The sequence below is a fragment of the Canis lupus genome, chromosome 11, assembly GCF_048164855.1.
Source record: "Canis lupus baileyi chromosome 11, mCanLup2.hap1, whole genome shotgun sequence".
NCBI classification, from domain to species: domain Eukaryota; kingdom Metazoa; phylum Chordata; class Mammalia; order Carnivora; family Canidae; genus Canis; species Canis lupus.
In genome coordinates this window covers 19228947-19297169 of record NC_132848.1, presented here as the reverse complement: position 1 = coordinate 19297169, position 68223 = coordinate 19228947, and the positions used below count along the sequence as shown (strand labels likewise).

The 68223-nt window shown below is 57.8% G+C and overlaps 2 protein-coding genes and 1 long non-coding RNA gene across 8 annotated transcripts; 2 read left to right on the top strand and 1 right to left on the bottom strand.

Annotated features, from left to right (window-relative positions):
- Positions 1-9375: 9375 nt before the first annotated feature.
- SHANK3 (SH3 and multiple ankyrin repeat domains 3) lies at positions 9376-58391 on the top strand. Of its 5 annotated transcripts, XM_072843348.1 has the most exons (23): positions 9376-9669; positions 9867-10070; positions 10618-10689; positions 12721-12829; positions 12908-13059; positions 13147-13314; positions 13434-13550; positions 13903-13980; positions 14891-14957; positions 20425-20698; positions 23746-23939; positions 24939-25052; positions 30212-30287; positions 30574-30656; positions 31140-31264; positions 31366-31498; positions 32453-32533; positions 36694-36717; positions 40212-40342; positions 40874-40958; positions 45671-47930; positions 54815-54842; positions 55875-56005. In XM_072843348.1, exons 1-23 carry the CDS (start codon positions 9376-9378, stop codon positions 55893-55895), a joined length of 4890 nt encoding a protein of 1629 aa, XP_072699449.1. In that variant the 3' UTR covers positions 55896-56005. The 5 variants fall into 5 exon arrangements, with proteins under 5 accessions (XP_072699449.1, XP_072699445.1, XP_072699448.1 ...); XM_072843344.1 differs by lacking the exon at positions 54815-54842 and having other exon boundaries at positions 55875-58391; XM_072843347.1 differs by lacking the exons at positions 54815-54842; positions 55875-56005 and adding an exon at positions 56101-56211.
- Positions 58392-59283: 892 nt separating this feature from the next.
- Positions 59284-62601, bottom strand: LOC140642582 (uncharacterized). The gene is made up of 4 exons (XR_012039022.1): positions 62164-62601; positions 61764-62078; positions 59724-61279; positions 59284-59598 (listed from the first exon to the last, which is right to left on the bottom strand). It is a non-coding gene; the product is annotated as an uncharacterized lncRNA (long non-coding RNA).
- ACR (acrosin) lies at positions 62554-67917 on the top strand. Of its 2 annotated transcripts, none has more exons than XM_072843349.1 (5): positions 62554-62684; positions 63474-63680; positions 63838-64121; positions 66598-66743; positions 67264-67917. In XM_072843349.1, the coding sequence occupies exons 1-5, from the start codon at positions 62608-62610 to the stop codon at positions 67792-67794; spliced, it is 1245 nt and encodes a 414-aa protein (XP_072699450.1). In that variant the 5' UTR covers positions 62554-62607; the 3' UTR covers positions 67795-67917. The 2 variants fall into 2 exon arrangements, with proteins under 2 accessions (XP_072699450.1, XP_072699451.1); XM_072843350.1 differs by having other exon boundaries at positions 62577-62680.
- Positions 67918-68223: the final 306 nt, after the last annotated feature.

Here is a 68223-nt window from a genome sequence, read left to right as displayed (position 1 = left end):
TGCCTCTCTCTTTCTGTGTCTCTCTTTTTAAAAAATATTTTATTTATTTATTCATGAGAGACAGTGAGAGAGAAAGAGAGAGAGAGAGAGGCAGAGACACAGGCCAAGGGAGAAGCAAGCTCCATGCAGGGAGCCTGATGTGGGACTCAATCCCAGGACTCTGGGATCACGCCCTGAGCCGAAGGCAGATGCTCAACTGCTGAGCCACCCAGATATCCCAGGAAAATGCTCATTTTTTTTATTTTTTAAGATTTTATTTATTTATTCATGAAAGACACACAGAGAAGAGAGAGAGGCAGAGACACAGGCAGAGGGAGAAGTAGGCTCCATGCAGGGAGCCCGACATGGGACTCGATTCCGGGTCTCCAGGATCACGCCCTGGGATGAAGGTGGCACTAAACCGCTGAGCCACCCGGGCTGCCCGGAAAATGCTCATTTAAACACACAAGGAGATAGATACCTCTACACATTCATTAAAATGGCTAGAATTAAAAGAAAAAAAACAATCAATGCCAGGTGTTGGCAAGGATGTGGAGGAAATGGAAAAATTTGGAATTTAAAAGGATACTACCATTCTGGAAAAGTGCTTGCCAATTTCTTAAAAAGTTAGCATACATCTACCATAAGATACAGCCATTCTAAGTATTTACCCAAGAGAAACGAAAGCAAAAGTCCACACAAGAAGTTGTACACAAATGTTCATAGCAGTTTTTTTCATAATTATCCCAAACAAGAAACAACCCAAATATATATTTTAACAGATGAATTGATATGCGAAATGTGGTATTTTCTTTTTTAATAATTTATTTTGAGAGAGAGAGGGAGAGACAATGTGGCGGAGGGGCGGAGGGAGAGGGAGAGAGAGAGAATTCCAAGCAGGCTCCACCCTCAGCACAGAGCCTGATGCAGAGCTTAAACTCACCACCCTGAGATCACGATCTGAACTGAAATCAAGAGTTGGACGCTCAACCGACTGAGCTATCCAGGTGCCCTGAAGTGTGGTATCTTCGTAAAATGGAGTCTTATACAGAACAGAAAGAGTGAACTGTGTGAAGTTCATCCCTAGGAGGGCAGGGATGAGGAGGTGGAAGAGTAGTCCAGCAGAAAGTAGGCCAGGGCTACCTGGTCACTGGGAAAGTTGAGCAAGATAAGCTAGGAATCACTCTTTTTTTTTTTTTTCTTTTTAAAGCTAAGCCTTCCCTGAAGTGACAGTCCACTTCTGTGGCCCAGAGTTCCCTCCAGTCCCTTCCACTACACTTAGGGAGCAGTTTTGTACCTGCAGCTAGACTCCGTGATCCCCACCCCACTCCAGCAGGGCCCCACTGTGCTGAGACAGCTTTCTTCCTCAGCAGCCTTCATGTCTTTGGGGCTATGTAGTCAACGATTCAGCTTCTGTTGGCTTTTCCATCTTCTGATCCCATCTGCATCATGTCTTCTAGAGTTTCCTTTAAATTGCTATTCCAGGGGCAGCCGGGGAGGCTCAGCCGTTTAGTGCTGCCTTCAGCCCAGGGCCTGATCCTGGAAACCCGGGATCGAGTCCCACGTTGGGCTCCCTGCATGGAGCCTACTTCTCCCTCTGCCTGTGTCTCTGCCTCTCTCTCTCTCTCTGTGTCTCTCATGAATAAATAAATAAAATCTTAAAAAACAAACAAACAAACCTTACAGTCTTGAAAGAAAAGGTAATTGGAATCCTAAATGTGAAATTCATTAGGCAGATATTTCTGACTTTTAGTTACATTGTTAAAATAATATTTACTATCTAATGCTCTTTCTAAGAATATACAACAAAGATCAGTCATCCCTTCACATCACTCCAACTTTTGCCACTACATATGAAGAATGTTCAGTAGAAGCCACTCAGGTTGAGATGACAGAAACCAAATCTGAACTAGCTTTATGATGTTTTTTAAAGATTTTATTTATTAATTCATGAGAGACACACAGAGAATGAGAGGCAGAGACATAGGCAGAGGGAGAAGCAGGCTCCACGCAGGGAGCCTGACGTGGGACTCCCAGGATCACGCCCTGGGATGAAGGCAGATGCCAAACGGCTGAGCCACCCAAGGATCCCCAGCTTTATAATGTTAATAAAAATTAGAGTGTTTATTGTGTACCAGGCGTATGGTAGCACTTCATGCCCACTTACCTCCTTTAGCCCACACAATAGCCCAGAAGGCCAGGAGCCAACCCGTGAGCCCTGAAGGTAAGTACTTGCTTCATACTCAGCAACTGAAATAATACTTACCATTGTCCTCAACTTACCAGGGTGCAGAATGGTGCTCTGGAGACACAGGAAAGCCAGAGGGAAGCTAAGAAGCTTTTCTAGGCCATGGGGGTATTTGGAGGCTGAGCTGGGATTTTAATCCAGACATCTGCTCCAAGGACAGCCCTCCAACCTGTCCATTGTGTGGACTCTGAACCCAGAAGGGAAATTTATTGGCTCTTGAGGCCAAATTCAAGAGAAACTGAAATCTTTTCAGATTTCAGGGAGTGTTTAGGGACTTACCCTTTTAGAACCTTCCCCGTCTCTCATATCTATACTTCCCTCAGAGTCGCTCTCTTCTCAAGGCTGGAATCTTGGTTACCAGTAGCTATTGAGTTCACATCTCTTATGTATCCCAAGAGTGGAGAAACAGTTATAAGAGGTAAAATCCCAAGGCAGGATTGTCACTTGTCCTACTTGGGTCACATGCCCGCTGCCATGGTTCAAGTCCTAGATTCTCTACTGTCTAACCATGCACGACTTTAGACACAGTGAGTTACTTTTTCTTTTCTTTTCTTTTTTTTTTTTAAGATTTTATTTATTTATTCATGAGAGACAGAGAGAGAGAGAGGCAGAGACACAGGCAGAGGGAGAAGCAGGCTCTTTGAAGGGAGCCCGACATGGGACTCGATCCCGGGGCTCTGGGATCATGCCCTGAGCAGAAAGCAGACGCTCAACCGCTGAGCCACCCAGACATCTCTGAGTTACTTTTTCTTGATGGCTTTTGTTTCCTCATCTGTTACATGAGAGCAGTAATAGTGGCTTGCTCAGTGAATGACATGTAGCTCTCAAACACCTTAGTAACTAATTTATTTTCATAATTTTTACCATTCTTTTTTATTTAAGCAATTTTTTACAAAGCTTTGTGGTGGTCTCTCTGTAGAAAAGTGAGGCTGTAAACCTTGCTTGCTCCCATCAGTTTTAGAGTTTGAGTTCTATTATTCTTTGTAGTCCCTGGACTACCAAATCAAGAAACTAACATACAAGTCATGATAGGATAGTGGTGCTTCTCTGAAGGGACACATTTAGGCTGCTTAGGATCCCTACATAAATACAGGCCCAACTGAGTTCATAACTCCAAATAATAAGATTCTCACAGAAATAATCTGCCATGAGTGAAAGTTGGTAGACCCCACAGAGAGCAAGATTACACCACCGAAAAGGTCATATAGTATAACTACTGACTAGAAATTTTAAAATAAATATATTTGAAATGATTAAAGACAAGAGAAGAAGTTTTAAAATTGCATTAAATAAAAAAAGATAAAAGCCAATATAAAGAGCAAGCAGATTTGATAATGTACCAAATTGAGCTTCTAGAAATAAAATCTATGGTCATTGAAATTGAAAGCTCTATGGGAAAAAAAAAAAAACATATGGGCAGAATTAACAGCAGATTAAACATAGTCAAAGAGAATATTAGTGAGGTGGAAGTCAGAATTGGGAAGTTACCCAGAATAGAGCACACACAGAGGGAAAAAAAAGTACTGAGAGGAAAATAATTGTCAATTTAGAAGTCTACATTGCTAAATTATCACTTAGGAAAGAGAGCAAAATAAGACATTTCAGAGACTCAAAGAATTTTTCACTACTGGACATTCATTAAAAATATCTGAAGTATGTGCTTTCAGGAAGAATGGACCTCACCCTTGAAGGAAGAGCGAGTGAAGAAATATGCTAAGGTACGATCCAATCTAACATGCACCCACTGCTCGACAGAATAACAATGAGAATGACTGATTTGGAGCAAAAGTCACAGGATCAAGAACCTGAAGGATGAGAGGTGAAAGTATTCTAAGTTCTTATCGTTACATAGGAGGGAGCACGAGAGACTCTCTCTACATAGCTGACTTTAGAACTTGTTTTTTTTTTAAGATTTTATTTATTTATTCATGAGACACACACACACACAGAGAGAGAGAGAGAGGCAGAGACACAGGCAGAGGGAGAGGCAGGCTTCCTGCAGGGAGCCCCACGTGGGACTTGATCCCAGGTCTCCAGGATCAGGCCTTGGGCTGAAGGCGGCACTAAACCACTGAGCCACCTGGGCTTCCCAGAACTTGCTAATTATGTATGTTGAAAATTAAGTGTATTTATGAAAGTGATGGAGAGCACATAGCTTCCAAGCCAATGGAGTTGAGGGAAAGGGGAATAAATGACTTGATCCATCCAGGAGAGGACAGAAAGGGAGGCAAAAAGAGGCACAGAGTAAAAAGACAGGGACTCCTGGGTGGTCGGTGGTTGAGCTTCTGCCTTCAGCTCAGGTCATGATCGTGGGATCCTTGGATCGAGTCCCACATTGAGCTTCCTGCATGGAGCCTGCTTCTCCCTCTGCCTGTGTCTCTGCCCCACCCCCGTGTCTCTCATGAATAAATAAATAAAATCTTTTAAAAAAAAGACAAAAGAAGATAATAAAAATCCATTAAAACATCTCATCAATCACAATAAACACACCGTTAGAGGTTGAAAACTCTAAGATTGATTTATACAAAAAAGACTTTAGCTACACGGACTATATATCAGAAGCATACCTAAGATATAAGGAAAAGAATGGAAAAAGACAAATGATGTCCATACTCAGAAAAAGAGCTGTAGTAGATTACTTACTAGAAAAACCAAAATTAAGGCAAAAGGCATTATTAGGGATAAAGAGGGGGTACTGTTAAATGACAAAAGGAATAATTTATCAGGAAGCTATAATAATCCTACACTTCTTAGCACTTCAAAACCAAGTCTCAAAACATATAAAACCCAAACTGGCAAATTTCATGGAGAGATTGCTAAAACCAGTATCACAGTAGTGGGATTTAACCCACCTCTTCTGGTAATTTATAAATTGAGTAGATGCAAAATTAGAAAAGGCATAGAATATTTGAATAATATAGTTAACAAGCTTGATACAATGGAGATCATATTTATCTCTCTCTCTCTCTCTCTCTCTCTCTCTCCGAACAATTCCTATAGAACAGATGGAAAACTTTCACAGAAATAGGCCATGTACATGCTACAAAGAAAGTCTTCACAGAATCCCAAAAGATCAGTATTTATGCAGACTACCTCCTCTGACCGTAATGCAATAAAATAAGAAATCAGTAACTAATGGTTAGTCCTCCCTCCAAAAAAAATCTAGTATACATTGGAACATGTAAATAAGCATACTTTCAGCAATTTCCAAGCCAAAAAAATTTGATATTAGAAAATCAGAACAATGTAAAATTAAAAATCCTACTTATCAAGATTTCAGGGACATAACTAAAGTGGCACTTGGAAAGGTATAGCTTTAAACACTGTCAGAAAAGAGAAAGACTAAAAATTGGATTAAATATCCAACTCAAGAAATTACAAAAAGAATCATAACACAATAAAGAAGTAGAGATAGAACAGAATAAAACAAAATAGAAAATACAAATGATTAGCAAAATTAAAAGTTGATTCTTTACTACAAGTGGTTTTATTCCCTGAAAAGTGAAACTTGACGAATCAGACTCAGGATGACATGGAACCTAAATATATTGATAGATATCAAATAAGTAGAAGCAATAAAAACTCTAACCACAAAAGATACACCAGGCCCAGACAGTTTTCCAGTCAACTGGACGTCCAAGGATCCCCACCTCCCACATCTGCTCTGGAGTCTAGGCGGGGATCTCATCTGGAGGGAAATGGAGTGAGAAGAGCCGGCAGGGTGCAGATTTGGTTCATCCACTGGCGACACGTGGAGTGGTGGCCCCTGGGCCGCAGACTGTCAGGGACCCCTGGGGAGCCTTGTTCTTGTGGGGTAAGACGGACCCTGGACAATAATCGGCACGTCAAGTGTGGAGTAGGTGAAAGTAGGTGCTGCGGGAGGGGGTGAGGTGGACATAGCAGCCTGCAGAGAAGGGCTGCCAGGCCAGTGGAGGGCTGAGAATACGGGCCCAACCGAGGTGTCAAGGAAACCTGGGCGGTGGGACAGCCAGGAGAAGCCCTCATGGGGGCAGGGTTGGGATGAGGGGGAGGAAGTGGGCCCCAGAAGTGTCAGGGAGGGAGGGGCAATAAAAGGGAGTGAAAGGTGGCAAAAAACTTTGCCAGGAGAGGAGCCCGCCGCAAGGGCCAGGAGGGTGTGGGCCTCGGATGCTGGACCGTGAAGGTGCATCAGATGATGGAGGTTTGGGAAACCAAGGAGGGAGGGGGCGCAGTGTGGGCTGGGGTGAGGGGAGGCTGTGGTGAGGCCAGGGCCTCCATGGGGGCCGCGGCCTGGGGGTAGCTGCGTGGTTGTGGGATGTGCCAGGCACTCTTGGGGGTGCTTTGCCCACATGAAATCCCCAAGGCCCTATGAGGCCCGTATGTGTCTGAATATGTGTGGTGGGAGAATGTGGGAAAGAAGCAGGGATGGTGAGAAAGATCCTTCTGGAATCTTGGCCTGGATGGAAGGAGTGGGAAGCAGAGGGCCCTGGGTCTGGCAGAGGGAGGTGGGTGCTGGCAGGCAAAGGGGGGCCCTGCCTGGGAGCTGGAGTCTGCCGGACCAGGGGGCTGCTCGGGATTTATAGGGGGGGTGGTGAGGGGCCGAGTTCTTTTATTCTCAACAAAATAAAGGGCAAAGACACCCACTATCCTTCGCCTCGGTCCTCTGTAAACCCACCGTGCTGCGGGGATGGAAGGACGTAATGTGGGTAAAGTGCTTCTGGGTTCTGTTATTTTTGCTGTTTGCTGGGGTGGTGGTGGAGCTGGGGAATGTGCAGGCTGGGAATTCACTCATTATGTGCCCGTCCCCTGTGCCAGGCACTTTGTGGAACCAGTTCGGAACTGAGCGAGGCCCTGGTACCTCCCTGGGCAGTGCCAGCCCCGCGGAGCCTGGGGACCACAATCGGTTGACTGCCCATCAACAAAATATGAGATTTTTCTCCCCAAAGGTTTTAAGGCTGCAGTGCAGGGCCGGAATGGGACTCACCCAGGGCAGTAGGTTGGTAGGGGGAGGCCTGGAAGGCTGACCGGGCTCCCGTGAGGTCCAGGCTGGGTGGGCAGGTTGGCAGGACTGGTGCAGAGCTCTGAGCTGCCCGGATGGGTGCTGAGGAGATGGGCAGCCTCCTTCCTTCTTCCACCATGAACCAAGGGCTCTGGTGAGTGTGTTGGAAGCCTAGCAGCCAGCCACAGTAGGATCAGAGGCTGGGAGTAAAGGCAGGTGGGGGCTGGGGGGGGGCAGGAACCGTGGACCTGCTGGCTCGATGGGGGCTGGGGACAGGAAGATAGCGGAGACAGGAGAGGCGCTAGGAGCACTGGTTTCCTCTCTCTAGGGCTGGGCCGCAGGAAAGCCAACCCTCGTGCTTCCCAAGGTGCTTCCTGCAGATAAAGTGGCCTCTGACAGGCTCCTTCCTGCTCCCCCCTTTCCCCATCCCTCCCATCCTGCCTCAGTCCCCAAGGGACCCTCAGCTCCCCCACTCTGGCCAGCCCAGTGGCCTTGGGAAGAGTCTGGACAAGGGGGTGGGAGGTCTGGGCATCCTGGGGCCACGCTTCCGGGCAGGGAGGGTCCACCCAGGCTTGAGGAGAAAGCAGGACCAGACCCACAGACTGCGCTGGAGACTCGGCTCTGTGGGGTCAGTGGAGTCCTGGGAAGTAGAGATTTTTTTTCCTAAAGGGGTAGCGGATGGAAGAGAGAGCCAGGGGCTCCTTCAGGGCTTAGGGCTGGGCCCTGGGAAGAGGGCCTTGCTCTGGGGGCAGAGGGGTGGGTATTGGTGGGGAGGGGGCTTGGTGGTGGGCAGGTAGTGGTCAAGGTGGCTCTGGGAGGGGGATCTGTTCTTGGAGGGGGTGCCAAGTACTTTTCGTGGGGGGTTAGGGTGTTTCCAGGTTGTCATGGGGAGGATTAGGGAGGTTCTCTGTGTGTAGGGGGTTCATTTAGGTTTATTCCTGGGAGCCTGGGGGGGGGGGGATCCGAGGCTGTTCTTGGAGGAGGTTGGGTGAGGCTGGGGGGCCCAGGGACTGTTTCTACCAGGGACCTGAGCGTGTGCCCACGCTTGGTTGCTCTGTGAACGTGGTCAGGTGTGTCCAGTGAGAAGGTGAGCTGCTGGCTAGGGGGTCAGGGCCTGGTGTTCTGGGGCACTTCACACATGTTGGAGAATTCTGCAGGAGTCCAGGGCTATTACCGCATTCCACTGCGGCTCTTTGCTCTCAAGTCTTGGGGGCCCAGGTCTCGCAGCCCCGGGTAGTCCTGTGAGGCTTACCAGGGCTGGGGGGCGGTGGCGGGCTCCGCGGGGCGGCAGTGCCTGAGCTAGTTTCTTTACTGTGCTCCCCTGTTCTCCGCCCACTCATCACCCCCTCCCGCGTTGCCACGACAACGTGTAAAACTAAAATTCACTTCCCCGTTGCAGGTGGAGACTAGTAGCGCCCCCTCCCCTAAGCCTGTCCTCCTAGGTCGTGCCCCCATCCTGTCGTCGCTAAGGTGACGGGGAGGGGGCGACAGGGCCTGGGTCTAGGCAGAGCAGGAGGCCTGGAAGGGGGGGGGCTTGGAGTCCAGGGCGAAGTCCCCGAAGTCGGCTGGGGGAGCCGGGGGCCGCGCGGAGCTCCGTGCAGGGTGGCCTGGGGGTGAAGTCTGGGGGGGGGCGCCTCTGGGCCTCCGTGACCCGGGGTCTCCGCGCCGCCCCGGGACCGGGCAGGGCTGGTCACCGTCACCCCCCGCCCCCCCCACCCCGGCCCGGCCCTGAGTGCGGTGGGGAGGTGGGTAGAATGGGGGAGAAGCTGCCACCTCCGGAAATTAATTCTCCTGTTTTTCTCTCCCCTCCCCGCCCTCTCTGCGGCCCTCGCGCCCGACGCGGACCCCACCGCAGCCCCGGGACCCCCGCCGCGCGCACCCCTGCTCCGTGGTCCTCGGATGCTCGCGCGCGGCCACTCCCCCCGCGCCGAGGCCTAGGGCTCCCCGCGCCCCCCGCGCGGCCCCCGGGGCCCCCGCCCTGCGGGGCGGCCCAGGCCCCCGGCCCCCGGCGCCAGCGCGGCCCCCCCCGCCCCGGGACCCCGGCCGCCCGGCGCGCGCCCCCCGCAGCCGGCGCAGCCCCCCGGCCGCCCCCGCTTCCCTCCCGGCGCGGCCCCCTCCCCCCGCCGCCCCCGCCCCCGGGGAAGGCAGGCGCCGCGCTGAGCCCGGGCCGATGCAGCTGAGCCGCGCCGCCGCCGCCGCCGCCGCCGCCCCTGCGCAGCCCTCGGCTCAGCTGCCCCCCGCGCCCGCCCCGGCCCCGGCCCCCCCCGGCCCCCTCCCGCGCGGCGCGGCCGACGGGGCTCCGGCGGGGGGGCAGGGGGGGCCGGGGCGCCGTGCGGAGCCCCAGCGCGCCCCGCTCCCGGCCGCGAGCCGCCCGGGCTCCGGCCCGGGTGCCGGCGCGGGGATGGACGGCCCCGGGGCCAGCGCGGTGGTCGTGCGCGTCGGCATCCCGGACCTGCAGCAGACGGTGAGCCCCACGCCACGCGCCGGGACCCCCGCGCCCCGGGACCCGCGCCCCTCCCCCGCCGCCCCCGCCGAGACCCTCCCCAGCGGCCGGGCGGGGGCGGGGCCGGGGAAGCGCCGCCCCTGGGCGGGTTCGGGGGTCCGGGGTCCCGGGGGTCCGGGGGTCCCGGGGGGCGCGCTCACGGGCCCGCTCCGCCGCAGAAGTGCCTGCGTCTGGACCCGGCCGCGCCCGTGTGGGCCGCCAAGCAGCGCGTGCTGTGCGCCCTCAGCCACAGCCTCCAGGACGCGCTCAACTACGGGCTCTTCCAGCCGCCCTCGCGGGGCCGCGCCGGCAAGTTCCTGGACGAGGAGCGGCTCCTGCAGGACTACCCGCCCAACCTGGACACGCCCCTGCCCTACCTGGAGGTGAGCGCGGGGCCCGGGGCACGGGTGCGGGGACCCCAGGGGCCGTGCCGCGCCCCAGCGCACCCAGCGCCTCGCCTGAACGCGCGTCGCCCCCTCCCCCGCCGGCATCCGGACTCTCGCCGGCTCACCCATTCATAGCGGAAAGGATGCGGGGCGCACTGTCGGGCGTGGGGACCCAGCTCGTAGTCCGGGTGGCGGCGGCGAGGGCGCTGAGCCCCCCCCCTAAGCATGACGGTGGCCGAGCCCAGAGTCGGCCTGGCCCCCGGAGGCGCAGGGACACCGGGTTCCGCTCAGGGCAAGTCTGGGAGGGAAGCCTGCAATCGGGCCTTGGAAGAGGAGCAGCTTTTTCCAGGGAATCCTGGGGATGGGGACGACCGAGAAAGGGAGCTGCAGGTTCCAGAACAGCAGGCCGACGTCCCGTGTGAGCGCAGCCTAGGCTGTGTGCCCACGGCAGTGTGAGGCCCGCCAAGCAGGGCTTGGTTGGGGTTGTCGTGCGATCGCTCAGCCCAGGGTGCGCCCTTTCTCTGCCTTCCCTTTACCTGAGCAGTTTCGATACAAGAGGCGAGTGTACGCGCAGAACCTCATCGATGATAAGCAGTTTGCAAAGCTTCACACAAAGGTAAGGAGGAAGCTCAGAGGAGGGACCCCGGAGGTTGCCACCTGGCCCCACCTGGCCCCCGTGGGCGGTGTTCCCTTAAGCCCACACTTCACTGGATTTTGTGACGTCAAAAATGCCCTTGAAAAATTCCTAAGAGCCCTCCCTCTGCTCGCAGTACCCCACTGTGGCTTGGGGCTGACTACAGTCCCACCAGCTTGACTTCATCTGTTCTCTCTCGTGTCACGGGCCCAGAGCAGGTGTTGGGGCAGCTGGAGGGCTGGGTGCAGACTCTAGCACCGTGCTTGTTGTGGCCGTCCTCTGCTGACGGGTTCCAGTCAGCCTAGATTCTGGCTCACCACCTCTGGCCTGAGGGTGGGTGGGTGGGTGGTGGGTGGTGGGTATGATAGGGCGTGGTGTCTTGGGGAGATCCCTGGTGGAATAGAAGTGAACAAGCACCTGATGTTGTCATTTGGGGGAGCTGGGACGGCGTGGGGAGAACAAGGAGCCTAGCCCTTAGCGGTCAGCCAACTGGGCACTCATACTTAGGCATCTAGTTAGTTTTCTCCTGGGAGGGACTTTTATTGTTCCATTTTCCAAATGGAGGTACTGAGTCCCAGAGAAGTTATGTGACTTGCTCCCAGGTGCGCAGCCAGTGAAACTGGAACTGAATCCAGATGTGCCTGACTCTGGGGCCCTGTGCCTAGGCACACCTACTGAGCACCATTGCTAGGTGGGCCTGGCCCCAAATGTTCTTTGGGGGCTGCCTCACTGCCTTCTTGGAGTGTAGGAGAGGCAGTGTGGGTGCCACAGCCACTACCCACAGTCAGAGTTCCTCCGGTCCCACCTCGGGCTCTAGTGACCAGTGGACATCTGCTTGCTAGACACGTCATTGACAATCTCTGGAGTGTGTCTCCTTCTCCAGGAGAAGGATCTGAGCATTGTCATCTCTGGGCCCAAGTGACCCCCTCTGTGACCCTGGAAACTCCATGCGAGGTGGGGCGCGTGGGGATCAAGGCCATGACTGGGGCTGGGCCGAGACTGTGCCTTCTCTCTCCTTTTGCCCCCTTGTGACCCTGTCACTCTGGGTTCCTCCCAAAGTGGTTACCTCTTCTCTAAAACCGTCCTGAGCACCTCACAGGACCCTGGTGACACTGCTGACTAGTGACCTCCAGTGGGTCCACTTGCTTTTCGGTCACGTTGAACTTACCCTAGCCCCGTGTTTCTGCCTCCTGGACGCTAACCAGCCCCCAGCGTCACACCATCCACTTGGGGTCTGGCTGAGGTCTCTCCCCTGTCATGAGCACCCTTCCTCCTGTTTGACTGTCCAGACCCGCCTTCAGGGGCCACCTCCGTGGAGCGGTTCCCATGGTGCCCTCCTATTTCTGATGCAATCTGAGTGTTTTTAGAAGCCAGGGCACCTTGCCTCGGGTGTGCAGCATCTGTAGCACCAGCCTCAGTGAGGCTTTGCTCAGTGAATGAACGCACGACTAGGTCAGTGAGTGAGAGGCAGGCAAAGTTCTGTCACGGGAGGGGCCGCCCATGGGTAAGGAGGGGCCTCAGGGGGTCTGCCTTGGGGTGATCTCGTGAGGAAGAGGGAATGGACCACCTTGGGTAGGGTCCCTGGGGTGATGAGGACGAGGGCTGTGGCGGGGGTGCGGCTCCTGTCTGGGTGCCTCGGGCTCTTCTGGTTTGGGTAGGTTGGCTGAGGAGGGGAGCCAGAGCAGTGGCTGAGGCTGGGGTAGGAAGCCCTTGCGTGCGGGCGTGATCAGGGCAACCTGGCCTTGATGAGGGGCTGGATGGGCCGGGGATCCGGGCAAGTACTTCAGGCAGCCCGTGGGCCCGCTGAGCTGAGGTCGGCCCCGTGGGAGTCTAGGGCTTAAGGTGATATGAGGGGGCGACCAGGTCATGATGCAGAGTAACGGGTGTGAGGAGGTGGGATAGTCGATGCCTCTGTAGGGTGACAGGTGGCCTGAGGCTTCTGGTGGAAGGTGGGTGACACTTAGACGATCGGAGCCGTGGTGCTCGGCTGACCCGGATGGCTGGGTGTTCCAGGCAAACCTGAAGAAGTTCATGGATTACGTCCAGCTGCACAGCACGGACAAGGTGGCCCGCCTACTGGACAAGGGGCTGGACCCCAATTTCCACGATCCTGACTCAGGAGGTGAGAAGCAGAGCGGGAAGGGGCATGGCCCTGGAGTGGTGGTTGGGACCTTAACCTTCATCTGTCTCCCGAACCCAGAGTGTCCTCTGAGCCTTGCGGCCCAGCTGGACAACGCCACGGACCTGCTGAAGGTGCTGAAGAACGGCGGCGCCCACCTGGACTTCCGCACTCGCGACGGGCTCACGGCCGTGCACTGTGCCACCCGCCGGCGCAACGCGGCAGCCTTGACGGTCAGTGTGGGTGTGGCGCCTGCCTGGGAGGCGCGGGGGCAGGGCGGAGGCTGGGCCCCTGTGGACGCCGAGGCTCCTTGCCCTCAGACCCTGCTGGACCTGGGCGCCTCTCCTGACTACAAGGACAGCCGCGGCCTGACGCCCTTGTACCACAGCGCCCTGGGGGGCGGGGATGCCCTGTGCTGTGAGCTGCTGCTGCACGACCACGCTCAGCTGGGTACCACAGATGAAAACGGCTGGCAGGAGATCCACCAGGTGCGTCGGGAGCCTGGGGCGCGGGCTGGGGGCCTCGCTTCTGCCTGAGCCCTGTCAGCCAGGGGTGGGGAGTCCTGGACGGCATTCGGGGACCCAGGAGCGCCTCCCTCACCCCGCAGGCGTGCCGCTTTGGGCATGTGCAGCACCTGGAGCATCTGCTGTTCTACGGAGCTGACATGGGGGCTCAGAACGCCTCAGGGAACACGGCCCTGCACATCTGTGCCCTTTATAACCAGGTGTGACTATATGTGTCCGCACGCATGTGTGCTACGTCACAAGTGCCTGTTCTGTGTCGTGCTGTTGGCTGTGGCCTTCTAGGCCGATGCGTGCACCTCTGTTCCCTGAGCACACGTGTTCCACGTGTGTTCCAAACACCCAGGTGTAAATCACGCACATCTGGGCTCTCTGGGCCAGGAGGGACCTGCATGTGTTGTGTAGAGGTCATCCTCGCGTGCCCCTGTGTTGTGCATATGTACGCTGGACACGTGGGTGTGGATGCGTGTGTCGTAGCGGGTGCGCATGCCGTTGTGTCCTCACCGCACCCTTCCAGCTGCCCAGCTGTGACCCCCACTCCAACCGTCTCCGCAGGAGAGCTGTGCTCGCGTCCTGCTTTTCCGCGGAGCTAACAAGGACGTCCGCAATTACAACAGCCAGACAGCCTTCCAGGTATAAGAGTGGTTGACAGGAGGGTGAGGCTGACCCCTGGGGGTCTGTCTTTCTGGACCTTGGTTCTTCCCTGTAAGGCAAGAAGGGATCTCCCCCCAGGGTTGGCCCAGATAGAGGAGGGGGGGGGCCAGTGCAGCGCCCTCCTCATGGAGGGAGGGCTCACTGCGGATGGTTCCCTTGTCTTCCTTCCAGGGAGAGAGGAGGGTCATAGGACTCTGTCAGGGGACAACCAGTGTGGGCTTGACCTGCCAGAGACGGGTGGGGTACAGAGGCCAACCCAGGGGTGAGAGGATTGGTTCCAGTTCCTGACTTACTTCAGGTGATGCTTCCTAGCTGGCTTTGGTTCATGGCGGTGGTGTGACCATGCCAAGAGTCACTGTATGCCTGGAGTTTGGGGATGGGGGAATAAAGATCATGTTCTGGGGACTTTTAGACCACAGAGGGAGCTGGGGTTCTGTTCTCAGTGGAAATGAGGGCCGTCTCCTCCGAGATGAGAGGAGAACAGGTAGGTCCTCTGTGGCTGTCCGGTCAGGGGGGCAGATGCGGCAGTAGAAGATCCCGGTGGGTTTGGGTGAGTCTGGAAGGGTGACTAGATGCAGGACCAAAGGAAGAGAAGGGAGGTGACGGGGGTGAGGCAGCGGTGGGCCACGGCTGAGGTAGGAGTGATGGTGCATGTGGAGCGGCTGTTAGGAGAACCAGTGGGGCGACCGTAGGCCTGGACTGTCCTGGTTTTAGCTCTGAAAGTCTCATGTCCCAGGAAGCCGGTTAGTCCCGGGCAGAATGGGGCCAGGGTCTAAGCCTGGGGCACCCAAGCAAGGGAGACCCCACACAGGAGCCCCGTCAGGATGCATAGGGGCCGAGGGGGGAAGGTTTGGCGCCCCTGAACCCCACTTCTTCCCCTCCCCCTCAGGTGGCCATCATCGCAGGGAACTTTGAGCTCGCAGAGGTCATCAAGACCCATAAAGACTCAGATGTTGGTGAGTTCTGCCCAACCCAGGGCCCTGTTGGATGTGGATCTGTGGGGGTTGTCAGGGCCCCAGCAGGTACGGGGGGCTGTGGGGAGGGTGCCAGGGAGCCTCCACACCCTGAGCCTCTCCCTCACAGCTGTGCCTTGGTCAGCGGTCCATCAGTGGTCCTGATGGTAGGGGGCGTGTGCTGAGGGAGAGGCCCCTGTGGCGTGAACAGAGGGTCTGAGTGAGGGCTGAAAGCGTGGTTAGGGCAGGGCTGTGGGTTGGGGCCATTGTTGAATTTCGGGATTGACTTAGGTTGAGAGTGGGGTTGAAGTCAGGGTCAAGGCTCATTCCTTTTAGGTCATCTGAAGGGTCAGTGGGGCACATGGAGCAGTGGATCTCAGCCACTGACCCTCAGTGTGTCGCTCCTGTCTGGTGCAAGAGCCACTTTGCGTGGCTCATGGCGCACTTCAGTAGGATAAGCTCACGTAAACAAAACACAGTGGTGGGTGTACAAATTGAAAAGGAAAGAGCGACCTTCAGGGCACGGAGTCCTGAACCAGTGCACTGGGGGGAGCCCAGTGTGTGCCTGACTTGTGGTCCCAGAGGAAAACCAGGAGATGCCACTTGGTCTTGACCCTAGGGCGGGCAGGAAGGTGGGCACAGCCATCCCACTGGAGCCTCAAGGAGGCCGCCACCCACTGCTACAGCAGTGGTGGATGCGGGACCTGTCCTGGGAACCTGGCCTTCTCTAAGCGACCCCTTAGAGAGCTAAGGCGACCCCTCTAGCTAGTTGGCCGAGGATGCGCTCCCTTCTTAGCTCCCTCTGTCCTGGGTGGACCACGTTTTTCTGCCCATGGTTCTCTCTGGAGCACAGACTCCTGGCTCCCGTTTCTGCCAGGGTTGCAGTGTCCTCATTAAAAAAAAAAAAAAAAAAAAAAAATTAAGTGACAGTGGGTAGCAAAGGACTAGGGCTGGTCTGTTGTGAGGTTAGGGTCAGGGCTGGGGTTGGATTTTGGACTAGGGTTAAAATTAAGGTCAAGTTCATGTTTCAGGACTCTTCCTCTGCAGAGTCTCTCCAGAACAGACTTCCTCCAGGGAGTCTTAGTTATGAGTCTTTCATGTCCCAGGAAGGCCAGGGGACCCTGATAATGGATCGAGTCTCCAAGGGGGGGGGGCACGCAGATGCTCCACAGCTGCAGCAGCTCCAGCACAGCTAGTCCCAGTAGGTACATGCTGAGTGGACGACTGAGCTAATGACTGGGCATAGGATTTGGGTCCAAGTTCTGCTTGGGAGAGAACCATGGTAAGATTTGAGGTTTGATTTGGGGACAAAAGACAAGAGTGAGAGCTCAGGTATGGTCTGGTTGGGGCTGGTGAGTGTTTTGGAGGTGGTTGTTAGCCTGGGAGAGAACCCTGGTTTGTGGACATGTGGGATCCCCTCATCTTGTGATTGTTCGACCATGGGAAAGCTGCTCAGGACCTCTGTGCCTCAGTTTATCTTAAGTAAAATATGGTTCTTTATGGTTATTTGTACATCTTTCTTTTCTCTGATCTCATGTGGGATTTGACTATGTGTCTTGACTCTGGCAGGTGACCTTGGTCCAACTGGTTGGTGGGAGGGGGGATGTCTGGTCCTGGCCAAGAGAGAGGAAGGCTCCAGCTGCTTGATGTGGACAGAGATGCTAGGCTCCTCGGGTCACCAGTTCTACAGCTTACTGTCTGGCTAAGGGTGTGCTTGCCAGGTTGGAGTTAGGCATGTCATTGCTGAGTTGAGGTACAGAGCGGGCGTCCCTGTGTGGGCATTGGCTTTGTGGGCCACGTGCCCTAACCTGCTCGGGTTGTCGTGCATACACTCGGGTGACATGGCCACATGTCCCTGGGCCACAGGTAATAAATATACTCTTGAGTCTTTGCTGCTATAAGCCTTGTTATCTCTCTCGTTTACTCTCAGTAAGCCCTCAAGGAATGATTAGCATTAGTCCATTTTTATAAAGGGGGTTTAGGGCAGAGGCTGTCTTTGCACCTGTCCTTGTCATCCCTACTCCCTCTGCACGTCTTCACTCCAAGGACACTCCCTTGATGACAGTCACAAGTTGCCCTGTCTGTCCTCCCAGCTGGGGGACCTGGGTGGGTCTGCACACAGAAGAGCCGGAGGGAGTCTCTGCCCATCCATCCCCAGGAAGGGGGCCCTTGTGGGGGGTCTTGCCTTCCAGGGACAGGACCCCTGGAAGCCTGTTGGCAGCCCTCTCTAGACTGATAGGCCTGAGGCAGGGACCCTGGCCTAGGAGCAGCTACCTCTGCTTCTTCACCTCTGTTGCCTTGGGCTGACCCAGGGCCCCCAGTCGCCGTCGCCATCTCTCCCGCACGTGCTTTCAAGCAGCAGGTTCCCACGGACGTGCTGTCCCATCGTGCCCGAGGGAAAGTCTCCTCACACTGGACCCAGGGACCTTGTTAATGTAAATTCTGACTCAGTGGCTCTGGGTGGAGCCTGAGAGTCTGCATTTCCAATGAGTTTCAGCTCCGAGGTGAGGCTGATGGTCCATGGCCCACGCTTCACTAACAGGAGTCTAGGGCTTGGCGAGTGAGGCCTTGCGGGCCCAATTCAGCCAACGATCTACTTTTTTTTTTTTTTTTAATGGAGGCTTTAAAATTAAGGATTTATGTTTCATTTAGAGTTAAATTCACGTAACATAAAATTAATTACTTTAAGCTGAATAATTCAGTGGTATTTAATACATTCACGGTGTTATACATCCACATTTATTGAATTTCAAATATTTTCATTCCTCCAAAAGGAAGCCCTGCATACAAGAAGTAATTACTCCACATTCTCTTCCCCTTTAGTCTCTGTCAACCCTTAACATACTTTCTCTCTATAGATTCACCTGTTCTAGGTATTTCACATAAATAGAATCATACACTGTGTGACTCTTGGTGTCTGGCTTCTTTCACTCAGCTTGTTTTCAAGCTTCGTCTACGTACGTTGTAGGACGTATCACTACTTTGCTCTTTTGTATGGCTGAATAATATTCCATTGTTTGTATATATAAAATTTTGTTTATCCACATGTGCTTTAAGAGGACACTTGCGTTGTTTCTACCTTTCAGCTATTATGAATATTGCTGCTATGAACATGTGTGAAATGTATTTGTTTGAATACCTGTTTTCAGTTATTTGGGGTGTAAACTTAGGAGGGGAATTGTTGGGCCATATGATAATTCTATATTTAACTTTCTGAGAAACTGCCAACTTGTTTTTCACTATTTTACGTTCCTACCCGCAACATATGAGAATTTCAAAGTCTTCAAATCTTTGCTAACACTTGTAATCATCAGTTTGGTTTATATTTCATTTTTAATTTTTTTACTATGGCCATTCTAGTCAGTGTGAAGTAGTATCTCATTGTGGTTTTGGTTTGCCTTTCCCTAATGGCTAATGACATTGAGCATCTTTTCATGTGTTTATTGGCCATTTGTATATTTTCTTTGGCGAAATGTCAAGTCCTTTGCTTATTTTTCAATTGGTCATAGAATGAGTTAGGAAGTATTCTTCCCTCTTCTAGTTTTTGGAAGAATTTGAGAAGGATGGGTTTTAATTCTTAAGTGTTTTGGTAGAATTCACCAGTGAAGCTGTCTGGTGCTGGACTTGTCTTTGTTGGGAGATTTGTGATTACTGATCCTTCTCTTTGCTTGTTACAGGTCTGTTTAGATTTTCTATTTCTTCTTGAGTCACTTTTCATAATCTCTGTTTTTCTAGAACTTTGTTCATCTCATCTAATGTATCTCATTTGTTGGCATACAGTTGTTTGCACTAATCTCTTTTAATCCTTTTTAATTCTATAAGATTGGTAGCAATGCCACAGTTTCACTTCTGATTTTAGTTAGTGTCCCTCTTCTCTTTCTAAGTGAGTCTAGCTATAGGTTTGTCAGTTCTGTGGATATTTTCAAAGAACAACTTTTGTTTTTGTTGATTCTATATTTTGCTCTCTGTTTCATTTATCTTTGTCTATCCTTATTTCCTTCCTTCTGCTAGCTTTGGGTTTGGTTTGCTTCCCTTTTTCTAATTCCTTAAGAGGAGCACTTACGTTATTGATTTGAGAATTTTATTCTTTTTTTTTTTTTTTTTTGCTACAGATTATTTATAGCTATGAATCTCCTTATTGGCACTGCTTTTGCTGCATCCCTTAAGTTTTGGCATGTTTTTGTTTTTATTTTCTCAGGGTGTTTTCCTTCTGATTTGTTTTGGCACACTGGTTGTTTAAGAGTGTGTTGTTTAATTGTCACGTATTTGTGAATTTTTTAAGTTTTTGTTGTTGTTATTGTTCTTGAGTTCTAGTTTCATCCCATTGTGATTGGAAAAGATACTTTGTGTGATTTCAGTCATTTAAAAATTTATTGAGACTTGTTTTTGTGGCCTACCATATAGTCTATTCCTGGAAAATGTTGTATGTGCACTTGAGAATAATGTATATCCTGCTCTTGTTTTCTGTAGTGTTCTATATACATATCTGTTAGGTCTAATTGGTTCAAGTTTTCTATGTCCTCACTGATTGTCCCTCTCGATGTTCTACCCATTATTGAAAGTAGGGTGTTGAAGTCTTAAATACTATTATAGAACTGTCTATTTCTCCAAATGTGTTAATGTTTATTTCACATATTTTGATGCTCTGTTGTTTGGTGTATATATGTTAATAATTGTTAATATATTTGATGAATTAACACTTTTATCAACATACAATGTCCTGTGTCTCTTTTAACACTTTTTAAGTCTGTTTTGTCTGATACAAATATAGCTACTTAGCTCTCCTGGTTACTATTTACATGAAATATCTTCCTTTATTCTTTTATTTTAAACCTGCTTGTGGCTTTGGATCCAAAGTGATTCTTTTGTAAATAGCATATATAGTTGGATCATGTTTTTTAATCACCATCTGCTTTTTAAATAAAGTTTTATTGGAACTCAGCCACACCCATTTGCTTATATATTGTCTGTGGCTGTTTCTGTGCTACAGCAGCAGCATTGAATCCTTAGGACAGAGGCTATATAGCTTGCAAAGTCTGAAATAGTTACTATCTGATTCTTTACAGAAGTTTGCCAAACCGTGATCTAGAACATCTTTTACGGTTTCCCTCGTTATAGTCAACTATAGATGGTCCAGTACAGCAGTAGCCTGGTGAGATTTGTCGCATGTGGCCTGTTCTGTCTCTGCTGAAGCCTGTGAAATGGGCAGTTCCAAGAGCAGATCTGAGCATGCCCAAGACCTCATTTGCCTGACAGGAGGAGCGCCTTCTGCCCCTGAAGCTTATGTTAGAGGCAGTTTGGGATGTGACCCCCAGTGGTAGCTTCCGACATAAGCTAACCCAGGACTGAGGCAGTTCCTGGGATATAGGATTTTAGTTTAAAATCTGGAAAGCAAACCAGAGTAAGTTGAGAGTAAGAGCCTTATCTGGCTGCCCAGAGTCTCATCTGTACCCCCCCATTCCCACCCCAGTACCATTCAGGGAAACCCCCAGTTATGCAAAGCGGCGGCGGCTGGCTGGCCCCAGTGGCCTGGCCTCCCCTCGGCCCCTGCAGCGCTCAGCCAGTGACATCAACCTGAAGGGTGAGGTGCAACCGGCAGCTTCTCCTGGACCTTCGCTGCGAAGCCTTCCCCATCAGCTGCTGCTCCAGCGGCTGCAGGAGGAGAAAGACCGGGATCGGGATGGTGACCAAGAAAATGACATCGGTGGCCCCACAGCAGGCAGGGGCAGCCAGAGCAAGATCAGGTAGGAGGGCTCTGGGAGGCCCTGGCAGGGTCTGGGTGGGTGGGGTGGGGGCACCCAAGCAGAGGAACCAGCATGAAGAGGCAGGGAGAGACCTAGTGGTGCCTGGCACCTCCCCAATGATGAGCTGAAGCTTGAGGTGGGGGGCTCCCAGGACGCCCTGACAGGCCTCCCTGGATGGGAAGGGAAAGAAGGTGAGGCCCTGTTGGCTGGGGCAGGCTCCCCCATTCCGATCGGGTGGGAGCTGGACTTGCCCCGAGGGGAGCTCAGGGAGGACATTGGAGGAGAGGATTTGGCCAGCGCTGTGCTTTATGGAGGTGCCTGCATTGCTAGGAGGAGGGGAAAGGCTGAGATGAGGCGGGCTGGGTGGTGTGTGGTTAGGGTTAGGGAATGGAGCTTCATCTCTATGAGGGCTTGAAGCCTCTAGTGACCCCTAGCCCTGTCTCCAAGGGGGGCAGTCTCTGGCTTTCCGCAGCTCCTCCAGCCCTGTATAACAAGACTCTCTGGCTCTCTCTTTACCCCCTTACCATTAGCACTGGGACCCCGAGAACCGGGGTCATGGGAGGGACCCCATGAACATGGCATCCCCAGAACTTAGAGGAAGAAGCCTTGGCTAAAGCCAAGGCCCACCACTAGCCTCGGTGGGCTGGACAGTGGGGAGTGGGAGGGTGGGCTCTGCAGGTAGATGGCTGGGGTCCAGTGCAGAGCTGGCATCTGCTGACTGTGTGGCCTTGGACAGGTCGTCTAGCCACTCTGTGTCTGGGCTTCTCATCAGTAAGGTAGGGCAATACCACACAGTTGTTTCCTTTGGGAAGCCTTCTGGAACCTGAGCAGGTGAGGGGTCCCTACTGGAACCTCCTGGCCCACAACACAGTCCAGACAATGCTGGGTAGGGCACCTCTCCTCCTGGACCTTTGATGGCAGGAACTATCTTCCTACAGCTTCCCCAGAGCCAGTTACATAGAAGGTGCTCAGGAGACGTTGTTGAATGAGTTACATAAACAGCATTTTGTTTTCAAGATGACAGCTGGGCTGAGCATCATGTGTGGATCATTTCACTTAACTTTGGCCACATATGAGACTGTGTTCCATTAATACCATTTTACGGATGAGGGTCCCGATGTTCAGATTGGGTAAGGGACTTGTCTAAGGTCACGGAGCTAGGAAGCAGCGTAACTGGGCCCCGGTAGACCTGGTTCCCAGATTTTCTAAGCCTGAGTGTTGAGCAGAAGGCTTGGGTGCAGCAGGAACTTATAAAAGCAATTTCTTCCTCTGCCTTTGTCCCTGCTTGTGCAGCTGTGATCTGTGATGTCTCCTCTCTCCGTGTCTCTGCCCAGACTCCAAGGCTGTCTGTCCTGCTCCAAATCATCTCAGTTCTCCCCCAGAGCTTTTGCATGTCCCATGGATTTCTTAAGGCTAGGACGGCACAGGGGCTAAAAGTACAAACTTGGGGATGTTTCAGTGTCAGAAACGAAAACGTGTTAGATGCCCTTGTTTTCATTTATTTTTTATGTACTCATTTATCCTTTCGACACACACACAACTGAGACCTGCTCTGTGTGGGACGGCAGGATATTACTATTTTTCTACATTTACTAGGTGCCTAGAGTGCCAGACACAGTAGGAGCTAATGGCAGGGAGTCCTAGCAGCGTCAGAACAGCACTGACCGCTGGGGCCCAGAACTAAGCAGCAGTTAGGTGGGCAGTGGTTCAGGGAAGGGGGCTCCAGCTGAGTGGCCAGGAGGGGGCCGGGGAAGTGTGGGGCACCCTGGAGGTAGACCTCTGGGGAGAGGTCGGCTGGTGGAAAGTGGTGGTGGTGAGGGTATGTGGGGGGAGGCCGCGTCTCCCCCCCCACCGTCACTCCAGCGCCCCCTGTGGGCGGGGCCTGGTGTGGAGCCCCTCGCTGCCCGCCTTGGGGGGCCCAGTGCCCCGGGCATCGCTGCGGGGTCTTGGCCCAGGGACCTGTAACTTGGTACCTGGACGGATAGGTAGGAGTAGAGCAGGTGAAAGGTAGGGGAGCACCATGAGTTACGGGGGGCGGGGGGCGAGGGGTGGAAGGTGCCCTCCTCCCCGAGAGCCTGGCCGCTGCCTGAGGGTGCGCCCCCGGCTGCCTGGGTACGAGGGGCGGCGGGCGGAGCAGCGCAGAGTGCAGGACCTGGAGCCCTGGGGGCGGCACGGGGATGGTGGTGGGCCTGGAGCCCCGGGAGCAGGTGTGGGGGTGGAGGAGGGCGGAGGCCTGAGCGGGGAGCGTCCCCTGGTCCCTGCCCCCGCCCCCTGGGGAGCCTCCCCACGCCCCCCGCTCTGCCCCCCCAGCCCCCCGCCCCCCGGGGAGCCCCTCCCCGGCTCTGCTTCCCCCGCCCCCCGGGTCGCCCCCCCACGTCCCCCCCGCCCCGGGGTCCCCCAGGCCCCGCCCCCCGGTCCCTCCTAACCCCCGTCCCCCTCCCCCCGGGGAGCCTCCCGGTACCCCCCTCGCCCCCCGCCCCTCCTCGCCCTCCCCGTCCCGTCCGCCCCGCCCCCCGGTCCCCCCCCGTCCCCCTTCCCCTCCCCCCGGGAGCCCCGCCCTCTCCCCGGTCCCCCCGCCCCCCGGCCCCCCCCCGGGGGCCGCCGCGGTCCCCCGCCCCGTCCTCCCCCCCCCACCCCGGGGCCGCCGCGCAGTGGCCGGGGAGGCGCGGAGGAGGCCGGCGCCGCCGCCCGCAGAGGGAGGAGCCGGCCGCGGAGGAGGCGGGGCGCGGGGCGGGGGGCGGCCGCGGCATGGAGCGAGCCCGGCGCGCCCGGGAGCGCAGCCCCGCGGCCCCCGAGCCCTGAGCGGGCGCGGCTCGAGCGCTGGCGGGAGCGGGCCGGGCGCGGCGGCGCGGCCCATGGAGCGGCCCCGGGCCGGGCCCCCGGCGGGCGGGCGGGCGGCGGCGGGCGGCGGGCGGCGGGCGCTGCGGCGGCGGCTGCGGTGAGGCCGGCGGCGGGGCCGGGCCGCGCGCCATGGAGGCCCCGGGCGCCGGCTTCGCGTGCCCGCTGCCCCCCGGCATCGCGTCCGTCACCTACGTGTTCGTCTACAGCCCGAGCGGGCCCGGCGGCCCCGGCGCGCCCCCCGGCCCCGGCCCCGCGCCCCCCGCGCCCCCCGCGCCGCCGCCGCGGGGCCCGAAGCGGAAACTTTACAGCGCGGTCCCCGGCCGCAAGTTCATCGCCGTGAAGGCGCACAGCCCGCAGGGCGAGGGCGAGATCCCGCTGCACCGCGGCGAGGCCGTCAAGGGTGAGGGGCCCGGGCGCGGGCGGGGCGGGCGGGGCGGGACTCGAACTCGGAGCCGCGGCGCTCGCGGGACGCACCTGCCCCGGGGGACTCCCTGGGTCGCCGCGAAGGGCTCCGTGTCAGGGCGCGGGCCTGCCCCGGGTCCCTCCGCATCCTCTGTCGCCCTGGGTTCCCTGTTGTCACCACCCAGGCTCCTCGCATTCTGGGGTGTTTCTGTGTCACGATGGAGGTCGCTGTCATGGGAGGACCCCGTGCCATCGGGGACCTTCCTCCCATGACGGGTGTCCGGGGTCACTTATGGGACTTCCTCGTTGGAAATCCTCGAGATGGGGCAGGGGGCCTGTCCCACTGTAGGGGACACCTGGGACCGTTACGTGGGTGGCTGCGTGTCGGGGAGACTTCTGTCACTGACGCTTCCAGTGTTCTGGGGGGATCCTGTGCCATGACAAGCTCCTCTCCTTCTGGGGGCGCCTGTCATTTATGGGGTCCTGTCCTCACAGGGGCCTCACGCCCATGGGAGCCTGAGGAGACAGTTGTGGGGCCAGGCCCCCCTTTGGTCCATCGTGTGGCCTAACCCCTTGGCCACAGCACAATGACCCCCGAGCCTCTGGCGGTGACCCCTGGGGTGGGCAACAGAGCAAGGGTGGGTGTTGGCTCAAGAGCTGGGGGGAGAGGGCTTCGCTGGGGGGGGGGGCAGGAGCAGGACTGTGGCCCTTGCCTCTGCCTGTTGTCCCCCCTTGAGTGTGTCCATCTGTGTGTCTTTCTGTCCCCCACATGCCTATCCTGTGCTGTGTCCATCTGTTCATTCCTATCTCCTGTGTGGATCCCAAAATCTTCCCAGGGAAACAACTGGGAGGCTGAAGGGAGGGAAGGGGAGAGGAGGAGAGAAAGGGTCAAACAGGGGGGCGGTGGGCAGAGCCTGCACCTGGGGTGGTGGTGGCTGGGGTGGGCTTCTGGAGGTCCTGCTCTGCCCTGACGGCTCTCTGGCTTCTGTCCCTCCAGTGCTCAGCATTGGGGAGGGCGGTTTCTGGGAGGGGACCGTGAAAGGCCGCACGGGCTGGTTCCCGGCCGACTGCGTGGAGGAGGTGCAGATGAGGCAGTATGACACACGGCATGGTGAGTGACCCCACGTCCCCTAAGCAGCAACCGAGGGGCACCGCCCCTTCCAGCTCCCCTGTGGTCTCGTGTGGAGCCGAATCCGTGGATATTCACAGAGAAAAGAGTACTGTAAACTCAAACACACATCCGAAGTGGACACAAACTTGTGTCTACGACAGACACGCAGCACACACACACCCTGTTCGGACCTAGGGGCACATGCTGGCGCTTCACAGCCGTAAAGACACGTGCAGCCTGCCCGTAGGACGCACCTCGTGATTATGCCTCTGTGATCCCACGGGGGACTCCCAGTGACCAAACCCGCCCCCCCCGGTACATAGTCCTTACAGAAATACTGGGTGTTTGGAGTGCGAGATTCCCGTGTGGCTGGCAGACGGTAAAGAGGTCAGTACGAGAAAAGAGGCGTCTTTCCAAAGTGGACAGATTGTCCAAGTGGGCAGCGCAGGGAGGCCTGGACTAGCCAAGAGGAAATGAGGCCAGTTGGGCCCAGAGGGGCTGTCGTGGGTGCCTTGGGGCCAGCATGGTCTGAGGGCAGCAGGTGGGGGATGTGCTGCAGCCTCAGCCTGGAGGGAGGATGTGAGGGCCAAGGCTGGGGAGCAGCTTTGCTCAGTCCTTGCTGACTAGCCTGGGCCTCCAGAAAGGACCCCTCCAGGTGTTGGGATCTGAGGTGGCTGCTCCTTTCACAGGACCCCAGGCCAGGGCTTGCTGTGTGTCTGTCACGGGTGTACCCTTGTGATGGGAGGAGGTCCCCCGACCCATGAGTGTGATTTCTGCCGTGGAGAACTGGTATCCCAAGGGAGCCCCCTCCTGAGTGGTGGCCAGGGGTGGTTACCAGCAGCGTGTCTAGATCCGGGTGTGTGTGTGTGCGTGCGTGCCTCCCTCTGCACCTGGAGGGCTCGGGCCCTGGCTTGAGGGTTTCCCAAGCGGAGCCAGCCCCTGTGTGGCCTGGACCTCGGCCCTATGTGGAGCAGGGCCGAGGCCCAGGGAGGCAGAAGTGCGGCTGCTGACCTGCTCCTGATCAGGAGCCTTTACTCCCTTTCTCAACCATTTCCTGTCTTGCCCTGTCGGCCCTTCTGGTGGTTGGGAGCTTGGAAGGGACACCCACCCCCTGCTGTCTGCCCGTGGAGGGTACGTGGGCCAGTGTGTCCAGCTGGGGAGTGCTTTCCGAGGTTTGGGTCCCGGTGCCAAGTTCACGGAGGAAGGCGGGGCAGAAGGGGCCTCTGGGTCCTGTGCCCCCTGTGTGCGGGTAGGGACTGGGTCCTGTGCCCCCTACGGGAGGACAGCAAAGTCTCTGGTTTGACAACTGTGCAGACCCAGAAGTGGAGTCTGAAGCTGGGAAGGAAGCTGGCAGCGGAGAACAGCAGCAAACGTTGATTACATGTTTGGTGTGTGCTGGGCCCTGCGCTGGGAGTGGGGTCGCAGAGGCTGGCTCCGCGTGGAGACGAGCAGGTGTGCAGTTGCAGCAGCCACGTCGCTGTGTTCCTGCGACCGCTGGGGGCCCGGAGGAGCCCCCGGGGTTGGCCCAAAGGAGTCGGAGAGCAGCCCTGTAGGACATAGGACAGCTGGGAGTCCGCGGGGTGGTCAGCTGATGGGGATGGGGGGCAGAGCCTGTTTGCTGGAACGTGGCCTGGTGTTCTAGATCTACACGTGCTGGCATCTAGCATGCTCCTAGCTGCGTCAGGGTGTCTGGCATAGTTATAAGTGCTTTTACGTATGAGAATTCACTGCCTCGTCCCGGCAGGTCTAGGAGGTGGGGGAGATGGGGGCGGTGGTTCCTCTCTAGGAGGGCAGAGTCCCGTGTGCGCTGTGGGCAGTGGCCTGCAGGGTCCGTGCCATGGCCACCACACCTCGGGGGCTCTGGGTGAGTGAAAGTCGTGTGTGCACGGAGGGGTGGCGGGGCTGCTGCAGGGAGTGTGAGGCCGGTCAGGTGGCCGTGCGACCAGGTGGAGGAGCTTTGCAGCTTCTGGCAGTGCTGTGGGAGATGTCTGCCTTTTGGATTGTGCGGGGCATTTAGGATTGGGGCGAAGGCCCAGGCAGGGCAGAGAAGGAGGTGGAGAGGGCTGGGGTGGGCTAAAGCTCCGGAGATGGGAGAGTGCGAGGAGCAGCCTGGGGAAGGAGCTGTAGGCCTCAGGGCAGTTGCAGGGCTGCCAGACCAGGGTGGCTCTGGGGTTTGTCCCCTGAAAGAGTGTCAGGAGGCACCTGGAGGGGGCAGGTGGGCAGAGGGGGAGAGGCCCGAGGGGGCTGCCTGCTGCAAAGGGGTAGGAGTAATCTCTGTCCTCAGCCAAAGACCCAGCTACCAGCTGCTCTGGGCAGATAGTCCCTGACCTGGGACCCAGGGACTGGGTTCTGCCAGAGGCCGGAGGGCAGCCCCGGAATGGGAACCTGCTTCCAACAGGCTCAGATCCAAAGGAAGATCTGTTTCTGAGACTGGAGTGGGGACAGAGAAGGACTTAGAAGCCAAAAAAGGGGCCTCTGTGCCAGCATGTGTGGGCCAGGCTGGTTCCCAGGGTCATCAGGGTGCACCTCCCTGGCACCTGTCGGGAGCAGGAGGGCAGAGAGCTGAGAAGTGAGGGGGAGCCCTGTGCACACAGAAGGGTCTGTAAGACACCTGGAAGGCCCTGGCCAGATCCTCCCTCTCCTCCCCCTCCTCCTCGCTCTCCCTCCCTCCCTCCCTCCCCCCTCCCCCCCTTCTCCTCCCCCTCCTTCCCTGTATTTTCCAGTACTTGGAGGGTCTACTGTGTGTTTTCACTTCAGCTGGCTTTTATCTGTCTGATTAATAAAACTGGAAAGTGAATTTGTGTTATGTAATAAATATAATTTGTTTGGCAAAATCTAAAAACTGGAGGCTGATGAACTGTGGAGTCTGAGGAGGTCCTTCTGCAGGCGGGCGCTATGAACATCGTGAAGTTGGGTCAGTATGGAGAAGGGCGTGACAGAAGCAAGAAGGGGTCCGAAGGCCCCCCCGTCCCCCTGCTCCGGCAGGGACAGGGCCTGGCCTGCTCTGGTCTTGGGAGCGGCAGGATGGCGGGTGCAGGTGCATGACAGGCAGTGTGTGGGAAGAGGAGAGAAGGGAGCGGATGAGCTGTTGGGAGGGTTAGGGTGATAAATCACAGGCCGTCAGAACCTAGAGGACCCTCCAAGGAGAAGTTTCCTGTTCTACGAAGAGAGGCTCAAAGGGATCTGTTGACTTACTGAGAGTCAGTCAGACTAGTGGCAGGGTCCTGGAAGTGGGGACAGTACTTTTCCTGATACCAGCGTCTTGTGATATGGGTAGGAATTCTTTCTTTTTTCCACCCAGCCATGGCTCCATCTCCTCTTGTCTCTTGACTTACTCACCTTTCCTGCCATCCGTCTACTCTTCTGTCAACCCACCCAGCCAGCCTCTCATCCACCTACCCAACCATCTATCCATCTATTGATCAATACGTTAATCAAACCACCAACACAGCCATCCTGTCTCTGCCAACGCACCAGCCCACCTATCCACCCATTTACCCATCCACTACCCTTTGATCCATCCGTAGCCTCCTAACCTGTTTTCTTTCCCTCTGTCCACTTCTATATCTCTCCTCTGATCTGATCTGTTCTACCTGTCTCTTGTTCCATCCGCCCATCTGTCCGTCCATCCATCCATCTATCCATCTACTCAGCCAGTTGTCCACCTGTCTATCCTTCCAGTTAACATTTAGAGGGCCTGTTCTATGCCAGGTGCTGTACTGGGTGCTGGGGTCACAGAAATAAATGAGACGGTTCTTATCTACGAGGAGCTCACAGTCGATTGTAGGTTCCTTCTCTGATCTCATTTCTTCTGTCTCTCTCTTCCTCTGCTCCAGCTGCATAGGCTGCTTGCTGTCCCTTGAACATCCCAAGCCAGTCCTGCCATGTGGGCTTTGCCTGGTGTGCCCCTGCTGCCGGGAAGCCCTTGTCCACAGAGTCCTCAGACTGCTCCCTGCCGTGCCGTGCCCCTCCTCACCTGTCCCTTCCTGATGAACCTTCTTGTGACCATCCTAGAACTGTAGACCTTCTCCAGACCCCTGTCCTGCTTGCTTCTCTCCCAACATTTGCTAGCATTTGCCATGTTACGCATGTACCTGTTTCCTGTCTTCCTGTTCTCCCTCTTCAGATAGATGGTAAACGCCACGGGGTGGAGGCTTTGTTCTGTTCTTTGCTGTATTCTCAGAGCCTAAGACAAACAGTGCTTGGTACACAGTAGGCGCTCAGTAAATACTCGTTGAATGAATGAATGAATCTTGAGAAATGCTAGAATGATAGGGAATGGGAAAAGAGCTATGGATGAAATAGGAGGTGGTGGTCAAGCCATCTTGGGGGCCTTCCAGGGTTCTGGAGAGCTGGAAGCCAGGAGGGGCAGGAGTGAGGGCTAGGATGCTGGAGAAGAAAGTCTGGAACAGGGGATTGTGGCTACAGGTGTGGACTGGAAACTGCAAGCTTGCGGGAATTCGGTGAGGCCATGGGTAGCGCAGAAGATGGGCAGCTGCCCAGCCCTGTGACCGCTGTGAAGGACTTTGAGATCAAGAGTACAGACGGGACAAGGCTCTGTGGGATGCAGTGATGTAGGGGAAGGGGACCTGGCCCTACACCTGGATCTCCTGCGTACTCAGAGATTGGCTCTGGAGGAAGGGACCCTGGCAGGCTGAGCGTCAGTGGGCTCTTGAGAGAGTTTCAGTGAGGCCAGAGTGACTTCTGTGCCAGTGTGTTTGTCTACAGCATGACACTTGCGTGTGACTACGGTTTCATACACACACGCCTACGTGAACACAGCACTTACCCATGACTGGTCATGGTAACAGGTCACACATGTGTGTGATGCACCTTCTTTGCTCAGCCTTGGGGTTTACTGACACTCTCTGAAGATGGCCCTGGCCTGGCCCCATCTGCTGTGTGCAGCCACTCAGGAGGCACCTGAGCTGAAGCCCCTCCTCATCATAGACCCTGACCCTGAGAGGCCAGGGTTTCCAGCATGGTCCTCTCAGCCTTCTTACCTTCGGACCTTTGGGTCCCCCACATCAATACCAGGCCAGGGATGTGTGTATGTGTGTGTGTGTGGGGGGGCCGAGGCTGGTGACCCGCATGGTTGAGGGGCAGTTCAGGTCAGGTGGAGGATGTGGCCCTCCATCAGCTCCTGAAACTCCCCTCAGAAACCCGGGAGGACCGGACGAAGCGCCTTTTCCGCCACTACACAGTGGGCTCCTATGACAGCCTCACCTCACACAGGTACAGGTGGAGGCGGGTGGGCAGGTGGGCAAGGGCAGGCATGCATGCGGATGGGACGTCAGACACGGAGGGAGGACGTACGCTGGTTGAGGAGGCCTGGGGATGAGGAGGTCAGAGGACAGGAGGTGCTGCCCACCGCTATCTTCTGCCTTCCTGTGTGGTCCAAGGGCAGCTGGCGGGGTGGGCTGTGCCTGTGGGGTCCTGTTTAGGGCACACCCAGGGTTGGCCTGGCCTGCTGTGCTCTCTGGCAGGGCTCTCCTCACCCCTCCCTGCTTTCCTCCACCAGTGATTATGTCATTGATGACAAGGTGGCCGTCCTACAGAAACGGGACCATGAAGGCTTTGGTTTTGTGCTCCGGGGAGCCAAAGGTAATGAAGGATAGGCGGCAGCATGAGTGTGTAGGGCTGGAGTGTCAGGCCAGCGGGGCTGCACATTGCCCGGGTATTTCTGGTCTCTGCTCCTCCTCTCTGCTCTCCTTCCAGCCTCACCCCTGCCCCACTCCCTCCGTCCCCGCGGGTTTGGCCCCTGCCCCCTTGCCTTGCCGCGATACGCTCCTTGGCTGGCCCCACCCCGCCTTGCCCCTCTGCTCTGACTGTATTCTTGGTCTGGAATGTCTCGGTACAAGGCCGTAGTCCCTTGGCCCTGGCGGTCTCCAAGACCTCTACTGGAGCATGTGTAGTGGAGGGGGAGGCCTTTGTCACGGGGCGGGGGGAGGATCTGTACCCTGGGCAGCCCTGCCCGCTCAGGGAACCTTTGTTGAGCGTGGCGAGCCACCTGTGGGAGGTTCCTGTGTGGCAGCTGCTCCCAGCTGGGCCATGGTCCCTAACGCCCACCGCACCCCTGCCCTGCAGCAGAGACCCCCATCGAGGAATTCACGCCCACGCCCGCCTTCCCTGCGCTCCAGTATCTTGAGTCGGTGGATGTGGAGGGTGTGGCCTGGAGGGCCGGGCTGCGCACAGGAGACTTCCTCATTGAGGTGAGGCTCATCCTTACCTGTGCAGTCAGGTGGGGCGCTGACCTCCGAGCCCCGAGGTGGACACACCTGGCACATCCCCACCACGCGCCTGTCTGTCCCAGGTGAACGGGGTGAACGTGGTGAAGGTTGGCCACAAGCAGGTGGTGGCTCTGATCCGCCAGGGCGGGAACCGCCTCGTCATGAAGGTTGTGTCTGTGACAAGGAAACCCGAAGAGGATGGGGCTCGGCGCAGAGGTGAGGGGCCAGGCTTCAGACCTCTGTGCTCAGACTGTCCCCTCTGACACCTGACTTTAGACCTTTGACCCCAGGCCCACTTTCCTCTCCCCACCCCCTGACCCTAGACTGTTGACGTCAGACGCCTCAACCTAGGCAGTGTCTGCCTTCAGGGCCTGGTGCCTTCCTGACCCCCATGTCAGACCGCCAGAACGCCAGCCCCGGCCCCCAGCCTCTGACCCCTGACCCCACTTGCCCCTCCTCAGACCCCCACCCCCTCCTTCCCGGCGTCCCCCCAGCCCCTGGCGAGGAAGAGCCCTCCTTCCCGACACTGCCAGCAGCTGCCTGGAGGCCGGGGTTGCCATAGCAACTGTGAGGTTGACGCTGCCGCCGCTTATTGTCGGAGGGAAGGGGGAGGCGGCACCTGAGGGAAGAGGAAAAGCGTCTTCTCCCCGCGACGTCGCGGCACAGCCTGGGCCCGGGAGGCCCTGCCAGCCTGGGCTGCCCGGCCCCGGTCCCAGCTCGGCTGCCCACAGCCCAGTCCCCAAGGGGCAGTGGCCTCCAGGGCCTGGGGGGAGCCCCGGAGCAGCAGAGGCCCCGCCTGCCGGGAGACCCCTCCCAGCCCCCACCTCATGGCTCTGGTGCCCCCTGGCTCAGCCCTCGGAGCCTGCTGGGTGGGCACTCAGGCGTGAGCTGGCCGGCACTGTGACCCCCACTTGGGCCCTTGACCACCTGCCTCCTGAGGCCCCAGCCAGCCACCCTGGCCCCGCCGGGCCCTTGGCACCCCCTGAGCTCCCAGCGCCATGAAGAAGTTTGCATCTAGCCGCAGCCTGAACAAGATCCTGGCGCAGTGCGACTCATCCTCACGGGAGTACGAGGAGATCCAGGCGGTGGAGCGCAAGTGGCACCTGCACCTAGCCACGCCGCGCTGCCTGCTGCTGGACAGGAGGTCCAAGGCCTCCCTCTTCTTTGCAGCCCCACCGCCCCCCAAGAGGGCCCCCAGCACCACGTTGACTCTGCGTTCCAAGTCCATGACGGCAGAACTTGAGGAACTTGGTGAGCAGCAGGGGTGGACAGTGGGCAGACAGCCCAGGGGGGGAGGCCAGGCAGTGTCAGCTGGGGCCATAGCTAGGCAGAGACAGAAGGGAGGAAGGACAGACATATGGACGGGTCAAAGGTAAATGGGTGGGTGCTGGAGTGGTGAGGAGGGGAACGGCTCGCAGATGGCATGAGGGCTGGAGATGGGCAGGAAGCAGGACCTGGCCCACCAGTATGTTTGTGTGCATGTGCACCTGCTGCCTCTGGCTCTGCACACCTTCAGTTTGACTTTACTCCTTCACTGCATCAGAGTGAGGAAGGAGCAGGGCTCCTGGGCCCTGTCCCAGCTCTGCGGGCACTAGCTGTGTGATCTTTGTGCTTATTTTTGCCTCCTTAGCCCCTGTTCACTCGTCAGCTAAGGAGGGGTTACAGTGAGCTGCTGACCTTACAGGGCTGTGTGACCATCACTAGTGTGATGATAGGACAGACCCCCATGAGCTACAAGAGACAAATAAGAGTGTGTCAGGGCTTTGATGGGGCATGTTGTGGGCATGATTCTGGGATGACCCCCAATAGCCTCACTGTGGGCATGTCTTGATATATGTGACCGTTAGTAGCTTCATCATAGGCATGTCCAGATAAATATGACTGTGTCCTGACATATGTGGCAGTTAACGATGGGCATGTCTCAATATACATGACTGTTGGCATGCTCTATCTTCCTGTAATTCAAACCCAGTTCTAGTCCCAGACTTTACTGTGGCTCTAGCCTTAGAAGCAATGCTGCCTCTGGTCCTGGGCTGAGTTCTGACATAGTCCTGGCCACAGGAACGGCCCCGATCCTGGTTCTAGACTGACCCTCAACCCTGGGTTCAGGCTTTGTTCTTCCCCAGCCATGGAAAGAACACTTACCTGTCCCCCAGAATTACTGCTGACCTTATTAATAGAGTGATCCTTGACCCTGTCCTGGCCACAGGTTGAGCCACCTCCCCTCTCCCCTCCACCCCATTCCAAGCAGGTACTCTTGACTGCAGTGTAGGAGGAGGAGGGCAGCCACCAAAGGGTCATACTTTTCTTCTCCATAAATATTCTGAATAGAGTAAAACTCAAAAATAGATAGCTAACTCAAAACAAAGGAAGAGGAATTTCCCAGGTCTCAAGAATGAAGAGAGAAATTAGTTAAGAAAGTGAGAGGAAGTTAGTGTCCAAAAAGGCTTGGGACAGTGTATACCCTAAGGGCAGTGGTCGGGGCTCTGAAGCTTCTGCAAAGCCAAGACATGTAGCCATGAACCCATGAGAAGTGGGAAAACTGGAACCGAGCCCAGGGACTGGCATTAGCATGAAAAGAAATGGAAATCATAGAAGAAAAAGAAAGACACAAAATAAAGTGTTTAAATACAATGTTTGGGATGCCTGGGTGGCTCAGTGGTTGAGCGTCTGCCTTCAGCTCAGGGTGTGATCCTGGAGTTCTGGGATCAAGTCCTACATCAGGCTCCTTGCATGGAACCTGCTTCTCCTCCATCTGCCTATGGCTCTGCCTCTGTCTCTGTGTTTCTCATGAATAAATAAATAAAATCTTAAAAAAATGCAATGTTTAAGGAAACTAACAACTCATAAAGGACAGGACAGTACAAAAAAAAAAAAAAGGAATAAGCAGAGTTTAAAAGGACTGTTACTGAAACAAAAAGTATAGTCCCTGAGATGAAAAAAAAAATCCATGACTGAGATAAACAGTATACTAGATTCAATTGAAGAAAGAAACCGTGAATTAGAAGATCATTCTGAGGAAATTACCCAAAATGCAGCACAGAATGTAGGGAGATGCAAACTATCAAAAGCAGAGAAGAGATAATGGAGGACAAGTGAGAATATCCGGGTCTAACGAGAATTCCAGAGGGAAAGAATGAACTGATTGGGGAAGAGGCAATATTTGTAGAGTAAATGGCTAAGAATTTTCTGAAATTGAACAAGGACATGAAATTCTATTTTGAAGAGGCTCCAAGCAAGGCAATAAAAACAAATCTACATCTAGATCTGTCATAGTAAAACCTCACGACCCCACAGACAAAAGAAAATTTTTACCTACCAAAGCAGCTGGATAACTCAGAAAGGATCAATGGCTAGAATGGCAGCAGACTTCTCATCAGCAATAGTAGATTCTAGAAGACGATGGAAAAATAACCTAAAAGTCTTGAATCAAAAATGCCTTTCCACCTAGAATTCTATACCCAGCTAAACGTGCTCATTGAAGAGTGAGGCAGAGAGGCCAGTAGACCTCTGGCCTCAGGGTCACAAGGGTCCAAGACTAGCCATGGGGAACTGATCCATCACACTGATGGAGGCTCCAAACTGATCAGTAAACCAGTATCAGTGGGTGGCTGGGTCTGGCTAGACACCAGACCAAGGCTGTAGTGGGTGGGTCCTGGGAGTCTCCTTCCAGAGGCTGTCATGTCATGTCACGTAGCCATGTTCAGCTACATGTTCAGAAGGGACCCTCCAAGTTCTGCTTGAAGAGGTGCATGGGCATCTAGGGACCAGGGGACTGAGCCCCATGGAAACAGAAGAGTGGCCTTCCACTCTGTGGGGTGCTTCTGTGTGAAGAAACCAGTGAGTAGAAGAAGAGCCTCCTTCCTCTCTGCACTGCTCTGGGGCACTCCTGCTGCTGGGTGGCAGGATTAGTCTACACACCCTTGTCTTCCAGAGGGGCTTGCTCTTGCTGCCTCAGGTCAGCATTGTTTCCACCAGGTTTTACCCAAGCAGAGTCTGGGGGAGGACAAAGGGACAGCTTAGCACAGAGCCACCACCCATACTGCTGAGTGAGGGGTCATAGCTTTTATTGAAGCTGGACCCAGACTCTCTATGTAGCTCCCTTCAGAGAAGGAGACGCCACTGCTGCCCCTGGAGGAGAGCTGTTCTGGGAAGCCAGACCACTGGCTGACTTTCTCTAGGTTTGAGGAAGCCAGGCCAGCATCAGGGTTTCCCCAGGTACCCGAGGGATCACCCCATGATCCAGCACTTGTGCTTTTATAAGACGGAAATAAGACCTGTTGGTTCATTACCAGCATAAACATGCCAGCTCTCTGTTGCACTGTTGAGAAGTGATAGAAGCTGTTAGGGTGCTGTGGTCTATTGAGAGATGACTTGAACATCTGGAAAGAAAGGAAGTGTGAGGCCACAGAAAAAGCAGGTGGCAAAGGTGGGAGCTCATGCCCAAGTGGCTTCTTGCTGCTCGGTGGGTGTTGGGGAGAAGTCAGGTCCTGCGGGAGGGAGAAGAGGTAAAGAGCATCCTGGTGGGGGATGGTGTGGGCAGAGGCGATGCCCAGAAAATGAGGGCCTGGGGTGGCTGGCAGAAATGGGAACGAGAGGAACAGGTTGGGGTAGGAGCTCTCCTTGTAAGTGGGGTGGCAGGAGGAGGAGGAAAGGTGGGACACTCTCCGTGCCCTTCGGCATGGGGGGGACTCCTGTGGTCACCACATATTCACCTGCTTGAACCAGTAATATGCTGGGGCTGCAGAGACGGTGGAGACTCGGGACAGGGAGGGCCTCGGAGGGTCTGAGCCCCTCCTGTCCATCTGCTTTCTGGAGAAGTCTGGAACTTTTGGGTCACTTTTTCTCTTGCGATGAGAATGCTGGGGCAGGTGCCATGCCCGCGTGTGGTTCTTGATTGGCTGTGGTCTGGCAAACACATGGGCCTGCCCCTTGCTGGAAACGCACTGCACAGAACACTCAGGGGTGATCACTGAAACTGTCAGTGGCCTCTGAACTTGGGTGTTTGGGGGGGGGGAGGGGTTGCCTTTTTTCTGAACAGTTGATGGAACCAAGTGTATGTGGCCATCTGCACATGTGCGTGCATGTTTGTGTGTGCATGAGCGCATCCATGCATGCGTGTGAGTGGAAGTGCATGAATGTGTGTGCATGTGCTTGTACGTGCACGTGCACAAGCATATGTGCCTGCTCGTGGTGGTTTCTGCCTTGAGTTTCAAGCCACATACGAACTCGGCATTTGGGCACAGCTGCCCCTTAGGGTCTGATGGGGGGTGTAGGCAGGGAACCTGGGAGGTCCTGGCTGTTGGGAGGGCTGGGAAGTGGGAAATATGGGAAGTGGGAGAGGGAAGGGGCCCGGATGCTGAGGGACGAAGCCTGCCTCTTACCCCTTTGCTTTGTTTCTTGATTGCAAGCCTCCATTCGGAGAAGGAAAGGGGGTGAGTCATCTGCTGGGTCCCCAACTTTACCTGATCCCCGTACAGGGAAGTTTCTGTTCAAGTCAGGGGGCCTAGAAGCTGGGGCTGTGCCTCCCTGTTGGCCTTGTCCCTGGGGATCTGGTGTGGGTACAGCGGAGGGAGCTGGGGAGGGATGGAGGGGGAGTTCCCAGGGGTGTGGCTCTGTGGGGATGTGAGGGCCCCAGAGGCAGCCTGGGGAGGCAGAGCAGTGCCACTTCCTGGAGCTGGGTGGGGCAAGGGTTCAGCGGGCCCAGCTGGGGGGTCTGCTCAGCTCGGGCCTATGCTTTCTTGCTGTTTTCTGGGGGCTCCTTGTGCCTGATGCGTGAATCCCATTTCTGTGCCGACTCTTTGTGGGGTCAAGCCCAGGGCTGCTGACAGTGCCTTCTGAGCAGGGGTCTGGGCCCCGTAGCATGGGAAGGGGAGCTTGGAGCCCCTCTGCCCAACATAGCCTGGGCTGCTGACCTCACCGCCCCCTGCCCCTCCAGCAGTTCCCCTGTGTCCTTCCAGGCTCCTTCCTATATGTGTCCAGCCTCCATGTGGGGGCAGAGTCTGAGGTCCTGCATCTAGTGAGGTCTCAGGATCTGGCCTTTGCCAGCCTCCTCCATGTCTCGAGTGGACAGGGGACTCTTCTTGGGCTGAATAGGAGTCAGAGCCGGATGGAAGCCTGAGGTGGCTTTGCGGTCTCAGGCACGTGTCTGTGTGCCTGGTGTCTGCTCCTCACTTCGCCGTGCCAGGGAAACACTGGTGCCCCGTGTCTGGGCCCTGACTCTCCAGCATGGCCTGCAACCTGACCCTCAGAGCTCTCCTGTTGCCCCTCCCCCAGTGCCAGGTGAAGTGCTCTCCAGGTATTAAAGCTAGGTCCCCTCTAGGGACGCTTTCCTTCGCCCTGTGAGACAGACACACAAGCTATTTCTGGAACAGTTTGGTTGTGTCCTTAGCTCATTAGCGGGGCTCCCAGGGTGCTATGCTGTGGCCTGTGCACTTCTTTAAGTTGTAAGGGAAGTGTAAGGGAAGTGACGTGATAGTGCATTGCTCCTGTGGCCCCTCATTCCTGCTCGGGCTCCGGTGGCTTCAGCATCTGTGTCCCCACCTCATGCGGGATCCTTACACCCGGTGTATGTGAGGCTGACAGGAGTGTCCCTTCCCAGTGCCCCAGACCTGCTTCCTAATGGATCTTATTTTCTTTTTTAAGTGTCTAAGATAATTTATTTAAGAATTTATTTTCTAGGGGCACCTGGGTGGCTCAGTGGTTGAGCATGACTCCGAGGTCCCGGGACCGGGTCCTGCACTGGGCTCCCTACATGGGGCCTGCTTCTCCCTCTACCTGTGTCTCTGCCTCTCTCTCTGCATCTGTCATGAATTGAAAAAAAAAAAAAAAAAAGAGGTATTTTCTAATAATGGTGGGGATTGTTGTCAAGCTCACCAGGTCGTAGTTTGCAGAATTCTTGCTTCTTTTCCTTTTGGAAAGCATTCTTGCCGGGGCTCAGCACTGTTCTCCACGTCCAGTGGTACTTGCTCTGCTGACTTCATGTGTACACTGCTTGGTTTCACCTGGGCCTAGAGATGCGGCTTCTACACCCCACGTGCCCCACGGAAATGTTTCCTCTCCACTCATGTCTTTATGTCTGCAGTTCCTGGATAACACGGTTGTGAAGTCTGATTTCTTACTGGATCTGTGGTCTGGAGCACTTTCTCTCTCAGAGCTTCATTTCTTGGGTAAAACAAGGGCAGTATCAGCATCTTCTTTGTATGGTTTTAAGGGATGAAGGGTCATGGGAAGCTCTTCTAACTGGAAGTCACCAGGGACTGAATGAAGGGTAGTGATGGTGATTTCATCTTCCAAAGGGAAGTTGCCTGCTTATCACCCAGACAAGAGGACGGCCCTCTCACGAGCCCTCCCTGCGGCGCTGGGAGCCACGCATGGGGCCTGCGAGCTGGTCTGCAGGTGGATTTGTTGAACTCCCGTGCTCTTTGGGGCCCAGACTGGGCGCTCGGGACATGCAGGGGAGAGGATGGGCTCTCCTGGGAGCCCGCCAGCTCTGCAGGAGCTGAGGTGTAGTGTGTCTTCGGTGCTGACGCCGAGCCAGGCGGAACTGGAGCGCTTTTTGCGTGTGGGTCCATTCTTACAGCCGTCGCTGAAGCAGCTGCCGTTTTCACGACTGCTTCGTCAGATAAGGAAACTGAGTCACAGGGAAGTTAAGTCAGGACAGACTCCGTATGCCAAACGGGTCCGGCCTGGGCTGGGTGCTGGCAGCTGGAGGGACTGACTTCTTTCCCCTGGCAGTTGCTGGGTGGGCTGCAGAGGGAGAGCCAGGGGGAGCCGGGGAGGTGTTGGCGAGGTGACGGGGCCCTGGTGACAGGCCAGGCTGGCCCCGACACAGGCCTCTGGGGTTGGCAGAGGCTCAGGGATGAGTGGGGTGCCGTGGGGCCGCCGAGGCTCGGGAGCTGGCCCCACCGCCGCTGGGCTGCACGAGCTGCACCCGACGCACGACCCTCGTGCCCGCAGAGCTGCTGGTTCTCACACACGTGCTTAACAAAATTTTCAAGTCACATGGATAATCAAAAGCCCCACTTTAAAAAACATTCAACAGCTTTAATAAAAAACAAGCAAACAGAGCTTTTCTTTATGATGGATTTGGGAAGAAGGCTGCGTGAGGCCTTCTGGTGCCTTTGCCGGGCTCTGGCCTCATTTGCCTCGCAGGGCTGCTGGGAGTCCCTCCAGCCCCCCACCCGCCACCCCCCACCTCTCCCCCGCCAGCATCGTCCTCTTCTCCCACTTCCCACCCATCGCGGGGCTGCTTCTCTGTGGATGAAGTTTTTTGGGCCTCCTGGCCTCAATGGGAGTCGTCTTTTTAGGTCCCTCACCCGGGACTGTGACTTCTGTCTTCAGTAGTATCCCGTCCATCCGTTCCGGGCTTGTTCTGTCTTCGATGGGCACCTGCTGTACACTGGGCCTTGTCCGGGGCTTGTCCTGGGCTTGTCCTGGCCCTTGTCCTGGGCCTTCTCCTGGGCTTGTCCAGGGCCTGTCCTGGCCCTTGTCCCGGGCCTTGTCCTGGGCCTTGTCCTCGGCCTTGTCCTCCAGGAACGGCTTAGCTTGTGGTGCAGCAGAGCCACAGACACACGAGAGACACCAGGTGCTGAGGACGGGACGGGGAGAAGGGAAACAAGTTCAGAAAGCCTTTGGGCTCCAAGCATGCTGTTCCCCTCCCCCACCCCCAGGTCCTCTCCCTTGTGGCCAGTCAGGTGTGTCCTGGAGTGCAGTGGTGACCTGGACGCCCCTGAGCCCACGGCGGCCCGGCTGGGGTGGGACTCAGAGGGGATGCGTGATGCTTGGCTCCCAGGCTCCCCAGGCTCGGGTCCGGAGGAGGGGGCGCAGGGTGCCGGGCCCCGGGGGGAGGACGCAGCAGTGGGGCTGCACGGGCATGGGGCAGGTTCGGCATCCACGTGGCTGAGTGATGCCTCCCTCGGCTGTGCAGAGAAGCTGGATGAGATCCTGGCCGCCGCCACGGAGCCGACCCTGAGGCCGGACATCGCGGACGCCGACTCAAGAGCCGCCACTGTCAAACAGCGGCCCACCAGTCGGAGGATCACCCCTGCCGAGATCAGCGTAAGTCGCCCCAGCAGCTTTGGGGCCCGGGGAGGCAGGGGGTGGGGGGAGCTTGGGGGTCCGAGCTCCATGGCCCCTGCAGGCTGGCTGTGCATTTTTCTGGGGTGGGAGTCCATCACTTGGCCCCTGCTCTCCAGGGCTGGGGGTGAAGGGCCTTGTGGCTTCCCTTGCACGCAGGGCATCAAGCCCGCACAATGGCCCCAGTTTAACATCTCGCTGAGCTCTCACTCCTCACACTGTGGGTTTCAGGAGCCCTGCACAGCCACACCCTGCACCACCTAGACGCCCCCCAGCCCTGTGGGGGCACCTCTTGTGGCCACTCCCCCAGCGGCATCCACAGCCACCCTACCCAGCGCTCCCCGCTCCCCGCGGGCAGGGCCTGCTCGCAGTCCTGGCTCAGGGCTCCGTCAGTGCCAGTGCCCCTGGGGTGGTGTATGTTTGGTCCCAGGCTTAGGAGCATGGCTGGGGCTGGGTGGAGACCTGGGGGCCCCGGTGCCCCAGAACCTCCGTATAACCCACCAACTCCCACAGTCTCTGTTTGAGCGCCAGGGCCTCCCAGGCCCAGAGAAGCTGCCCGGCTCCCTTCGGAAGGGGATTCCACGGACCAAGTCTGTAGGTACGGTGGGAATGGGGCCGGGGTGGATGTGGGGCTCGACGACCCTGTCTCCCAACCCTCTACTGGGGTTTCCAGTTTTTCCCCCGAGAACTGCTCTCCCAGGTCACAGCCCAGGAATCTCCTTCTTTGTGAACGTATGTGGGTCAGTCCTTCCCCCAGTCCAGAGACACTGTGCGGAAGAGACCTTGATGCTTCCTTTCTCCATCCACTGTCCCCCTGTCCAGCAAGAGACCCCTGCCCCCCATCCACCTCTCCCCGTCCAGCATGTGCCCCCTGCTCCCCATCCACCTCTCCCCGTCCGGCGTGAGCCCCCTGCTCCCCCGTCCACCTCTCCCTGTCCAGCGTGTGCCCCCTGCTCCCCACCCACCTCTCCCCATCTGGTGTGAGCCCCCTGCCCCCCCGTCCACCTCTCCCCATCCAGCATGTGCCCTGCTCCCCATCCACCTCTCCCCGTCCGGCGTGAGCCCCCTGCCCCCCCGTCCACCTCTCCCCATCCAGCGTGTGCCCCCTGCTCCCCATCCACCTCTCCCCGTCCGGCGTGAGCCCCCTGCTCCCCCGTCCACCTCTCCCTGTCCAGCGTGTGCCCCCTGCTCCCCACCCACCTCTCCCCATCTGGTGTGAGCCCCCTGCCCCCCCGTCCACCTCTCCCCATCCAGCGTGTGCCCCCTGCTCCCCATCCACCTCTCCCCGTCCGGCGTGAGCCCCCTGCTCCCCCGTCCACCTCTCCCTGTCCAGCGTGTGCCCCCTGCTCCCCACCCACCTCTCCCCATCTGGTGTGAGCCCCCTGCCCCCCCGTCCACCTCTCCCCGTCCAGCATGTGCCCCCTGCTCCCCATCCACCTCTCCCCATCTGGCGTGAGCCCCCTGCCCCCCGTCCACCTCTCCCCATCCAGCGTGTGCCCCCTGCTCCCCATCCACCTCTCCCTGTCCGGCGTGAGCCCCCTGCTCCCCCGTCCACCTCTCCCTGTCCAGCGTGTGCCCCCTGCTCCCCACCCACCTCTCCCCATCTGGTGTGAGCCCCCTGCCCCCCCGTCCACCTCTCCCCGTCCAGCATGTGCCCCCTGCTCCCCATCCACCTCTCCCCATCCGGCGTGAGCCTCCTGCCCCCCCGTCCATCTCTCCACGTCCAGCGTGTGCCCCCTGCTCCCCATCCACCTCTCCCCATCTGGCATGAGCCCCCTGCCCTCCCGTCCACCTCTCCCCGTCTGGCGTGAGCCCTGTGCCCCCCCCGTCCACCTCTCCCCATCTGGTGTGAGCCCCCTGCCCCCCCCGTCTACTGTTCCCAGTCCAGCATGTGCCCCCCGCCCTGCCCCATCCACTGTTCCCCCCACTTCACCTCCTGTCCACCTCTACAGGTGCCTCCTGCGCCCCCATTCACCTCTCCCCATCCAGCTGAGCTCCTTCACGCTCCCCATCCAGTGTGCCACCTTCTTGTACCTTCCGTGGACACCAGCATCCCTCTCCCTGTGTCCTCTACTCCTACCCTGGGTGCCTCCTATACTTCCCCTTCCCTTGAACCTGCCTGGCCACCGCCCCCCCCCCCCCCCAGTACTTTTCCATATCTCTCTTCTTCCCAGAAGGCGCCTATATCTGCTACCTCCTGTCCCTCCCCTGCTCCTCAGCCCGGGGCAGGCTAGCTCTATCCATACCTAAAACTGACCTGCTGTAACCCGGGGGTTCTCAGGGCACTCCTTCCGGTGGACACATGAACTCTCTTACCTCAACTAGCATTTGATATGTTTGTCTCTTCCTCCATGACAGTCACCTTCCCAAGGTTTTAGGACATTTCTTGGTCCTTCCTTCAGTTCTTAGGCTTTACCTATTCAGTCTTTAATGCCCCTCCCCCCCCAACCAAATGTAGGTCCTTCTCAAGGCTGTGTCCTTAGCCTCTTTGCCTTCTGCACCTGTTTCCTTGGGACCTCATGCCCCACAGCTACTGTCACACCCCACACTTAGCCATCTCTCTTGATCCCAGATGGGGTCATCTCGCTAGCCCCACCCAGTGCTTGTCACTCTAGGCATCTAATCCCCCTCCCCTGCCCACCTGTCCATCCATTCACTGACCAGTCCACTTGTCCATCTATCTACCCTTGTCCACCCCGCCACATCCATCATCTGTTCACCATCATAGTAAACACCTATTTAACACTTACTGTCACACTGTGTTTTATGGACACTGGTTCATTTAATACTTCAGTGACCCTGTTGAGGTGATATTACAGATGAGGAAGCAGGTAAAGAGGTAAAATGACTTCCCCAAGGTCACACAGCTGCCTCCCCTGTCTTCTGGTAAGACCCGAGGCCAGCCGACTGTCCAGATCTGGCCAAAGGGGGCTTTCTGCAGAGAAGATACCACCCACAGCCCTCTGGTTGACCCCCAGTGGGCTCTTCATTGCCTTGGGGGCCTGGGCACCTGCCCTAGCCCTAACCTACTTCATCTGGGGACATTTATCTCTGTTTCCCTCTTACTTGGGTGTACCAGAATTTGCTGTTCTGCACTTGGCCTCGCTCTGCCCAGAGGGCCTCTCAGCGCGGCCCCGGTGCAGCTCAGTGCTGTCCTGCTGGGTGTGAGCCTCTTGATTCCTCCGGACCCTCCTGTGCTCAGTCCATGATTGAGTGAGTCGGGTTCATCTTTGGTTCCCTTGGCGTGGCCTGCTGCTTGTCACCAACATGCATGTTGGCCAAGGTTCTCACCTCTTGTGGCCCTGGGCACATGATTCAGTCCTTGAAACCTCAGGGTCCCGATCTAGAAACTTGAGAACTGTCTAGTACCTGCCTTCAGGCTACCCTGAGCTCACCCAGTGGGCTGCACTCAGGCTGAGTCCAGGCAACAGCGGCTGATACTGGAGAAGTACTTGCTACTATTCGTTGGGCAGAGGGCCCTACCCCACCTTGGCTGGTATCACAACACATTCCCCATTTCATCCCGGGCAAGTGACTTGTCTTCACCCTAGGTTAGAATTTGGCATGCCAAATCTGCATCTTCTAGGAGCACCAGCTTTCGTGGAGTTCTTTTCTGTCTCACACACAGGCTTGTGGGTGCTCAGTAGGTGACTCTTTGCTGCCCAGTAAATGCAGTAGGGAGGAGACCCTGAATGAATGAACCCAGCACAAGGTCTGTGTCCAGTGGTGGGGGTCTTTGGAAAGCAGACCTACACATGATAGCAATGCTCATGACCTCAGCCACCTTCCTGGGATGCTTCTAGGTGCACAGCCCTGTGCTGTAAGCTTTAAATGGCTCCAGCTCTGGCAGTCCCACAATGGGGGCCAGCATTTCTCCTGAGATTAGGAAATGGACATGCTAAAAGGTCAAGGAATGTCAGATGGTAACTGCTAATGCTAGAGCTCAAGCTTCAGCGTTTACTTGAGAGCCAGCCCTTTGCTGTGCTGGGGGTGCAGGAGCTGTCATGCAGGACGAGGGGCCTGAGCAGACCGCCTTGGTGGCTAAAGGAGGGGTGGCTGGGAACAGGCAATCTGTATTGTAGTGAGTCCGTAAAAATGTGACCAAGCACAGGGTGAAGCCAGGTGTAGATTCCCAAGGCCCTTTACCGGAGACCCGTGTGTATGTCAGCACTGGGGCCATCCATCCACTCTCCTCAGATGGCGCTAACACTGCAGCCTAACCGCACACACCAACTGCACAGGTATCCACATTGTGTCCACAGGGCCACTAGGGAGGACTTGCCAGGTTCTAGCCAGGCAGCAGGACAGCGCGAGCCCTGAGCATCCCAGCCCTGCTGTTGCACAGGCTCTAACTCTTGCACACTGAGGCAGGCAGAGTGTGTCATGTTTTAAGTCTGTCTTGCTCATGAGAAAATTGAGTTTCAGAGGGGCCCGGGGCTTGGCCCAGAGGCAGTGGGACTGAAACATGTATTAGGTGCTTAGTCTACAAGAACAATTTTAGTTCTTCCTCTTTCCTCCACACCCAGCCACTAAGCTGGCGGCAGTGACAAGCAGTGTCTCCCAGTCAGTCCACTTGGGTTTCTGGGATGGAGCCTCTCAGGGCTTGTCTTTTCACAAAGTACCTCCTCCCCTGGGCACCAGCTCTCTTTCTGCCAGATGCATGGCTCAGCTGGCCACAGTCCTGCTGTCCCTTTGAGCACAGCCAGTGCATCACTCCCACTCTGGGAGAGCGTCCCCCTAATTTCTGACCGCCTCCCTTCCTGCTCTCTCTGGTTGCCACTGGTGCACACCTGCTGGTTCCACTGTTGTGATGTGGCCCTGCTCGGTCTTGGATGGAAGCCCTGCACCAGCCACCTACCTCTTCTCTGCAGTTCTGTCTTCACGACTGGGGGGTCCTTCTTTGGGCCCTCAGTGCAGTGGGGCTTGGGCAGCTCTTGGCCCTAACCTGGGCTGTCGGAGTTTCCGTCCTCTCGGTTGTTGGTGGAGCCCTCCTCTGCCTTACATCTGAACTAATACCTCTCCCCAGGTCTTCCCAAGAACCCTCCCAAGCCAGCAGGGGCCCCCGGGGTGCAGAGCCTGGGTATCTAGGGAGGAGCCCAGACTGGGGGGCTCTGCTCAGATTCCCTATTCTGGGCTCCCCGTGTACCCTTTTGCTTCAATCCCAGCCTCTGCACCCTGCGGGACCCTGTCGTCCCAGTCTGGTTAGCGCTTCCCGCCAGGTTCTCAGGGGGTGTCTTTGTGGCTCTTGCTGCCTGGGACGCTCCTCTGCAGGACGGGCCGCAGGTCTCACTGGATCCCCTCTGTCCGCAGGGGAGGATGAAAAGCTGGCGTCCCTCCTGGAGGGGCGCTTCCCGAGGAGCACGTCCATGCAAGATTCCATGCGCGAGGGCCGAGGCATCCCGCCACCCCCCCAGACTGCGCCGCCACCCCCACCAGCCCCCTACTACTTCGACTCGGGGCCGCCCCCCGCCTTCTCGCCTCCGCCGCCCCCGGGCCGCGCCTACGACACTGTGCGCTCCAGCTTTAAGCCCGGCCTGGAGGCGCGCCTGGGCGCGGGGGCCACAGGCCTGTATGAGGCCGGGGCGCCCCTGGGGCCGCTGCCCTACCCCGAGCGGCAGAAGCGCGCGCGCTCCATGATCATCCTGCAGGACTCGGCGCCCGAAGTGGGCGACGTCCCGCGGCCACCTCCGGCTGTCACCCCGCCTGAGCGGCCTAAGCGGAGGCCACGGCCGCCAGGCCCCGACAGCCCGTACGCCAACCTGGGTGCCTTCAGCGCCAGCATCTTCGCACCCTCCAAGCCCCAGCGCCGCAAGAGCCCCCTGGTGAAGCAGCTGCAGGTGGAGGACGCCCAGGAGCGTGCCGCCCTGGCCGTCGGCAGCCCTGGCCCGGGTGGTGGCAGCTTTGCCCGCGAGCCCTCCCCGACGCACCGCGGCCCTCGGCCCGGCGGGCTCGACTACGGCCCCGCTGACAGCCCTGGCCTGGCTTTCGGCGGCCCGGGGCCGGCCAAGGACCGGCGGCTGGAGGAGCGGCGCCGCTCCACCGTGTTCCTGTCGGTGGGAGCCATCGAGGGCAGCCCCCCCAGCGCCGAGCTGCCCTCCCTGCAGCCCTCCCGCTCCATCGACGAGCGCCTTCTGGGCGCCGGCGCCGCCCCCACCACCGGCCGCGACCTGCTCCTGCCCTCCCCCGTCTCTGCTCTGAAGCCATTGGTGAGCGGCCCGAGCCTTGGGCCTTCAGGCTCCACCTTCATCCACCCGCTCACCGGCAAGCCCCTGGACCCCAGCTCGCCCCTGGCCCTGGCCCTGGCCGCGCGGGAGCGGGCTCTGGCCTCCCAGGCGCCCTCCCGGTCCCCCACGCCTGTGCACAGCCCCGACGCTGACCGTCCCGGGCCTCTATTTGTGGATGTGCAGGCCCGCGACTCCGAGCGAGGGGCCCTGGCCTCCCCAGCCTTCTCCCCAAGAAGTCCAGCCTGGGTCCCTGTGCCTGCTCGCAGGGAGCCGGAGAAAGCACCCCGGGAGGAGCGGAAGTCGCCGGAGGACAAGAAGTCCATGATCCTCAGCGTCCTGGACACGTCTCTGCAGCGGCCGGCTGGTCTCATCGTCGTGCATGCCACCAGCAACGGGCAGGAGCCCAGCGGGCTGGGGGCTGAAGAGGAGCGGCCGAGCACCCCGGAGCTGGCCCCCGCCCCTCCACAGTCGGCAGTGGCGGCGGAGCCCCTGGCTAGCCCCCGGGCGCAGCCCCCCGGCAGCGCCCCGCCGACAGACCCCGGGCCCGGCCAGGGCAGCTCGGAGGAGGAGCCAGAGCTGGTGTTTGCCGTGAACTTGCCGCCCGCCCAGCTGTCCTCCAGTGATGAGGAGACCAGGGAGGAGCTGGCCCGCATTGGGCTGGTGCCGCCTCCTGAAGAGTTTGCCAACGGGGTCCTGCTGGCCACCCCCCTTCCTGGCCCAGGTCCCTCGCCCACCACGGTGCCAGGCCCGGCCTCAGGGAAGCCGAGCAGCGAGCCCCCGCCTGCGCCTGAGTCTGCAGCTGACTCAGGGGTGGAGGAGGCCGACACGCGCAGCTCCAGCGACCCCCACCTGGAGACCACAAGCACGATCTCCACGGTGTCCAGCATGTCCACGCTGAGCTCAGAGAGTGGGGAACTCACTGACACCCACACCTCCTTCGCCGATGGACACACTTTTCTACTCGAGAAGCCACCAGTGCCTCCCAAGCCCAAGCTCAAGTCCCCGCTGGGGAAGGGGCCGGTGACCTTCAGGGACCCGCTGCTGAAGCAGTCCTCGGACAGCGAGCTCATGGCCCAGCAGCACCACGCCGCCTCTGCTGGGTTGGCCTCTGCTGCTGGACCTGCTCGCCCTCGCTACCTCTTCCAGAGAAGGTCCAAGCTGTGGGGGGACCCCGTGGAGAGCCGGGGGCTCCCTGGGCCCGAAGATGACAAACCAACTGTGATCAGTGAGCTCAGCTCCCGCCTGCAGCAGCTGAACAAAGACACACGCTCCTTGGGGGAAGAGCCGGTCGGTGGCCTGGGCGGCCTGCTGGACCCTGCCAAGAAGTCGCCCATCGCGGCAGCTCGGTGAGCAGGGCAGTGTGGGGAGGGTCCTGTCCCATGTCCACGGCCCCTCTGTGTTCTTCCTTCCGTGCGTCCACGGCCTCCTCCATTCCCCTCCGTGGTCCCTTCTGTCCCATCCCCTACCCATCTGTGGCACTCCTCCCTGTCCACTTCTGTCCTTGACTCGCCCTTGCTTTGTCAGGGATCTGAAATATCAGGGCTGGTGTTCTTTCCGTCCCTGTTGGTGCTGGGACTGGGAGTTGGGTACCCATGGGGGACAGACCCAGGCAGGGCCCGAGCACCTCCCCGGCCCTCCCGGAGACTCCCCGCCTCGGGTTCACGCGGGCTCCTATTCTTTTGCTCCTGACCGAAGCTGCCTCTACTAGTCAGGGTCCTTCTGTGGTCCGTTCTGGAGTTTCCACCCGCTCCCCCTACCCCCGGTGGCCACGTGGCTGGTGCCCCCATTCCTGTAGCTGCCTCCTGCCTTGCTTCCTTTCGAGGCTTAGAGTGCGCGGACTCCTTTTCCTTTGGGGTTCCCCCACCAGCTTCCTGTTTCCTGTCTCTCCACTCTGCCTCAGTGTCCCTTAAGCACAGATTCAGGTGTACGATTTTCACAGCACATTCAGAAGTCACTCTTTGGTGGAAGTCACACCACCTCCGCACCCTCCATCTGCCCTCTTGCTTTCTCTGTACCTTCTCTGTCTTCTCTTCCCACCTCCTACCCGGGGTGGGGACTTGAAAGGGGAGGGACTGAGCAAGGGGCTGGGGTGCTGCTCCCATAATGCTACCAGAGCCCCTGGGCTGATCCCTCAGGTATCTCCTTGAGGACCCCCCCTTCCCAAGGCTCTGTTCCTGAAGGGGATCCCCCTTGGGCCTGTGGGCTCCATGGACACTGCTGGGAGAGCTGGTTCCTGCCCCCGGTGCTGGTCTAAGGCACAGCTGGTCCTCCCGGGCCAGCCCTTGGCCCTCTTCCCTCTTCTGGCTTTGTGAGGCATGGGTGGGGTGCTACTGCCTGGCTCCTCCTTCTGGCTCCCTGAATACCAGCCTCCAGGGCCCTTTCCCATTGGTGTTGGAAGAAGGCCTTGGAAGGCAGCGTTCACAGAGCAGTGAGGGATTCGGGGCTTACTCACAAGGGTTTGTCTCATTTACCTTCTTCTAGTTAAGGATTCAAAAGATAAGTTGGGGCTTGGGAAGCTCATGGTGCCTCTCCTAAGTGGTCCAGGAATGTTGTTCTTCAGCTTTAGTCATCTCAGGGGCTTGGTCTGGGGCCCTCTCCCCCTTTCCGCTCTTCCAACTCCCAGCTAAATAGAAAGCCCTCTTTCCGGCAGGGTGATGTTGAAAGTGCCCTGAAAGTGTCCTGACAGTGGCCAAGGGTGTCCATATGGGACGAGTAGCCTGGATCCTGGGCCTCTGCAGGACCTGACCCCTGAGGGTGAGGGGGTCCCCGATCCACCCTCGACCAGCCCCCATCTTCATCTCTGCCTCTCCTCCCTTGCCAGCCTGTCCATTCCCCTGTGTCCCTTGGTACCAATGAAAATTAAAGCCATTTAAAGTGGGCAGCACAGTGCCTGGTGCCATGTAGGCCCTCAATAAACATTTGCTGAACACATGAAAGAACTGAGCTAAATGCGAGCTGTCTTTTGTGATTTGAAATCTAGGGAGGTGGCTTAGGACACATACCACTGAAGGGCAGATGCAGGACTCTGATTTACTGGTTGTCAAACCCCATGATCAGGTGATCAGGCTCAGGTGAGCCTGGGTCTGGTCATTTGCCTGTTGGCTCCCATGGGGCGGCTGGGCAGCCTCAGCATCTCTCCTCTGTCAGGGAAACGATCTCTTGTTCCATGGCTCTGGGTTGTGCCAGGACGCTGTTTGTTTTCTTTTTTGGACACGGGATGGGGAAGGGCAGTTGCAAACCTTCCGTCCCATCTATTCCATAGGTCCTTTGGAAAGTGAGCCTCCTTCCCCGGTTCTTGCCAGACTGCAGCTCTGGCTTCATGTGGGTCCCCTGCTTTCCTCTGAATGAATCACTGGGGTCAGCGGGATGTAAGGCTGCCGCTGGCCAGGCCCGAATCGTTTCTCTCCTAGAAGCCAGGGCATGCGGTGCTGAGAGTGAGGGAGTGTGGTTCTCAAGAGGACAATCAGGTCCTGGTAGCAGGGTCCCAGAAGCCAGGTAACCTGAAACGACAGAGGTTCCCTGTGACGTGGCCCTTGCCATCTCCAGCAGCTTCATTCCCTGGTATCAGCTTAGGGTCAGAGGGCGCTGGATTTCAACTTTCAGCTGTTGCATCTGAGCTCTGTAGTCTTGGACAAGCCCCTTGACTCCTGTGAACGGCAGTCCCTCCCCTGTGACATGAGGGTGATACAGCATCACTTTGAAGCTCTGAGCTCAGGGCTCCCGCATGGTGGTTTCTCACTTGGTGCACACTCGACCAGGCCCTTTGTGGTTCTGGGGGCGCCAGCATGGCGCAGTAGGTTGGGTGTCCAACTCTTGACTTGTCTCAGGTCATGATCTCAGGGTCCTGGGATCGAGCCCCACGTCGGGCTCCGTGCTCAGTGGGGTGTTTGCTTCTCCCTCTCCCTCTGCCCTTCCCCCACTCTCTCTCTCTAAAATAAAGAAATAAAATTGTTTCAAAAAGAGTGCCAGATACTGCACTAGAAAACATCAGATCCTATTATTTCACCTCTATAACCCTTCTGTTAGATGGGCTGTAGTATAATTTCCATTTTCCAGACAATGAAACTAAGGTTCTAAAGAGGTCTCTTGGAACCAGTAAGTGGTGGCGTCCAGCCGACCTCCGCAGCCTCTGTCATTAAGCCCCTTCTGGTGACAGACACTGGTTTCTGTGCAGTAACCCATCGCGCAGACATGCGCACCTGTTCATTCGTTACACTGCCACCTGTATGTGTCAGTTGTGTGAAGGACACACGGCGTGTCCTTGATATTCTGCAATCACTCATCCACGCAGTTCGACCTCGTCAGTGTAGCCTCCCCATCCCCCTGCCCTCCACATGCCCTCCTGCTCCCGGTCACGCATCCTGTCTCCGCGGTGTTCCCCCTCTTGCCCTCAGACCTGGGTGAAACCACAGTCCTCTGGAGTGCCCCCCCTCCACTTCTGGCTGTAGGCAGGGGCCGAGCAGGGGACGTGGCGACATGTTGAGTCGGCCTTCGCGTGGCTGCTGGGTGGCTCCTGCTCCGCCGCTGGCTGTGGGCTGCAGTCCTCTCTCAGGGACGGGCTGCCCATGATACCGTGTCATGGAGAAATGCTCCTGGTGTGGGAAGTCCCAACGTCTGGGTGGGGCTGCTTCCTTCCCAGGATCAGTCCTGGCAGAGGCCCCTGGAGGGCCACACCTCTGAGCCTCGTCCCCTGGTCCCTGGGTTCCCTGGGTTTCACCTCCCGGACCTGTCCCTTTCCTCATCCAATGGATGTCACGGGAGGGGCAGCGCCCCTTCCTGCTCACCTACCTCCCCGCTGACCGCCCTGATGCCCCGTAGCCACAAGACGCCCCATAGCCTAAGACCTTCTCGGGCAACCTAAGCTGCCCTGTATGCCACAGATCTGAAGTAACTTGAAGTGATCGGCTCATCTGTCCTGGGGCCATCTTTCTGGGTGGAAGGGCTAGGACCTCTGGCTTTCTGGACCATTGGTTGCAGACTATGCACCCACTCTGCGCTTCCAGCTTCGGGTCTAGCTCTGGTGTAGACAGAACAGCCGTCTTCTCAGAGCCCCACCGAGGTCTTTGAGGGCCACGTCTGCACTCAGCTCCATTTGTCTTCCATGCTCCACAGTTGGATTGGAATCCTGCGTGTGATCTGAGCCCCGCAGGGACAGAGTTCTGCTGTGGCTCTCAGTTTTACAGCTGTCTGACCCTCACATCAGGTTTTACAGAAGACGTTCATGGAGAAATGGCTTTGGAAATACAAAGTGAAGGGGGTGTCTGTCCTGCACACCCCACCCCTCTGAGGTGCTCTGTGCCATGGCCTCACACCCGTCAGTAGTAGGTCACCGCTTAGTGTCTTGCAGGAGACACACGCCCCTCTGATGGGGTAGGGACCCTGCTCTGCTGACATGTTTGGCAGGGATTTGGATGCAACCCTGTGTGACTGCAGGTGTTTCAAGGGCAGCTGGGCTTCCTCCGGGACCTGGGCTGACACCTGTTGTGTGATGGCCAGTGCAATGTTGCATGAAACTGGGTCGCGTGCTTCGGGAGCCCCGAACTCTGCTGGGAGAGCAGGAAGGGCTCACAGATGAGGTGATGTGTTGAGGTTGGAGCTATGAGCGGATGTGGGCAGTGGGAAGGCAAGAGGCTGGAGACGCCGTGGCCACAGAGTGTGCTTTGAAGCTTACGGGTCTGTATCTAGTTCTGTGCTGCTGTTGAGGGTTCTTTCCCCGACTGGGGCTCCCAGACTGCAGAAGCTCCCGGGCCTAGACCTGCCCTGCAGGAGTGCTGTGGCGGAAGGCCTGAGGCAGAGGCAAGGACCAGAGCTTGGGCTTTGTCTTTTCTGTTGGTACCAATGGTCCAATAGGCAGCCAAGCCTGGGAGAGACACATCAAGTTATTTTTGTGTGATGACATTTTTTCCAGTGTAAGTTGTGCTCCTGGTTTTGTGCTAGGTCCTAGGAGTCCAGGAGGACAGTTAGCTAATGAGGAGAGAGAGCCTGAGTGAGCATGAAATGTCTGGACCTTGAGGTGGCTGGGGGAATGAGGATGAGGACCTGGGTTAATGCTAGGAGCCCTCCAGGTGAAAAGAAGGAGCTGATGGTGGCTCCCAGGTCCCTGGTGTGGGGAGGATGTCTGGCAGCCTCTGTAGAGGTCTGGAGCTCAGGGGAGCTTAGCTGGGCTTTACACGTAGCATTTTTGCACACCTCACCATAGCCAAGGGGTGGGAGTGGACCATACAGCCCAGGAGAAAGTGGGAACTGAAAGGAGAACCCATGAAGCCCAGCTAGGAAGGAAGGGGTAGAGGAAGGGGTCAGCAAGGGGTCCTGCTACTGCCTTGGTAACTGCTGGGTATGTGGGGGGTGGGGACCAGGCCAGCCTCAGTGGCTGAAGAGTTACGAGGTAGTGAGGCAGTACCACAGTCAGATGTTGGTGGAGGAGACGTCCGGGGGATGAAGCCTCGCTGAGCCATCCGGAGGAGATGCTGCCGGCATTCAGGGGTGAGGTACTGTTGGTTAGAGGGTGGATAGCCCAGAAGCCCCCTCTGGGAGGCCAGCGGGTGCTGGGACGTGATCATGCCATGGTTGGGTCCTGGCTCGGGAGGTGGTCAGACAGCCGAGAGAGGCGATGGACAGTGATGGGTGTGCAGAGGAACATGGAAACTTGGCTGTGGATACTGCTGGGATTCCTGCCCAGGGGGCGATGTGATAGTTCCCTGTCCCCGCAAGAGGAAGGAGAGGAGGAGCAGGCACCTGGGCCGTGGGGAACCCTCAGCCACTCCCTCGGGAGCGCAGACTTCCTTAGGCTCTTCTAGGCCTCCTGGCCTGTCCAGCATCCCTGGGCATCCTTAGGACAGGCTCTCTCTCCCCACTCCCAGCCAAGTGGAACATGGCACTTCAGGCCCTCATGGCACCCCTGGCACCCCTGGCACCAGCCGTATCCTCGGGCAGGGGCCCATCTCCTTGCACCCAGCACCCATCTCCTCAGGGGGCTCTTCCTCGGTGCTACTAGAGCCAGCTTACTTCTCTGCCAGACGAGGAGGCTCCAGCATCGGCCATAAAGGTTCTGGAGGCCACACCCTGCTCTGGGCTCAGAGCACCCACCCTGTTCTCTCTGCCTTCGCAGCTTGGCTGTGGTCCTGCCAACTTGTCAGTATGCTTCGGTCACACCCGAGCCTCTAGGCACGCCCACATGGGTCCACTGAAACGTAACCTCTGGGGTAGGCTGGGGAGGGTTCCCTCCTGAGATGCAGGTCCTCAGGCTGGGGTCGCTGTGTGGGGGCTGTAGGGGGCCTCTCCCGGCCATCGTCCTCTCAGCATCTTATGCAGCGCTGCCTCCCCCTCCCCCACAACCCTGGGCACCCACCCACCCCCTGCAACATCCCCTTGGGTGGCCTCCTCCTCTCCCTTCACTGCTGCCCTGCCTTGCCCCAAAGCCCAGGTGGTGCCAGGGAGGCCAGGTGTGGTGGGAACAGAGAGGGGTCTTCTGGTTGGTGCCCATTCCTGAGCCCACCTCAGGTGTCTCCTGGGGGCAGGTGGGGGGAAGGCTTGATCTAGTCTCCTCAAGAGGCTCCGCTGTGGGCCTGAGCCATTGGGAGAGGCAGCAGGGGCAGAGGCTGAGGAGAGGAGCCAGTGGAAGGTGGGGGAAGCTGGGAACCGGAGCGCAGGTTGAGTGGGAGAGGTTGCACTTGCACAGGTGGGACATGGAAAGATGAAGCCACATCAAGAGGAGGAAGGATGCCGAGGGTGCCCCATGCGCTGTGGCATTGGCCCCGGCCAGGGTCGCATGGAGGTGGGCAGGGGTACCCAGAGGAGTGTGCTTAGCCTAACTTAGGCAGGGGCGGTGGGGGGAGGTGGGCTGGCCACTGGAGAGAGGCTGCTCAGACCTCAGAGAGTGTCCCCAAGTGCCAAGGGGCTGCTGAGCACCTGCCACACAGCGTCCCAAGAAAAGCTGGTGGATGGGCACTACTCTTGCCTGGCTTCTCAAACCAGAAAAGCCCCACAGGCAGACCAGGAGCCCACCCAGATGGGCCTGGGTTGGGGCTGCAGCCCCCTCCCCCAGCAGCCCCAGGTGTGCTCCCTCCCACTGCAGCGAGTTCCTCCCCCGCAGGTGTCTGGCCAGGGAGATGTGTCCTTGGCTGCCACACCATAGCTCGAGTGGGGCCACGTGCCTGCTGTTGGGCCTGGGCTGCTAACACTCTTTCTCATTGCTCTCTCCCGCCCATCTGCATGTGGCTGCTCTGTCTAGCTGCGCGGTGGTCCTGAGCGCCGGCTGTGTAAGTGAGCATGCCCATCCCATGCCTCTCGCTGTCCATGCGCTGCGCCCGGCCACCCTGGTTGCTGCTCTGCTTGGCTTCGTGGGGCTTCCCACCGACAGCCCCCTGAGGCTTCCCCTGGGCATCACCGGGGCTAGGAACGGAGAGGAGGGGGTGGGATAAGGGGGTGGGCTTTCTCCGGAGGTCCTCTCAGGTGGGCCTCCCAGCATGGCCGTGCTGGAGAGAGAGGGCTGCAGGTCTGGGGTCCTGTCAGGTGATGTTGGGCAGCGAGGTACCATTTGTGTGTGTGTGTGTCTGTGCGCGCACATCTTTGCTGCTGCGTCTGTCGCGAGCAGGCCACCACCATTCCTGCCCGCTGCTGCATGCCTGTGCCACGTGTGGGTGCTGCTGCTGAGCCTGCTGCCCTGTGCCGGGGGGCCGTGCCACGGGCGTGGCGCTGCCTCGTACCCGGCCTGCACGTGCCGCTGCTCTGCGTGGGCACGAATGCTGCCTGCTGTCTGTCTCTGACTCATGGACTTGGTCAGTCTGTGCAGCCACCAGCTTTTGTCATGACTCAGCCATCCCCGAAGCCCGCCCAGGCTTCTCTGGGTTTCCTCAGGAGAGCAGAGCTGCGTGTAGGAGTGGTGAGGGGTGCTGCCAGAGGCTCCCCGCCCAGGGCCTGGGTGCACCGCAGCGCCTAGAGCCAGGGCCGAGGGTCAGGGGTGGGGCAGCAGCCCTTTGGCGGCAGAGGCCAGGCCACATTTCCTCCGGTGGGCAGCTCTTGGGGGCCCCCTGGCCTGAAGGGGGCCACGCCACTGGGTTTAGTCTTCACAGCACCCTCCGTTGAGCCCGGGGCCCCCTCTCCCCGTGCAGGGCCCTGGCCTGACCCTGGGGGCCCAACGCAGCGGCGCCCCTCGCCCATCCCTCGCCCCTCGCCGGAGCCCTGGGAGCCCACTGCCTTCCTGTGGCCCCAAGGCTGCGCCCCCTCCGCCCCGCCTGCCCCCGCGTCTCCGGGCGCCCCTCACCTGGCCTTGACCCCCTCTCCCTCCGCAGGCTCTTCAGCAGCCTCGGTGAGCTGAGCACCATCTCAGCGCAGCGCAGCCCCGGGGGCCCGGGCGGCGGGGCCTCGTTCCCGGTGCGGCCCGGCGGCCGCTACCCCGTGGCAAGGCGCGCCCCGAGCCCGGTGAAGCCCGCGTCGCTGGAGCGGGTGGAGGGGCTGGGGGCGGGCGCGGGGGGCGCGGGGCGGCCCTTCGGCCTCACGCCCCCCACCATCCTCAAGTCGTCCAGCCTCTCCATCCCGCATGAGCCCAAGGAGGTGCGCTTCGTGGTGCGCAGCGTGAGCGCGCGCAGCCGCTCGCCCTCGCCGTCGCCGCTGCCCTCGCCCGCGCCCGGCCCCGGCCCCGGGGCGCCCGGCCCGCGCCGGCCCTTCCAGCAGAAGCCGCTGCAGCTCTGGAGCAAGTTCGACGTGGGCGACTGGCTGGAGAGCATCCACCTGGGCGAGCACCGCGACCGCTTCGAGGACCACGAAATCGAGGGCGCGCACCTGCCGGCGCTCACCAAGGACGACTTCGTGGAGCTGGGCGTCACGCGCGTGGGCCACCGCATGAACATCGAGCGCGCGCTCAGGCAGCTGGACGGCAGCTGACGCCCCCCCCCGCCCCCCCGCCCCCGCGCCCCGGCCGCGCCCTGCCGGCAGGGCCCCCTCCTGCCCCCGCCTCCGCCCCCGCCCCCGGGCCGCGGGCTCGGCCCGCCCCCCCCACGGCGCCCGGGCCAGGAATGTTGCATGAATCGTCCTGTTTGCTGTTGCTCGGAGACTTGCCCTGTACATTGCTTAGTGCCCTCCCCGGCCGGCGAGTCCCACCCAGCACACGGTCAGGAAGGGCGAGGGGCCGGCGGCTGGGGCGGGAGAGGGCCGGGGTGGGTGCTCCGGCCTGACCACCTCCGCACAGCGCCTGGCGGCTGCTCTCCCACGGCGGGGGGGACCCAGTCCAGCATGCGAGGTCAGGACACACCTTGGTGACTCGGGGGGAGGGGGGAGACTTGGGGTTCTCGGTTGGGGGCCTAGGAGCCCTCCTGTTTTGCATATTTTAATCCACTCTATATTTGGAACGAGAAAAGGAACAAATATCTCTGTCCTTAATAGCTTCCCTTCCCCTCCCCGACAGCCCCCCACCGGTTGCGCTGCTGCTGCCCAGTCTTCCATCTCTGGCCCCTCACTGCCACTGCCACCCCACATGGGGCGGGGGACGCTCCAGCTGGTCTGGGGTTGGCCAGGGTCCTAGTAGCCGGCCAGGCCTGGCTCGGCCCTCTCCCCTCGCTGAGCTCTAGTGTGCCCCACCGACCCTTCAGGTGCTGCGCGGAGGAGGGGCGGCAGGCCGCGAGTCCTGCTGGGCACTAGCTAGGTCAGGTGGCCTGGGAGACCGTTGCCCTGGGGAGGCCAGAGCCCTGGCGGCCGCCCCCAGCCGAGTCCCTCACGGGGCCCCTTCCCGGGAGGGGCCTGGCCTCCTCCCCACACTGTCGGGCAACCACAGCAGAGAAGCCTCCCTGCCTCAGACCCCAAAGTCTCCCGTTCCTGCCCTGTGTGTGTGCGCACATGTGCGAGTGTGTGAAACTCTGGGTGCAGCTGAGTGCATCGGGGCCCTGTGTGTGCCTGAGTGGAGCATGGTCCCCAGAGGCCACTCTGTGTGGGGGCTTCAGCGGTATGCACAGGGTGCGTGCATGGGTGTGTGCCCGTGAAAGCACCCCATCTCCACTTCCAAAGAAAGAGGCACCCTAGGACCTGCTGTTTGCCCAGCCTGTCCTTGCAGAGCCTCCTCTAGCCTGAGCGGGCCTCCTCGGTGAAGCTCTGCTGCTGGGACAGGCTCCCAAGGGCCCTTGGAGGCAGTGCCCCCCCTGCTTTGGGCTTCTGGGGGGCTCATAGAGGACCCCTAGAGTCAAGCCACCACAAGCCCTGGGGAGAGGCAAAGACCCCAGAGGACACCCCAGCCCCCCTTACTGTGACTCCTCACACTCAGCAATGACCTGTGGGGTGGGGGGCCCTGGGACGTTTTTAAACCTAGGGTTTGGAGTCTGGACTAAGCTCCATCCACGTCACTCACAAGTTTCTGTTTATATTTCTAGCTTTTTTTAATAAAAAAAAAAAAAAACCAGAAAACTGAAGTTTTCCCAGCCCAGGGGCCTGGCACGCCGGTCTGTGCCCGCCTGCCCCACCCTGGCCCGCCGGCCCCACTCCCTGGGCAGAGTCACACCCAGTAACCCCTTCACCGACAGACCAGGTCACACACACAGCAGCAGTCACTGTAACAGACTGCCACATACACACTCGGTCTCACACTCACCTGTGGGTTTTTGGTTCCGTTCAATTTGGGTTTTTAACTTTACAGGGTCAGTTGTGCTCCGCCCCTCCTTTTGTATGGAGTTCCATCCAGGGGATTTCACCCCTGCTCCAGTCCTGAGGCCTCCTGACCCTGACGTTGTGATACACCCCACAGAGATCTATGTTTCTTATATTATTATTATTGATAATAATTATTATAATATTATTATGTAATAAATTTATAAGAAATGAAACCTTCTCAGTTGCCTGTTTGAGGAGATACTCGGAACACAGACTGCTGACCCTTGCACAGGGTGACACAGACCTCCTCAGCCTTGACACGAGTACCTGCTGACTCGGGGCCCTGGCCCTGACCCCGTCTCCTTGAGCTCCACGTCCACGTGCCAGGCTTGCAGCTCTGCCCGAGTGCTCTGGACCTCAACCTGTGCTTCCTGAGCTGCAAGCTTCTCTGTTCATCAGCTCGCTGCATAGCCCTCCTGAGCTAGAAGTCCAGTTGTGACCCCTGCCCCCCCTCCCCCAGGCCCTTTGTTTCGGAATTCTGTAGCTCCTGCCCCTGGAGCCCCTCCCGTCTGCCCCAGCTGTCCTGCCCCCGTGGCTGCGGCCCTTGGTCAGACTTCCCCTCGTGCTCTGGGCTCCCAGTCATGCGAGCAGCCAAGGAGGTGGCCAGCCTGCTGTGGCACCCGGTGGGGGTGGTCTGTCCACAGGAAGGGCAGGGGCCCCTTGGTGAGTGGGAGAAGGGTTCACAGTGCGGCGAGTGCTGGACGTTGTCCCACAGAGCAGGCCCATGGCGAGGCCTTGGGAGGGCAGTGCCTGCAGAGCCGGGCCCCACCGGGTCAAGGTGGGGCACAGACGTGACGGTGATAAATGTGGACTTGGACCGGGGTTATCACCGGGTCACGGCGGGGCCAGCAGGAGACGCCACCAGGGAGGCGAGAAGATCCCAGAGGGAGTCAAGCAGGTGGCAGGGAGGCTGACTCCGACTGCAGGTGTGGGCCGGTGGAGGTGCTTTGAGGCAGCACGTGCGGGTCTGGATGGGCTGGTAGGGACTGGAGAAGGCCCTGCCGAGCTTGGATCTTGAGGGGCTGGCAGCGTATCTAGAAAGCCCCACAATTTCAAATTTCCCACTTTTTCAAATTTTTAATTTTCACTTTTAAGTTAGAAGCTGTAGTCATGGTATAGAAGAGGCCGTGAAGGAAGTCAGAGAGAACGGGCCGGCGGCGGGATGTCTAAGTGTAGGGGTGGGGGTGGGACCCCGACTCGCCCTGGGCCTGTGCCTCTGTGGGGGAGGGGCTGGAGTTCTCGGAGCTGCACGTGGAGCTCTGGGTCTCTCTGGGCCTGGGTCAGTTTTCCACAGAAGGAAGGAAGAGGCAGCAAACCTTCTGTGGAAATGGCACTGCCACCCCAAGAGGTTTGGGGGAGGTGAGTCAGAATCTTCACCACCTGTGAGAGGACACAGCAGAGGACCCCACAGGTTCAGTGCTGGGGGAGTTGCAGCCCCAGACGCTGTGGGGCCAAGGTCTCCTCATGGCCTCAGGATGTCCTTTGGGGGCCCCTAGGCAACTCACCGGCACTCTTCCTGGCTGCAGCGCACTCGCCTCCCTCAGCCCAGGCACCCCTGTCCGAGGACCTGTGGACACCTTGGTGTCCGCTCTGCAGAGGGCATCCCTGGGGAGCCTGAGGGGGCTAGGGATCGGGATGCAGGATCACGTTGTGGGGGCAGGATAGGGGCTCGGAGGCAAGGAGCAGGAAGCAGGCTGGGGTAAGCCTGAGGACATGAGAGTGGGAATGCAGGAGGGCAGGGAGGGAGGGAGGTGGAAGGGGCTGGGGCTGGGGAACCCATCATCTGGGGAGCTGGGAGCCCTAGCTTGGCCAGAGTCAAGCCCCCGGTAGCCGTTGGGACCGTGTCCTCTGGCCTCAGGGTCCTGTCTGGTACCCTCCTCTCTCCCCTGTGCTTTGGAACAGAGTGTAGAAGCCAGATGACGTCACTCATTTCAGATGTTTGCTTCCTCCATTAGGGTTAATGACAAAATTAACCTGGGTGGGCCACCTGCCTATCCCTCCAGCCATTCCTGTGGCCATGGGGCAGGTGCTGTGACTGGCGGCCCCTTCTAGAATCAGAAGTGAGTGTTACTCTGTGAAGTCACACAGTAGTTGTCTTCTAGAATCTAGACCTTGGGTCTTCAACTTTGTTATGAGTGACTCTAAGTGTTTTGAAAAACCAGGTACTACTTTTCATCTTGAAGTTTATGACTAACATCTTCATCATGTTTAAATACTTGCCAAGGTTGTGATTTCTGGAAAATTGTACATATTGGCATCAAAATAAATGTTTACATCATTCTGCTAAATGATTCTCATGGACCTAAATACCATATCAATTTTGTGCCCATCAGAATCCTGTAAAAACTCCTGAATAGGTGTTTTCTTACACAATCAAAACTCTAATGGTTCCATCTTGAATTCCTGTTGTCGTTTCTTGAAGTGTGATTCCAAAGCCTTTTTGGTTACCTTAGCAGGCAGCCAGTCAGCACTCCCACACCTCTCCTATTACAACAAATCTGCTGTCCCCAAACAGCAGATTTGGGGACAGTTGTGTAGAGGAGATGAGAGGTCCGACAATTAAGTGGAAGAGATGGAAACACCTGATCTGCAGGTAGGGACCATAAGACCTTGTCACACTCAAATAGGGGAGAGGAGACCCCTCGGTCATGAAGAGAGAAGAGATGGAGGCTCCAGATCTAGCAGAAGACACGAGAGACCAGATCTCCTGACACTCAGGGAGAGCACAGAAGACCCGGTTATACTCGAATGGGAGATAGGAGATTTCATTACCCTCGGGTAGGGGAGATGCGACCCCAAGACCCTCAGCAGTGAGACGGAAACCACAGTCAGACACTTAGCCAGTAAAGGAGACCGTGTGATATTCAGGTAGAGATGCTAAAAGCTCATACTTTTAGGTGGGGAGGGAGGCTTCCTGGCTCCTCAGTATGGCTGATGAAATCGCGGCGCACTAGGTGAGATGCACCTCCTGGCCTTCAGGTAGGGGGTAGAAGACTCTGGGTTCTCGGGTAGAGAAGACACCCCAAAGTGACACTCAGGTGGTAGAGATGAGGCCTTCGGCCTGGAGATGGGAGCAAACACATCCTCATGTGCAGGAATAGGAGTCGATAGCTCCTGAGACTCAGGTGCAGATGTGCAAGACCTATTGGATATTCATCTGGGGGGGATGTGACCTCCCGAAAGTTACATGAGATGAGCACTAAGACATTCAGTCAGATGGGATCCCCGGGTGGCTCAGCGGTTTAGCGCCGCCTTCGGCCCAGGGCCTGACCCTGGAGACCCAGGATCGAGTCCTGTGTCAGGCTCCCTGCATGGATCCTGCTTCTCCCTCTGTCTGTGTCTCTGCCTCTCTCTCTCTCTGTCTATCATGAATAAATGAATAAAATCTTAAAAAAGAAAAAAGACATTCAGTCAGAAGAGAGGTAGAAGAATAAAGGTCATCTGACAATCTGACAACACTCAGAAAGAAGCTATGAGGGGTCCTGACACGCAGGTGGGGGAGAGGACAAGCTCTTCACACTCCGATGGCTTGGTGCAGAGCTTACACTCAGGGAGAGGAGGGGAGATCGCCCTCCATGCGGTGGAGACGTGATGTCCTCACTCTTGCAGGAGTTGCAACTTCGTAACATGCAGGTGTGTGAGGTGAGCATTTGTCATCCTCCTGTAGGCGGGGTGTTGTCTCCTGATAGAAGTGAAACCTCAGGGTACTTAGGCAACTGTGATGGGAGTTCCTAACACTCAAGTATAAGAGACACACGTTGCTGCACATCTGTCCCGGAGAGGAGACCTGGAGGCACTCAGGTAGGTAACACCAGACCTTGCGATACGCAGCAGTGAGTAGAAAGGTCGGCCTCGTGGTCCTAAATTAGAGAAATTCAAAGTGGCTCTTCGAGAAGCGTGCTGACAACATGTACTTGTGAGAGGGAAAGACAATTTGCTCCATACATGGATAAGGATCGATTAACCTGACGAGCCTGATGCCCTGTAGCCGCCACCTGCTGCACCGTCCTGATACAGGACATAGCTGCCCCTCAATCCAGGCTGTGGAGCAGGAACTGTGGGTACAGCGTGCCCAAGGGACAGACCCTGAACCTGCCCCTGACTAGAACCTCAGACGATATGGGACCTTAGAAGGGTCCCAGGGAATGAAGATCCTGGCCTTGGGACGGAGGGAGAGGGCTGGACATGAGCCCCCATCACCCCAGGGGTGGGGGAAGCCTGTACCAAAAGCTGGAAACTTGTTTGAGTGTGAACCGGTTAGCTAAAAAGTTCTGCCTGGCCTGAGACTGGGGGTGGGGGGAGGAGGTGGGAGGTGGCCCTGCTGATTGGTCAGGAGGCTGCAGAGCTTTATGAGGTCACTCGGCTTCCAGGCCAGGCTGGGGCAGGAGTATGGTGGAGATGCTGCCAACTGCCGTTCTGCTGGTCTTGGTGGTGTCTGTGGTTGCCAAAGATAACGCCACGTGTGAGTAAGTGTCCAGGGCTCCTCAGGGGGTGGGGAGAGTGTGTTCTGAGCAGCAAGGCCCACCCAGACTCCCTCTGTCCAGGGCGCGGGAGGAGGCCAAGCTTGGCCCTTGGGACTCCCCTGGCTTTCCCTGGGCGTGACCCGCATCCCACCTCAGGCCACCCTGCTCCCAGTTTCCCCTAGGCCTGACCCCAGGCTCCGATGCCTCCCGCAGCACAGACACTGGGGCCCTCTCCTCACCCAGAGACTGACCCCACTGCCTCAAGCATCGAGTCCTAATTTTTAGGAGCCCCTTTGTTCCCACAGACCCCGAGGTGCCCCTACCTATGGCTGACCCCCAAGGCTCCAGGGTGTTGTCATGGCATTCCTGAAGGATCCCCTCTCCACCTTAGGCTCCAGCAGCCCCCAAGATACCCCCGAAACTATCGTGGCCTCCCCCCAGCTCCCGGAGCTTCCACCCCTGGGCCCCCAGTGCTCCCCATAGCTGGGGCTACTGGACCTATCTTGGCAGGTCCCCTCCTCCTGCCACCCTCCAAGCCCACCGTGTACGGCGGGGGAGCCCTGGGGCTGTTCCCTGAGTCCCCCGCCATCACACCTGTCTAGCCCCCCTGTTCCCCCCTGTGTCTCCCCTGTGCCCCCTGCTTCCCACGGTCCCTCTTTCCCCGCCTGTGGCCACATCCACCAGCCCTATGACCCCAAGCTCCTGGGCTGTTCCCGGAGCCACAGCCTCTGGCCTGGCTCCCCCACTGTCCCCCGTGCCCCCCGTGCCCTCTGACCGGGCGTCTCTCCTCAGTGGCCCCTGTGGGCTGCGGTTCAGGCACAGCACGCAGGGGGCCAGCCGCATCATCGGAGGGCAGGACACGGTGATCGGGGCCTGGCCCTGGATGGTCAGCCTCCAGGTCTTCACCTCCCACAACAACCGGAGGTACCACGCGTGCGGAGGCACCTTGCTGAACTCCCACTGGCTGCTCACTGCCGCTCACTGCTTCGTCTCCAAAAAGTAGGTGTGCGAGGGTGTGCAGGGGTCTGGGGGCCCCGGAGGGTGGGCGTGCAGGGTGCTGCGTGGGGCCTTGGGGTGGGCCTTGGGGGGGCTGGGGTCCTGGCCGCCAGCCTCGGGGCCCCTGGCTGAGCGCCGCCTGCCTGGCCTCCGCCTGCAGGAAAGTGTACGACTGGAGACTGATTTTTGGCGCAAGGGAGATCGTGTATGGAAATGATAAGCCCGCGAAGCCGCCCCAGCAGGAAAGATACGTGGAGAAAATCATCATCCACGAGAGCTACGTCCCCAGTCTGGAGTACAACGACATCGCGCTCATGAAGATCACGCCGCCCGTTCCGTGCGGGCAGTTCATTGGCCCCGGCTGCCTGCCCCAGTTCAGGGCGGGCCCACCTAGGGTGCCCCAGGGCTGCTGGGTGGCTGGCTGGGGGTTCTTGAAGGAGAAAGGTGAGTGCTGGGGGGAGCTCACGGGGCGCTGCGGGGCACCCCTCCGTGGTCTCCACAGTGGGGGCGAGATGTGAGACCCAGCGGAGTGCGGGCAGTAGGGTCCCAACACTGGGCCCTGTCGTAGGGGACACACTGGCAGCTGCGTCCCCTGCCCAGGGCCTCGCGACCGCGGACCTGTGGGTCGCTGGAGGGAGGGCCTCGCGCAGTCACACTGGGCTGTGTCTGTACCTGGGGCCGGGAGCCCCGCTGCTACGCTGCCTAAACGGGGTATCGCAGCCTGAACCCGTGCTTGGCCAGCTCCTCCTGGGCCGTCCCGCCGCATGGGAGGCCGATTGCGAGGCCAAGTGGGAGGCCGTGAGAGCCGGGAGCCCAGCCCGCCCGGCCCAGGCACCCTCGGGGCTCACATCTCCAGAATCCGCCCTCCTTCTTTCTTCCATAGTGGGCGTTGGGGGTGGCGTTTCTGGCAGGTCAGCAGTGGGCAGCGACAGGGCAGGTGGGGTAGGCCTCTCAGCCTTCCGCAGGTGGCCACGTGGGCTTCTTCTCCCGTCAGCTTGGGGGTGTGAGGAGACCCTGGAAGTGCTTCCGTCCTTTGCTAATGGAAAACTGGGGGCTCCTGATTCAAGTCATTTGGGGTCAAAACTTAGTCTTTTCTGGTGACAAAACCCTGGTAGAGTCAGGATGCGTCCTGTGACTCTTCCTCCTCTCTGCCCATCCCTCAGGGAAGGGCTCCCCCCCTCCCCCCGGGCACCCTTGTTTTCACTGGCCTCTGCTGGCCCTTCCCTCCCTGGCCCGGGGTGTACCCTCTGGCTGGCTGTCGGTGTCCATGGCTCTGCTGTGGCCTCTAGAGCGTTCTTCTTGTCCCACCCCAGCCCACCCTGCTCTGCCCACCCACCCAAACATGTGCACAGTGTTTCGGGGTTCTTGCAGTCCCTCGGGGGCTGATCTCAGGGCTCCCATCTACACTTCCACCGCTACCATCACCTTTGCTATCCTGTCACTCAAAAGGATTGTAGGCTCCCAGTGACACCCTGGACACCATGCAAGTCCTTTTTTGTTCTAGAATCCTCCTCAACTTAATGGGATGTCTGCCAGGTTTTAGTGAACACATCCTCCACCGCTAAGGCCAAGTCTCAGATCTTCTGTGACGTTCCTTCTCCATTTCCTCTCTCTACCTCCTCCTCGAGCTCATGTGCTTCAGAGCTCGGAGAGCACTTCCGGGGTGGTCCTCCTCCTTTCCTACAGAATTTCCAGTTCTTGTAGACGTCATAGCGTCCGTCATTTAGAGCCAATGGGTTGGGATTGAGAAAACCCTGTTCTCCTTCAGGTCCTCTGGCTCTTAACATAGATCTAAAAGGTCACCTCGGGTGACCAGTCTTGTTTTGGCAGCAATTTCAATGTCACCCCTGTCTCGGGCAGTGCAAGTACAAAACTAACTGCTTTGAGGGGTACGGAAAGCTGAGCTGAAGGGACTGGAGACACAGTTAAGGCTGCCCAGACGGGTCCTGGTTTCCTGCTTGCCCCACATCTCTATATTGCAAGTCTGGTCTGCCACCTCCCCATGCAGATGCAGGGATGTCAGGGCCGCCTGCCAGGCTGCAGCTGGGCTGTGGGTGCTGCTGTGCTGGGGCCCCTCTGTCTGAGGGAGCTGCTGGATGAAGAGGGGAGAGCCGTGCCCTTTCCGGGGCTCTGTCCGAGCCAGGTGAAGGGTTGGCTGATGGAGGCAGAGCCTGCGCTGGCCCTTTCTTAACCCATAGGTCGTGATGGAACGTCCGGGGCTGTAAAGGAAGGTCTGACTTGGCTTCAGGTCATTCCAGCCATCCAAGCCCCTGACAGGTCTGTGTGGAGGCAATCCTGCACTTCCTCCCTTTCTATGATCCCAGAACAGATGGGAGGCACACAGGGAGGGACTCACTCACCCCGCTCCAGAGGATCCTGTCCGCTGTTGAGCAGAGGGGTCCTGAGAGGGGATAAAAAGCAGGGAGGGTGACTTACAGCTGTGCTATGGGGAAATGAAATGTGTATCCTCGATTTGAGTGTAGACAGGAGACCCTTGGTCCGAATCCAGAATCCAAGCCACACTACATCCCTACCAGGATGTTTGGATGAGTGGTGCTCCAAGCTCCTGATTGTGGGAAAGGCGAGTCATGGGGCTCAACACAGGAGGTCACTGTGGGGTGTAAACGGGGTGACACATCCTGGCCGTAACTGTGAATAGTCATCTGGCATCGACACACATCCCTTCACATTGACGCACGGCTGCATCTGTGCGTCCTCCGTGCACTGCCCCTGCACGTTCCTCCACCCCCGCCCCACGTCCTTCAGAAGCATATGAGGAGAGGCCAGGGGCATTGACTTCCATGGATTTTAGGTTTAATTAGAGTGTTTCAGGATGACAGGGGTTCTGTGGAGGGAGGAGGCAGGGCTTTCCCAGAACGTGCCTTCTGTGACCGCTGACCACTGAGCTGCCTGGCTGTAGCCTACAGGATCGCACCTACACTGCAGGAGGCACGCGTGAACCTCATCGACCTCGACTTATGTAACTCCACCCAGTGGTACAATGGGCGCATTCGTTCAACCAACGTGTGTGCAGGCTACCCTGAAGGCAAGATCGACACCTGCCAGGTAACTTCCCTTTGGGTGCCCTCCTCCCTGAACACCACTGCCTCCAGGGCCCTGCCTCAGTGACCCTTTCCCTGGTCCCATCTTGTAGAATGAGGATGGGAGGTGACATCTGCTGCCCCTACAAAGGACTAATCACCATGCTGAGAGCCTTTATCCTGTCATAACACAGAGACCATAGCACCCAAACACCACCCTTGAAGAGATGCTCACCTCTCCTCACCAGAATACAAAAATTTCACATCCACTTGTACGTACATGCCTGTGGATGCATGAGCCACGCAACTGGGCCCATGGGTCGCTTGTCTTCCCCCCTCACTGCGAGGAGACCCATGACAGTCCATTCCCTTCTCACATCCCAACTGAAGCTGTTGATACCAACTCAAAGTTTACCACTACTACTTGTGTTCATGGCAGCAGGAAGCCATGTGACTACAGAAACTGTCCTTCCAGACCCAATGGCCCTTCTGGACAGGGGAAAAGTGGCTTGGACAGAGAGTGACTTCTGTGTCCTTCTGGGCAGGGGGACAGCGGCGGGCCTCTCATGTGCAGAGACAACGTGGCAAACACCTATGTGGTCGTGGGAATCACAAGCTGGGGGGTAGGCTGTGCCCGAGCTAAGCGCCCCGGAGTCTACACGGCCACCTGGCCCTATCTGAACTGGATTGCTTCCAAGATTGGTTCTAATGCCTTGCACATGGCTCAACTGGCCACCCCTCCCCATCCTAGTACTCAAGCACCCCCGGCTAGACCCCCCTCTGCCCAGTCTCCTGCTCACCCTCCTTGGTACTTCCAACGCCCTCCTCGACCGCCTCCTGCCAGTCCGCCATCTCAACCTCGACCTCGACCCAAACCCCCAGCTGCACCCCCACCTCCACCCCCACCCCCACCCCCACCTGCACCCCCATCTATCACTAAACCTCTCCAAGTACTTTCTTTTGCCAAGCGACTACAGCAACTCATAGAGATCTTGAAGGGGAAGACCTTTTCTAGCGCAAAGGGGTATTATGAAATGGAGACCACAGATCTCCCAGAACTGACCGCTGCCTCCTGATCCAACCCCACTCCCAACAGACCCAGTGAGCCCCTCACTCCCAAGAAAACAAAGATGGATACAAATATAAATACAAATATAAATATAAATATAAATATATATATATATATCTATATCCATGAAGAGATGCTTTCTGGACTTCTTCCTGCCTGCCCTGCCCAATTGAATCCAAACCATCCCCCATCAAATATGTCCTTCCTCTGTCACCCTCCAATGAGGTGGAATTGCTTGTATGTCAATGGCAATTGTGGTTTCCTAAATTTTGATTTTTAAAGTTGGAACAAGGTCATCTGGGGCAGCAGGCCGGGTATGGTCTGTACACTCGGAGTCTCTGCATATTAAATCAGTGGGGGTGGGCCCTGGAAGCACCTGTGAGGTGAGCTGACACAAAAGGGGAGGGTGTGGATCTGAGTCCACTCGAAGAATGAC

Bases quoted from the DNA above. Each gene is read 5' to 3' on its own strand.
- SHANK3 (XM_072843344.1), top strand. From the start codon at position 9,376: ATGCAGCTGAGCCGCGCCGCCGCCGCCGCCGCCGCCGCCCCTGCGCAG. The intron at 25,053-30,211 runs GTGAGTGACCCC...AACTCCCCTCAG, and splicing joins GCAGTATGACACACGGCATG to AAACCCGGGAGGACCGGACG. The intron at 31,265-31,365 runs GTGAGGCTCATC...TGTCTGTCCCAG, and splicing joins CAGGAGACTTCCTCATTGAG to GTGAACGGGGTGAACGTGGT.
- ACR (XM_072843349.1), top strand. From the start codon at position 62,608: ATGGTGGAGATGCTGCCAACTGCCGTTCTGCTGGTCTTGGTGGTGTCT. The intron at 63,681-63,837 runs GTAGGTGTGCGA...CTCCGCCTGCAG, and splicing joins CACTGCTTCGTCTCCAAAAA to GAAAGTGTACGACTGGAGAC. The intron at 66,744-67,263 runs GTAACTTCCCTT...CCTTCTGGGCAG, and splicing joins GCAAGATCGACACCTGCCAG to GGGGACAGCGGCGGGCCTCT.